This window comes from Phyllostomus hastatus, unplaced genomic scaffold (genome assembly GCF_019186645.2).
Source record: "Phyllostomus hastatus isolate PE091 unplaced genomic scaffold, TTU_PhHast_1.1 phas_contig_17, whole genome shotgun sequence".
Classification (NCBI taxonomy): Eukaryota; Metazoa; Chordata; class Mammalia; order Chiroptera; family Phyllostomidae; genus Phyllostomus; species Phyllostomus hastatus.
This window is the reverse complement of record NW_025333664.1, coordinates 43,281,926-43,354,014: the sequence shown is the minus strand read 5'-3', so window position 1 is coordinate 43,354,014 and position 72,089 is coordinate 43,281,926.

The following is a 72,089-nucleotide window of genomic DNA, read 5'->3' as shown; positions in this document are numbered from 1 at the left end:
GTACACACCCGCACAACAGCATACAAGAAGCATTAGGCAGAGTGAAACTCATTTAACAATCTGGGGAAAAGGACCCACCAAAGAAGAACCAACAACAATCAAAACCCAAAGACATCCAGAGAGCCAACATAAATGACAGCCCAAGAGCAACAACTTCAGGAGATCAAGGAGACTGTACCACTGAACCTCACAGGTATCCTACCATAGAAGTTCACACCATAAACCCAGAAAGTCAGAACAGATCAATTTAAGAAGCAGAGGCTAACAAGAAGAGTCTCACAAACAGTGGGAAGATAAAGAAACAAACCCAAAATGAAAGGAAAGAAGAAAGCCTCAGAAAGAATGCTAAATGAAATAGAGGCAAGTCAACTATCAGATATTGAGTGCAAACCAATAATTATAAGGAAGCTCAAAGAGCTCACAGAAAGTTGCCAAAAACTACAGGGAAATTACAATGAAATCACTGCAAACTATATTGACATGAAAGAGGAAAGAGAAACTATTGATGAAGGCCAAAAAGAAAATTAAGAATAAAATTTCCAAATTGAAGAACACAGTAGAAGGAATCAAAAGCAGGCTTGATGAAGCAGAGAATTGAATTAGCTAGCTGAAGGACAAGGTAAAAAAAAAAAACACCCAGAAAGAGCAAGAAAAGAAAAAAAAAGACTCAGAAAGAAAGAAGAGGTGTTAAGGGAAATGCAGGGCAATATGAAACATAATAATATCCATATAATAGGGATACCAGAACAACAAGAAGAAGAACAAAGGATAGAAAACCTGTTTGCAAAAGTAATGATGGAAAGCTTCCTTAATTTGATGAGAGAAAAAGTTACACAAATCTAGGAAACACAGAAAATCCCAATCAAGAGGAACCCAAATAAGCCCACATTAAGACACATCATAATTAAAATGGCAAAATTCCAAGACAAAGAGAGAATCTTAAAGGCAGCAAGAGACAAACAGGATGTAACATACCAGGTAGCCCTGATAACACAAGCAGCTGACTTTTCAATGGAAATGCTCCATGCCAGAAGGGAATAAGAAGTACTATTCCAAGCACTGAAAAACAAGAGCCTACAAGCAAGATTACTCTACATAACAAGGTTCTCAATTAAAATGAAAGGACAACTAAGGAGCTTTCTAGACAAAAAAAAAAAAAGCCTCAAAGAATATACCTCCTCCAAACCAGCTCTGCAAGAGATGCTAAAGGGTCTGCTTCAAAAAGAGGAAATAAACAAGTAACAGAGAGAAGAACACAGGTATGAAAAAATGGCAGTGAAAAAGTATCTATCAATAATAACCTGAAACCTAAATGGATTAAATGCTCCTATCAAAAGACATAGAATAGCTGAATGGGTAAGAAACCATGGTTCATACATAGGCTGCCAACAAGAGACCCATCTCAGAACAAAATACATTCACAGACTGAAAATGAAGGGTGGGAAACAAATATTCCAAGCAAATGAAAGGTGGGGAAATGCTGGAGTAGTAATGCTCATATCAGACAAAATAAACTTCAAAACAAGGGCCATAAACAGAGACACAGAAGGTCACTTCATAATACCCAAGGGAAGAATCTATCAAGAAAGCATAAACATTATAAATATATGTGTTCCAAACTTAGGAGCACTGAAATGCATAAAGAAAATCTTGGAGGACTTCAAAGAAGATATTGACAGTAACACAATTATAGTAGGGACTTTTAATTCCCCACTGTCAAAAATGAGTAGATCTTCCAAACAAAATATCAGTGAATACATTGTGACATTGAACAATGTCCTATATCAAATGCACTTAACTGATAAATATAGAACCTTTCACCCCAAAGAAGCAAAATACACATTCTTTTCAAATGCACATGGAACATTTTCAAAGATAGAGTACATGATAGGATTCAAAAGAAGCCTCAACAAATTCAAGAAAATTGAAATTATATCAAGCATTTTCTGTGACCACAAGGGACTGCCACTAGAAACCAACCTCAAGGAAAAAACTCAAAATATTCAAGCTCATGGAGATGGAATAGCATGCTATTTAACAATAAATGAGATAAGCATGGGATCAGGAAGAAATAAAAAAAAAAACACCTTTCCTGAAAAAAACGGAAGTGAACTCAAAATAATCTGAAATTTATGGGACACAGTGAAGGCATCCTGAAGAGGAACCTCATAGTGACATGAGTCTACCTAAATAAGATGGAAACATTTCAAATAAACAACCTAACCATATACACACAAGAACTCAAAGAACAAAGAGCCCAGAGCTAGTAGAAGAAAGGAAATAACAAAGATTAGAGCAGAATTAAACAACATGAAGACAAAAGGATCAATCCTAAGGATCAATAAATCCAGGAGACAGTTATTTAAAAAGAGAAACAAAATTGACAAGCCTTTAAGAGACTCATCAAGAAAAAAGAGAGAATGGACACAAATAAATATAACCAGAAATGAGAGAGAAGAGATTACATTTGATACCACAGAAATACAAAGGATTACAAGAAATTACTATGAATAACTATATGTCAAGAAATTTGAAAACCAAGGTGAAATGGACAAATTTCTAGAAACATAATATTCCAAAACTCAATGAAGAAGCAGAAAGCCTGAACAGACCAATAACAGCTGACAAAATTGAAGCAGTAATCAAAAAACTTATGACACACAAAAGCTCTGAACCAGACAGTTTCACTGGAGAATTTTACAAAGTATTTAAGGAAGAGCTAACCTCTATTCTTCACAGGCTATTCCAAAAGATCCAAGAAGGTGGAAGACTCCCAAACTCTTTTTATGAAGCTAGGGTCATCCTAAACCCAAAACTAGATAAAGACATAACAAAGAAAGAAAACTAAAGGCCAATATTGCTGATTAACATAGACACTAAAATCCTCAACAAAATATAAGCAAACTGCATCCAGAAATATGTTGAAGAGACCATAATCAAGTGGAATTCATCCCAGGGGTGCATGGTTGGTACAATATTGACAAATCAATAAATGTATTCTATCATAAAAAAAGCAAGACAAAATCACATGATCATATCAAGAGATGCAGAAAAAGCATTTGATAAGGTACACCACCCATTTATGATAAAAACACTAAGCAAAGTAGGAGTGCAGGGAGCATTCCTCAATACAAGAAAGGACATATATGTGAGACCCACCGCCAACGTCATACACAATGGGCAAAAACTTAGAGGTGTTCCACTGACATCAGGAACAAGACAAGGATGTCTTCTTTCAGCACTCCTATTAAACATAGTATTGGAATTCCTAGCCACAGCAACCAGACAAAAAGAAATAAAACACATCCAAAATGGAAAGGAGGAAGCAAAACTGTTCTTGTTTACAGATGACATAATAGTGTAATAGAAAATCCTGTAGATGCATCAAAAAAAATACTTGATCTAATATGTGAATTTGGCAAAAAAAAGCGAGATACAAAGTCAATATTCAGAAATCAAAGGCATTTTTGTACATCAACAATGAAATATCAGAAACAGAAATCAGAAAAAAAAATTCCATTTATATAGCAAAAAGAAAAATAAAATACCCAGGAATAAACCTAACCAAGGATGTAGTGCACCTACAACAGTAAACTACACAACACTGAAAAAAGTAATTAAGGAAGGCATAAACAAATGGAAGCATGTACCATGTTCATGGAGTGGAAGAATTAGCATCATCAAAATGTCCATACTATCCAAAGCAACTTATAGATTCAATACATTACCTATTAAAATACCAATGAAATATTTCAGAGATATAGAACAAACATTTCAAAAATATATATGGAACCATAAATGACCCCAAATAGCTTCAGCAATTTTGATAAATAAGAACAAAGTAGGAGGGATCACAACTCCTGATATCAAACTGTATTACAAGCCACTGTAATCAAAACAGCTTGGTATTGGCATGAGAACAGACATATAAACTGAGGAAACAGAGCAGAGAGCCCAGAAATAAACTCAACTCTCTGTGGTCAATTAATATTTGACAAATAAGGAAGCAGAATAAAATGGAGCAAAAAATTGCCTCTTCAACAAATGGTGTTGGGAGAGCTGGACAGCTACATGCAAAAAAAAAAAAAAAAGAAAAAAGAAACTTGATCACCAACTTAAAAACACACTTAAAAATAAATTCAAGGTAAATAAAAAACTTAAGTATAAGCTGTGCCACCATGAAAGTACCAGAAGATAACATAGGAAAATCTAAGGCATTCCATGCAGTAATATTTTCACTAACATTTCCTCTAAAGCAAGGGACATAAATGAAAGAATACACAAATGGGACCTCATCAAATTAAAAGGTCTCTGCATGGCTAAAGAAAACAGCATTAAAATAAAAAAAAGAACCAGCTATGTGGAAAACATATTTGCCAATGATACTTTGGACAAAGGTTTGATCTCTAGAATACATAAACAACTCACAGGACTCCACTCCAGGAAGACAATCAACCTGATTAAAAAAATGGTCCAAGGACTTGAACAGACACTTCTACAAGGAGGACATACAGAAGGCCAAGAGAACTGTGAAAAGATCCTCTGCTTCACTAGCACTGCATATAAAAACCACAATGAGATACCACTTCACACCTGTGAGAATGGCCATTATCAACAAATCAACAAACAAGTCCTGGTGAGGTTGTGGGAAAAAGGGAACATTAGTGCACTGTTGGTGGGAATGCAGACTGGCACAGTCACCATGGGAAATAGTATGGAATTTCCTCAAAAATCTAAAAATGGAACTGCCTTTTGACTTGGCAGTTCCACTGCCATCATTATATTCTAAGAACCCTGAAATACCAATCCAAAAGAACCTATGCACCCCAATGTTTATAGCAGGACAATTTACAATAGTGAAGTGTTGGAAGTAACCTGTAATGCCCTCCAGTAAATGAGTGGATAAAAAAACTGTGATATGTTTACATAATGGAATACTACACAGCAGAAAGGAAGAAAGAGCTCCTACCCTTTATGATAGAATGGATAGTACTGAAGAGCATTATGCTAAATAAAATAAGCCAGGCAGTGAGGGACAAATATATGTTTTCACCATTAAGTGAAACCTAGTCAACCAACCAACCAAAAAAAAAAGCAAAATATAACTAAAGATATTAAAATTAAGAACAATCTAAAGGGAGGTAGGGGTAGATGATGGGGGTAAGGGGGGGGGGCGTTTCAGGAACTACTGTACAGAACATATGGACAAAATCAAGGGGGATGGAAACAGTGGTGGGAGGTAGGAATGGCTGGGGTGGGGGGTGCATGGTGCATGTTAAATGCAGGCAACTGTTATTGAACAGTAAAATAAAAAAATAAATAAATAAAAGCAGAGGGACAAGCTAAGAACCTGTTTCAGTAAGTAATGGATGAATGATTGTGGCCTGAACTAGAGAGCTGGAGATGAATATGGAGAGAATATGACATTTATCTGTTATATAGGCAGTAGAATCTACTAGACAAGGAATTTGATTAAAATGAATAGAACACATTAAAGATGTAGAAGAAGTCAAGAATGACCCTGAGATTTTTATATTGCTCCTATAATCCCTCAGACCTTATCATTCAGTACATGTCATCCCAACGCTATCGCCAGCATGTTCATGTCTTTACCTGAGTGAGCTTTCATGTGGCAGGTGTTGAATGAACACCCCCTTGGAGGAGCTCTCAAGAGAGAACTGGTGAGAGTTGGTGGAATCCCTATCCCCTCCCTGGGTTGAACAATGCTGTGCATATTTTACAGCAGAAGAGACAGAATTGCCCATTAAGTGGACTAGCTTAATTACGCACATTTCATTGGCTCCTCTCCCTTTCACTTATTTTCTCTTCTACTGGTCTTCTGTAGAATCATATTCCAAATGAACTATTTTAAGGCACATCATTGTCTACATCTCCATCTACTTCTAGGGAAACCCAAGCTAAGGCACCTGAATTGTACAGTTGTATAGAAGACTACACACAGATTTAGGGGACACCCAGAAAGAGACTCATATGTGGTAGGCATATATGTGCATGGACAGCTTATTTTTCCCACATTTGGAAAAAGCTTGAAATACGTGAATAAGTCTGAAATTGTCTTATCAAAACTAGTTTGGAAGTTGAATGGTGATTGGAGTCAGTGGAGAAAAATATCAAAAGACCATTTCTAGAAACTTTGAGCTTGAATGGCAGGAGACATTCAAGCCAAGGTGGTCCTCTGGACAGTTAGTAAGTGGGTCTAAAGTGCAGAAGAAAGTACTCGGCTGGATGCAAAGACTTGTATATGGGAAGAACAGAAAGAAAGTGTTTGATAGTGTTTGAAAGTGTTTGATGCCCTTTTCTCAAGGGCATACCCTTGAGAAAAGCCACCACGCAAGGTGGGCTCAGAAAAAGTTTCTTACTTAGAAGATGGTGAGGAAGTGTGCAAAAACAGAAGAAAACAACAGAAAATGAAGGCGATTCTGAAGGGCAAGCTTCAAATAATACTTTCACTTAAACTGTCAACTCCATGAATTTTTCTAATAAACTCTGGTAAGTCCAGTTTCTACATTTCATGTTAATCACATCCTATTCATTTCCCTGATTCTAGTCCCCTTTCCAAATCCTGCCACCATACCATGTTACGAAATTGGAAATCTGTAGAAATATGGCAGGTAACTTATTTGTATTCCTTCTATTTTCAAGTTCTATCTCACTGTCAATAACTGTGAGAACATTAGAATTGCAAGAATAAATTTCCTCTGATGTACTCACTTGCTAGTTAATGTATGAAAATCTTAAATAAATAGTATGGGGATTTTAGCCCTGACTGGAGTAGCTCAGTGGATTGATCAGAAGCCTGTGAACCGAAGGGCCTCTGGTTCGATTCCTGGTCAGAGCACATGCCTGGGTTGTGGGCCAGGTCCCTAGTAGGGGGTGCATGAGAAGCAACCACACACTTATATTTCTTTCCCTCTCTTTCTGCTTCTCTTCTTTTCTCTCTAAAAATAAACAATTTTTAAAAAATTATGGGGATTTTAGATTAATCACATAAACAAAAATCACCTTTAATTTTTTTCATGACAACTTATTTTTCTAAAAAACTATTGGTTACAGATTCAATGTAAATAATAGTAAATAACACAAAGACCATTCCCCAGTCTTTTCCCATCATGATTTGAAATGCAACCTTGATCATCCTCAGACCTTTTATTTATTCTGAGCATCTCCATTCTCAGAAGAGAGAATTCACTTCTCTTTGCTTCCTCAACTTTCTTTGCAGCACTGTTGAAATCACTTGGGGGGCTAAGAGTAGGAAGGAGCAGATTCTGCTTTCCTCTGCTCAGGGGAGAAAATCCTGACCGATCTATGGAATAGAGAGGCAAGCAACCAACATACTTCAGCATTTTTGAAAATAGGAGACCAAGGATTGTGGCAGAACCGAAAGACCAAAGAAAGGACCCTAAGAAGTGTGCTGCAACAAGGTAGGGTCCCGGGACCAGCATGTGGGCCCAGGGCTGCAGCTGGGTATGCCATAGGGTCCTTGGGAGAGAGCCAGGTCAACTGCTCCCTCCCCAGCCAAACAAGGTCTGAGCGGCTCTGGGAAGAATCCAGGTGCTGGCAAACACACGGGGGCTGTGAGCATCTTTGGAGGGTGTGGACACCAGAGGGGCTAAGTCTCGAAGCAGACCTGGACACCCATGGTCACAGTTACTGGTCTGGCTGGAGCATTTGGCAGTGGGAGAAGCCAGGCCACTGTGGGGAGCCAGCGGCAGGCTTGAACGTGAGGAATTTCTCAAGAGGAAGGAGTGAATAGACACAGACACTGTTTGGGGAATTCTCCTAAAGTGATCAGTGGCTCCAGCCTCCCTGCTACCCAGCTTTGGGCGCACTGGCGCACGGGCACATGGGCACACAGGTGAGCGCCAGCAGGGAGAGCATCCCCTCACCCCAGGCCACAGCAGTAACCCTGGGGAAAGACCTGATTCCCACACCCAGGGCACAAGGCTGAGGAGCCAGTGCGAACTCCGCTGGCCAAGGAAGAAAAGCCAAACAAATCATCCTTCAGCCTGCGTCAGCCAGCAAGAGCAGAAAAACCAGTTTCACCACTTTGAAACAAAGAGACTTTTTAATTTGATTCTATTTTTTAAAATTTTTAATTTTTTAATTTTTATTGTTTTTATTCTCTTTTGATTTCTTTTTCCTCTCTTACATGATTTCTTGTTTTATTCTTTCCTCCTTCCTGTCCTCCAATTTTATCTCTTCTTCCTTCCTTCGTCTGCCTTTTCTATTTTTTACTTTTTAAAAATTTTTGTCCAAATACCTACAAGTGAGACAAAATCCTGGATCTGTGAAAAGACCAAAGTTGAATCCAAAGAAGGGGCATCACAACAGCTGGGACAGTGAGATAAATGTCACTCTGCTATTACAGAGAACCTGCAAGTTATTGCATATTTGTATTATTATTATTTTTCCAGTATTCCTACATCTTTTTTTAATAGTATTTTTATACCCCTCTTCTTTTTGTATAGTCTGCTTTGCTAGGCTGGATATATTGTATGACCTGACAGCTTTCCCCTGATATCTCTTTCTATACTGTATTACTAATCTACTGTCCTTTAACTCACCTGTGTCCCATTAACACACTATTCGAGATTCTGTACTCCCTATTCTTATTACCTAGGTCTCATAGACTCTGTCATATGAATGTTGCCATAATATTATTGTAAATAACTGCTGTTCCATGCAATTGTAATTACTTCACAACCCCCCCCAGATCTTAGCCCATTTCAAAGTTTCCTGAACTCTATTACTGTAGTGGTTAACTCTATTCTCTCACACATTACACGTATTTACTATTCTTTACTCTCACCTTACCCCCGAATCTGACCACCCACAACCTCCCTGCTTTATAGATCCTACTCACAATCCTTCCTTCCCCAACAAGAGTCTTATCTTCTTTCCATCCTTTCTAAAAATCAGCTAGCTGGGTGGAAGATCACAATTAACACTACACAAAGTCAAAGGATCTCTTATCTCTTCCCTACTTGCTTCTACTGTAAATAGCATAGAATTCTCTGTTACTTTCTTAAACCATTTTGCCTTCCCCCTCCAACTGATGGCAAAAAAGAATAGGTGGAGGAGGTGAACACCAGGATACCCACTGGAAGAGGAAACCCAACAACAAAGGAACCACTAACAGATAACAACAGAAGAAGGTGAAGGAGGGAATAGTAACCACACAAACCTCAATCCAGGACCTATCTGGAAATACAACTAAACAGTAGAGACAGTACCCAATACAAACAACTGAACAAGATTTCTTTAAACCTTATACACACAGAAGAACCAGCTTCAACACAACCTGCCCTCACCAGCACAACAAAATACAGGAGGTGGTGGACAGAGTGACCCTCATTTAACCAGCTGGTGGGAAGGAACAGCCAAAGAAGGACTCAACAACAATAGAAACCCAAAGGCAAACACAAAGCCAACTTAAATGACAGCCCAAGACGAGTGAGCTTGGGAGATCAAGGAAACAGCACCACTGAAACTCACTGCTATTCTACTAAATAAGTTCACAACATAAACCCAGGGAGCCAGAACAGATCAATATAAGAAGCTGAGGCAAACAAAAAGAGTCTCACAAACAATGGGAAGACAAAGAAACAATCCCAAAATGAAAGGAAAGAAGGAAGCCTCAGAAAGAATGTTAAATGAAGTAGAGGCAATTCAACTATCAGATATTAAGTTCAAAGCAATGATTGTCAGGAAGCTCAATGAGCTCACAATGAGCTACCAGAAACTAGAGGGAAGCTACAATGAACTCACTGAAAACTACATCAGCATAAAAAAGGAAATAGAAACTCTCAACAAGGGCCAAGAGGAAATGAAGAATACAATTTCTGAACTGAAGAACACAGTAGAAGGAATGAAAAACAGGATCGAGGAAGCAGAAGGTCAGATCAGTGAGCTAGAGGACAACGTAGAAGAAAACACACAGAAAGAGCAAGAAAAAGAAAAGAGGCTCAGAAAGAAGGAAGAGGGATTAAGAGAAATGCAGGACAATATGAAAAATAATAATATCCATATAATAGTGATACCAGAAGGAAAAGAAGAAGAACAACGGATAGAAACACTATTTGAAAAAGTAATGATGGAAAACTTCCCTAATTTGATGGGACAAAAAGACACACAAATCCAGGAAACACAGAGAGTCCCAATCAAGAGGAACCCAAAGAGACCCACCTCAAGACACATCATAATTAAAATGGCAAAATTTCAAGACAAAGAGAGAATGTTAAAGGCAGCGAGGGAGAAACAGGAAGTAACATACAAGGGAGCCCCAATAAGGCTAACATTTTTCTCAATGGAAACACTCCAAGCCAGAAGAGAATGGCAAGAAATATTCCAAGTAATGAGAACCAAAGGCCTGCAACCACGGCAACTTAACCGATCAAGGTTCGCAATCAAGATAGAAGGCCAAATAAGAAGCTTCTCAGACAAAAGAAGTCTAAAAGAATACACCTCTACTAAACCAGCTCTGCAAGAGGTGCTAAAGGGACTGCTTTAAGGAAAGAAAGGAAAAGAGAGAGAGAGGAACACACGTACATAAAAGGCAATGAATAAGTACCTATCTATAATAACCTTAAAGGTAAATGGATTAAATGCTCCAATCAAAAAACATAGAATAGCTGATTGGATAAGAAAACATGACCCACACATATGCTGCCTACAAGAGATCCACCTCAGGATAAAAGATCTGCACAGACTGAAAGTGAAGGTCCAGAAACAAATCTTCCCAGCAAATGGACAGGAAAAAAAAAAGCTGAGGTAGCAATACTCATATCTGACAAAATAGACTTCCAAAGAAGGACCATAAAGAGAGACCCAGAAGGTCATTTCATAATACTCAAGGGAAGAATTCACCAAGAAGACATAAATATTGTAAATATATATGCACCCAACATAGAAGCACCCAAATACATAGAGAAAATCTTAGAGGACTTCAAGAAAGATATGGACACCAACACAATTATTGTGGGGGATTTTAACACCCCACTATCAAAAATGGACAAATCTTCCAAACTAAATATCAACAAAGATATTGTGGCATTGAACAATACCCTTGATGAAATGGACTTTACTGATATATATAGAAGTCTCCATCCCAAAGAAGCTAAATACACATTTTTCCAAATGTACATGGAACATTTTCAAAGATTGACCACATGATAGGACACAAAACAAGCCTCAACAATTTCAAAAAAAAATGAAATCATACCAAGCTTTTTCTCGGATCACAAGGGACTTTAACTAGAAACCAACCCCAAGGGAAAAAAAAAACCCAAAACACTCAAATTCATGGAGATTAAATAGCATGCTATTAAACAATGAATGGGTCAAAAATGATATTAGGGAAGAAATCAAAAGGTTTCTGGAAACAAATAAAAATGAAATCACAACAACCCAAAACTTATGGGACACAGCCAAGGCAGTCCTGAGAGGAAAGTTCATAGCGATACAGGTCCACCTAAAAAATTTAGAAACATTTCAAACAAACAACCTAACCTTACGTTTACAAGAACTGGAGGAAAAACAGCAAAGACTGCCCAGAACAAGCAGAAGGAAGGAAATAACCAAGATCAGAGCAGAATTAAACAACATAGAGACTAACAGCACAATTCCAAGGGTCAAGGAATCCAAGAGCTGCTTCTTTGAAAAGATAAACAAAATTGACAAGCCTTTAAGCAGATTCATCAAGAACAAAAGAGAGAAGACCCAAATAAACACAATCAGAAATGAAAGAGGAGACATTACAACAGATACCACAGAAATACCAAGGATTGTAAGAAATTACTACAAAGAACTGTATGCCCAGAAATTTGAAAACCTAGGTGAAATGGACAAATTTCTAGAAAAATATAATCTTCCAAAACTCAATGAAAAAGAAGCAGAAAGCCTGAACAAACCAACAACAGCAAAAGAAATTGAAGCAGTAATCAAAAAACTCCCACCACACAAAAGGTCTGGACCAGATGGTTTCACAGGAGAATTCTACAAAGCATTTAAGGAAGAGCTAATCCCTATCCTTCGCATACTATTCCAAAAAATCAAAAAAGATGGGAGTCTCCCAAACTCTTTTTATGAGGCCAACATCATCCTAATTCCAAAACCAGATAAAGACACAACAAAGAAAGAAAATTTCAGGCCAATATCACTGATGAACATTGACGCTAAAATCCTCAACAAGATACTGGCAAACCACATCCAACAATACATTAAGAAGATCCTACACCATGACCAAGTGGGATTCATTCCAGGGATGCAAGGATGGTTCAATATTCGCAAATCAGTAAATGTAATACATCACATAAACAAAAGCAAAGACAAAAACCACATGATCATATGAATTGATGCAGAAAAAAGCATTTGATAAGGTACAGCACCCATTCATGATAAAAACACTCAGCAAATTGGGAATAGAGGGAGCATTCCTCAACATAATAAAGGCCATATATGAGAGACCTACAGCCAACATTATACTCAATGGGCAAAAATTAAAATCTTTTCCACTAAGAACAGGAAGAAGACAAGGATGTCCACTTTCACTACTTCTATTCAATATAGTACTGGAAGTTTTAGCCACAGCAATCAGATAAGAAAAAGAAATAAAATGAATCCAAATTGGAAAGGAGGAAACAAAACTGTCACTGTTTGCAGATGACATGATAGTATACATAGAAAATCCCATAGACTCCACCAAAATACTGCTTGACCTAATAAATTACTTTGGCAAAACAGCGGGATACAAAGTCAATATCCAGAAATCAATGGCATTTCTGTACACCAACAATGAAACAGCAGAAGCAGAAATCAAGAAAAAAATCCCAGTTGGAATAGCAAAAAAAAAATAAATAAATAAAATACCTAGGAATAAACCTAACCAAAGAGGTAAAAGACCTGTATTCACAAAACTACATAACACTGAGGAGAGAAATCAAGGAAGGAAGACACAAACAAATGGAAACATATACCGTGTTCATGGATTGGAAGAATTAATATCATCAAAATGTCCACACTACCAAAAGCAATTTACACATTCAATGCAATACCTATTAAAGTACCAAGGGCTTATTTCACGGACATAGATCAAACACTTCAACAATTCATATGGAACCGTAAATGACCCCGAATAGCTGCTGCAATTTTGAGAAAGAAGAGTAAAGTAGGAGATATCACAATACCTGACACTAAACTATACTACAAGGCCACTGTAATCAAAACTGCCTGGTCCTTGCATTAAAACAGGCACATGGACCAATGGAACAGAACAGAAAGCCCAGAAATAAACCCAAGTCTCTATGGTCAATTGATATTTGACAAAGGAAGCAGCAACATCAAATGGAATAAAAACAGCCTCTTCAACAAATGGTGTTGGGAGAACTGGACAGCCACGTGCAAAAAAATGAAACTCAAGCACCAACTTACACCTTATACAAAAATAAATTCAAGGTGGACCAAAGACTTAAATATAAAACGTGACACCATTAAAGTCCTAGAAGAGAACAAAGGCAGGAAAATTTCAGATATTTCACCCAGAAACTTTTTTACTGACATGTCTCCTATAGCAAGGGACATAAAGAGAAGAATAAACAAATGGGACTTCATCAAAATAAAAAGTTTTTGCACAGCTAATGAGAAAAGAACTTAAATGTCTTGACTCAGCCTTTAAATTCCAATTCTTCCTCACTTAGAAGTTTGCTTGCCCCCCTGCAGTTGTAGTGTACAGAACTGTATGTACAGAATTCTCTCCTTTGAGAGGTTGTTGTTTAGCTGTTGATCCCCTCAGGGAAGCCTTAGTGGCAGAGGATGCCCAGGTCACATTCTTTTCAATGTCACACATATCTAGCGAGTCCTCCTAAATGCAGGAATATAAAGACCCAAACAACTATGCCCATTCTGGGGCCATCGTTATGTTTGGTTGAGGCAATTGTCCAGCCTTCATTTCAGCTCAGCTTCTCCCTCTGACCACTGCTTCCTTTCCTCTATGTATGCTCCTCCTCTCCACTACTTACCCCCATCCTCCACTACTCCCTCCATTCTACATTTTATCCAATTCTATCTTCCACTCCTTCCTACCCCCATTCTCTAATCCTTTCCCCCATCCTCCAATCTCCTTCCCATCTTCTACCACTTACTCTTACCATCCACTTCTCCCCACCTCCACTCTTTTCCCCATTCTCTGCTTCTCCCTCCCCAATCCTTCATTCTTTACTCCCTCCTTCTACTCTCCTGCTCCCCGCACCACTTCTTCTCATCCTTCATGTCATCCCCTTTCTCTACTCCTTCATCCTACTCCATTCTTGTTTCCCTCCTCTTCTTTCTCCATTCCATTCTTTCTGCTCCTCTACTTCTTTACATCTTCCACTCCTTCTTACATCCTCTACTCACTCCTCTTTATTTATTTTCCTCTGTACTTCTCCTTTGTCCTTCCCTTCCTCTTCTTCTCTATTTGCACCCTCTTCCACTCCTCCTCCCTCTCCTCAATTTCTTACTTCTCTACTCTCTACTTCTGCTCTCTTCCCCTCTTAAAAGAGTTAATCCCAAGTATGCTTCATTAAATCTTGCAAACTAGACTTTTCCACAATTCAGCTCCTGCAATTGTCACCAATCCTCAGATTTGTTTCTGTCAAAATGAATAAAAAATAATAATAAACTTCCCTAGCATACTGTGAGGATAATATGAAGTGTGTAAAGACCTTCAATTGTGAACTCATGCCTCTCACCCAGGCCTTCTTTAAAACCTCTGGTGGAACCTGACCTCTGAGCCCTAGAATCGGCAGAGAGTGAGACAGGTTCAGGTCTAGACAAATGGACCTGAGGGAGGCATCATTCTCACTTCCCTATTATCTTACATGACCATGTTGGAAATGATTATTTTGTAAACAATTGTTGATTTGTTCCCTGCCATCTTAGGAAAGTCACTCATGGCCTTTGAACCTAAACATCTTCATCTTTTTAATCTTTTCTTATTCACTGAATCTGAATTATTAGTAAATTATAAAACAAATAAGTAAACAAAGGGAATCTTATTAGGTGTTTATTACAGCGTTATTTTCAGTATAAAAACAATTTAAATGACAAGCAAATTGTGGTAAATTCATGATCGAATATTATACATCCCTCAAAGTTATATTTTATAATAATATGTAACAAGTATAATTACCATTTTTAACCAAAATAAATCAGCTTTACAAAAACACTACAGATATTTGATTTCCAACTATGTAGCTATGGTTGTAGATAAAGAAAGATGTGAAAATAAATATCATTAATTTTTAAAATAACTGTAAAAATAGACATTAAAATATTGGATGTTGTCATTGTTTTATAGAGGAACTGAGTGGTTTAATTATTTCTTTATATGTTTATGTATTCCCTGAAATTTCTATAGTAAATATATATTCCAACACATATATTGTTCATTTAAAAATACATAGACAAAAATGACAGCCATAAGCCATGAAGGATTTTTTTTTTGTTCTTTTTTAAACATCAGCCTTGATTACTTGGTTAAATCACAGCCATTCCCTTGTTCTGCCAAGGGAGGAAAAGGTGTCACAGTGTTAAGTGAATTCATTAAAATCAGAGGAAAAGATCTCATTAGCCTCAGCACCTTATTTCAGCTACATAAAGTAATGCTTATCAAAGACCAAAACTTTATCTTTCTGGAGTCTAAATGTGGCCCATACTGCTCAGTTAGTGAAAGTTTTCCCACTCTCCCCTTTGTTAATGTAAAAAGTGCAGAAACTCAGAATACCAATTTAGGTAGTCTCACCCTGAACTTTTAGAATGAAAAAGTTAGAGTTCTCATGTCACTAAAATGTCATCATATTTTATGAAAATGCACCACCATATGCCTTCTTTTTTCCACTTAGGCATCTTTCCATGGCTGCCTATTGGTGATTGACTTGGTCTTGTTTCTCCACCTTTCTTTGGTGCTTGTGCTCCCATACAACTGGGTATGATTCAGTTCCAAAGTTTGTCTATAATCCATCTAACATCTTTAGATATGTACAAATTGCAGCCTGATAAATTGCCACATCATCCTTGATGAAAAATAAACACAACTGAAGGAGGAACTTTGCTTAGTTTCTAGGACTCATCTTTTACCTACAAAAATAGCTAGGTGAGGGTTTTGCAGCTACTCTAGCTTTGTCCAAATTTAGGTGTTGAGTTAAGCAGTCATTTGGTATCCATAGCTCTTTTATGCTTACTCAAGAGGATAGATGCGGCCTGCTTGGAATTAGAGTTTCTTGGGCTTTTGAAACTGGGAGTAGGACACCAATAATGTTTGACCTAAGAAATCAGTTTGACTTTTATTATGGGCATAAAACTCCTCCTCCCCATTAGAATTAAAAATTAATTGGACAGGCAATGAATAGTTACAGGCATTTTTGGACTACTACTGGGTAATGTGATAAAAAGCAGTGGTTATGTTAAAACCTTAGGATGAATATGGCCCTTGATATATAACTAGTGGGTTAGTTACTTTGAGCATTTCAATGTATGTCTTATACAACATACAATGTTATGGATCTATGAAAAATAGTCATTTGCTCCAGCCCTCCCCCCCCAAAAAAAAGAAAATCAGTGGTCTAATTTGAAGTGAATTCACTGGATCTATGCCATGCCACTCTATTAAGTACCCTTTAAACATGAGAAATGTTAGCACATATTCAAAGACCTGGGGAACTCACAAGTACAATCAGATCAACCACCAACCCTAGAACTAGTACCCAGCTTGCAGAGAGACTCTGTGGTGCAGTGCCTCAGGGTGTCATTAGAAGACAGCAGTAGTAAACTCCATAGAGGTTGCTCTCATTTGGCCAACATTTTGGAGTCTAGAACATTCTTCAGGAAAAAATATCTCTTCCATTTAGCACTAATTATAATTAGAGCTAATTATAATTTGAGCTTTCCTGATATTTGCATTAAGGTTTGCTTCTATGACAATATATTCCTGAAATCAATGATCTATGTTAGGTTTTTATTAAGAGACACATTGATAGTGACAAGAGAACCTGTGACCAAAAGCCCAAGTTGGGAAAAGGAAGGAGGGGAGTCTGGCTATATAGCTCATAATACAATACTGATCTGAAATAAGAGTGTGGGCAATGGTTTAAATACATCATGGACCATCTATAATGTAGATTATAGCCATTAAAATAATTTTGAAAATAGGCCAAAATGTATTGACATGAAAAAGTATTCATGCTAAATTGTTGAGTGGGAAAACCGGTCTAATGAAAAGTCTATAAAGGATGACCTTATTGTGCACACACACACACACACACACACACACACACACACCTTTTTTATATGATTTTTTTATAGTCCAAAACATAATAGTAATTATGTTTGGGGAGTGAGGTTGTGATGGATTTTCAAGATTGCTCTATGCTTCTGCATGGTTTAGAGTTTTTGTAGCTGGGTATTCTTTTTATAATTAAAAATACTCCCCTTTCACATAACATAGAAAAGTCACTTTTCTAATGATTTTCAGTTACCTCCAGGAGGTCCCTGCTCTTTCCTTATTTCCCTGAATAATAAGATGCACCCCAGCTATGAATCCACTCATGTGGCATCTGGTTGTCCTCCAATTTTTGTCTCTCCAGCTGGAATGCAGAGCCTCAAGAATGAGTCCTATTTACAACTGTGTTTATAGCATCTCATGCAGTTGCCCATACAAACAAGTGTTCTAATGGTGTCCATCGAATGGGTAATTGGAAGGCAGAGTGTGTGGAAGTTCAGCTGCCTATGCCAGGTCTGGAATGTGAGCTTACTAGGGAACTTTCAGTGGGGGAAGATCTTCTTTCTCAGGTGACCCTTCTCCCATGCCCCTCCATTGGAAATTCATTAATAGTTAGCTACCAAATGACCTATGTGAGTGAGTGGCCAGTATGGGGTCAAATCTGGGCATAGCAGCTGACAGAGCTAAAGATAGTGACAGCCCATGTGGGAAGGGAAGTGTTAAAGACAAGGAAAGTATTGCCAAGGCTGGTTTTCATCTTTGGACTCCACAGCTGTTAACCAGAGCCCTCATCTCAACTACTTCCAGCTTCCAACAAGTCATCTTCTGAGTCTTCTAAACATAATATAAATTTAAAACATCATGATGCCTGCTGGGGATGGGATGACAGTTTTCTTTAGACAACTGAAACAATAAGTCAGAGATTAGTTTTCTGTAAATGACCTTAATCTAGTCAGGAGTTCATTGAAGTTGTGGGGAGAAGGTGGTTGCCACTCATGGAGTGGACCCCAAGTTAAACTGTCATCAAGAGAGTCAGGTTTTCTGCCCTCCACTCACCTGTGTTCTTCTCTGAGTTCTTATTCAGGACCTGGAGGAAAATGTGACAAATAATTCATATCAAGATGTAATTATCCTCTATTAACAGTGTCATTACTTGGTTAAAGCAGATTTTGCAGTATGCACTCATATAAGTGTATCAAATCAGCATGTTGAACACCTTAAACTCACATAATTTAATGTCAATTATATCTTAATAAAGTTGAAAATAAATAATCAAGTAAACAAACAAAGGCAGAGGGGATACCATCAGAATTTCTTATTGCTATGGAAGGTCACCTGCCACCTGTCCAGTCAGCTATTTCAAGGGTAGCCCATGGCCAGGTTATCATTTTCAAAGTTCACCCTCATGGATCACTTCACTCTTACTAAAGTCATGAGAATCTTGTATGTAGGTGATATCCATTTATTCCTCAATAGATATATGTCAAACAACCAGAGCACTTCCACTCTCCATCTTTCCAGTGGGAAGGTTCAATGGCCTCTTCCCCAGAGCTTCCATGATGACAGCAGCAGGCAGGTGTCTGAGGAGACCCTTCCCACCAGATTCACCTATGGTCTCTCAAACATCAAATATATCATACAGCCTTATGCTGCTGCAATTTAAGCTTTTTATCCACACATTCTTTCTCATAGCTTCACAATTCTAATTTGGCTCTAGCCCTCTGAGTCTCAGAGAGTGAAGATGGCTTTTTTAAGGTCACTGATAGTGCCCGATTTCACCCCACTGGGAGTTGACTCAACTGGTCAAATATTAAGAGTTCTAATATTGAGAAAGGGGCTGTCCTGACTCAAGAAACCTCCAGGAGCAATATTTCAGACACTGGGACATTAAACTGGGGTGATTGTTTTAGGAATGCCATGAATCTTGCACCTCCAGGTCTAAGGTGCATGGCTGAAAATGAGAATATATGGTTTGTGTAACTTTTCTCACATCTTTTTAGTGCTCACATTGTACCAGAAAATGTTATCCTGACAATGACAAGAAGAACTCAATTATTGTGATCTTTCTAAATGGCAGGCTGTATGTGAACTACTCATATGCACTGTCTCAATCATCATTATGTGTTTGTTCTCATATAAAAGGTAAAGAGACTAAAGTACAGATTCTTTCATTTTTTTTCTTACTTTTTTATTGTTGTACAAGTACAGTTGTCTTATTTTTCCCCCTAAAACTCCCTCACACCCAAACCATCACCACCTCCAACCCTCAATTATACCCCCCTTTGGCTTTGTCCATGTGTCCTTTATGTATGTTCCTTGATGACCCCTCTGTTTCTTTACCACCTTATCCCCCTCCCCAACCCCCTCTGGTCACTGCCAGTTTATCATTTAGTTCAATGTCTCTAGTTATATTTAGCTTCCATGTACGTTTTGTTGATTAAGTTCTGACACGACTTTTGGCCTGCAGTGATCACGGAATGCTGCAGATGGCTTGTTGAAACAGGAGAAAAACATACACAGAGACAACCAGGTCCTGTGGGGAAATAGGGACAGAACAGCCACTCTTTCTAGTGGAGAGCGCCTTGAGCCCCCATCTCAGTAGGTTTTTACTAAGAATACAGACTCAGTTTGTGGATATACAGTCTGGCAGAAAAGATTAAAAGGAATAGGTAACTTTTAAAGGTGCTGACAGAACTCCCACTGGGATTCTGGGCAAAGTTTGGGGTTTTATCACTACAGGACCTAAAAGTCTAGTCCTGTTTCCTGCTTGTGCCTTTAAATTTTAATTCAAAGCATCCCCCAGCAAGCAGATATTACAGGATCTTGCAAATTCTATGTCCCAGGCCTGATTATCCCAGGGGCACACCAACTCTGGTCTGGGCTGCACCACCCCTGTTATTTCTGCAGGTCTGAGTCAACATAGGAGACAAAGGCAGCCAGGAAACTTGGAATTCGTATGTTTAAGAACAAGGACTCAGGCTTTAAAAAAGCCAAGGGGGCAGGGGTTGATGTCCATCACCCCTTCATTTCCACAGCCCCAAATCTCTTCCCTGAGGCCTCCTTGTGATCATGCCTGTCTTAGGTGATTGATTCCCTTCTTGGGAAATTTTACCCGTTGTTGGCTAACTGATCAAGCATAGGAGGCCAGGCACAGAACAGGCAGTGTTTATGCCAGGGAAATAAGTTTTGTCTCCTTAGTGGCTCCTGGTTTGAAGGTTTCTCACTCAGCCTAAGTCACAGGGGGTTACAGCTTCCTGAGACTAGGCAAGGTGGGCCCCAACAAAGTTCCATGTATAGGTGAGATCATATGGTATTTTTCCTTCACTGCCTGGCTTATTTTACTTAGCATAAGGCTTTCCAAATCCATCCATGCAGTTACAAAGGGTAGGATCTCCTTCTTCCTTTCTGCTGTGTAGTATTCCATTGTGTAAATGTACCATAGATTTTGAACCATTCATTTGCTTATGGGCACTTAGGCTGCTTCCAGAATGTGGCTACTGTAAATTGTGCTGCTATGAACACTGGGGTGCATAAGTTCTTTTGAATTAGTGTTTCAGGATTCTGAGGGTATAATCCCAGCAGTGGAATTGCTGGGTCAAAAGGCGGTACTATTATTAGTTTTCTGAGGAAATTCCATACTATTTTCCACAGTGGCTGCAGCAGTCTGCATCCCCAGCAACAGTGTACTAGGGTACACTTTTCTCCACAACCTCACCAGCATTGCCATTTGTTGATTTTTTTATGATGGACATTCTCACTGGTGAGAAGTAGTATTTCATCATGGTTTTAATTTGAATATCTATGATGGCTAGAAATACTGAGCATCCTTTTATATGTCTCTGGGTCCTCTGTATGTCCTTTTTGGAGAAGTGTCTGTTCAGGTTCTTTGCTGATTTTGTAGTTGAGTTGTTTGTCTTCATGGATTGGAGATGTAAGAGCACTTTATAATTTTGGAAATCAGATTCTTGTCTGAGGTATTATTTGAAAATATATTTTCCCACGCAATTTTTCCCTTTTCAGTTTGCTGTTTTCATAAGCCATGCAGGTTTTTATTTTCATGAAGTCCCAATTGTTTATTCTTTCCTTTATGTCCCTTGCTGTAGGGGATATATTGGTGAAAATATTGCTGCATGGAATATCTGAGATTTTCCTACCTATGTTCTCCTTTATGACCTTTATTGGGTCACAATTTATATTTAAGCCTTTTATCCACCTTGAATTTATTTTTGTGTATGATGTAATTTGGTGGTTGAATTTCCTTTTTTCTTTTGGCATGTAACTGTCCAGATTTCCCAGCACCATTTGTTGAAGAGACTGTTTTAAACTTAATTTTCTGCTTCTGATCCCTGTGTCAAATATTAATTGATGATAGATACTCTGGTTTATTTCTGGACTCTCTTCTGTTTCATTGATCTATGTGTCTGTTCTTATTTCTGTACCAGACTGTTTTGATTACCATGTCTAATATTAACATAGTTTGATATCAGGTATTGTGACCCTTTGTGCATTTTTGTTCTTTCTGACAACTGCTCTGTGTATTTGGGGTTGTTCATGGTTCTATATAATTTTAAAAAATATTTGTCCTGTAGCTGTGAAATATGTCATTGGTACTTTAATAAGAATTACATCAAATATATAAATTTCTTTGGATAGTATGAACATTTTGATGATGTTAATTCTTCCAGTTCATTAACATAGTATACAATCATATATTTGTGTCTTACTTAATTTCTTTCTTCTGTGTTGTGTAGTTTTCTGAGTACAGGTCATTTACCTTCTTGGTTGGGTTTATCCTTTGGTACATTATTTTTCATGTTGCTGTAACAAATGGAATTTTTTTATCTCTGTTTCTGATTTCATTATTGGTGTACAAAAATGCCTTTAGTTTCTAAATATTGACTTCATATCCTGCTCTTTTCCCATATTCACTTATGATATTAATTTTTTTGCTGTATTCTATAGGATTATGTACACTATCATGGCATCTGCAAAATGACAGCTTAACTTCCTCCTTTCCAATTTGTATGCCCGTTTTCTTTTTTAAATTTTATTTTAATCATTTTTCAAATACAGTTTTCTTCTTTTTACTCCCAGTCCAGCCCCCCTCCTACCCCTCCCCACTTCCCTCCTATTACCACCCTCCCCCTAGTTTTTGAACATGTGTCCTTTAAGTTTGTTCCTGTGAACGCTTCCCAATGTCCCCTGAAATTCCCTCTACTCTCCTCTGTGGTCACTGTCAGCCTGTCCTTTATTTCAGTGTCTTTGGTTATATTTTGCTTGTTTCTTTGTTTTGTTGTTTAGGTTCCTGTTAAAGGTGAGATCATATGGTATTTGTCTTTCACTGCCTGGCTTGTTTCACTTAGCATAATGTTTTCCAGCTCCATCCACGCTGTTGCAAAGGGTAGGAGCTCCTTCTTTCTTTCTGCTGCATAGAATTCCATTGTGTAATTGTACCATAGTTTTTTGATCCATTCATTTACTGATGGGCATCTTGGCTGCATCCAGGATCTAGCTATTGTAAATTGTACTGCTATGAACATTAGGGTGCACAGGTTCTTTTGGATTGGTGTTTTAGTGATCTTAGGATAGAGTCCCAGCAGTGGATTTGCAGGGTCAAAAGGCAGATCCATTTTTAGTTTTCTGAGGAAGTTCTCTACTGCTTTCCATAGTGGTTGTACCAGTCTGCAGTCCCAACAACAGTGCATTAGGGACCCCTTTCTCCACAACCTCTCCAACATTTGTTGTTTGTTGCTTTGTTTATGATGGCCACTCTGACTGGTGTGAAGTGGCATCTCATTGTGGTTTTAATTTGCATCACTCTGATAGCTAGTGATTGAACATCATTTCATGTGTCTTTGGATTTTCTGTATGTCCTCCTTGGAGAACTGTCTGTTCAACTCCTTTGCCCAATTTAATTGGATTCCTTGTCTTCTTAGAGTGGAGTTGTGTAAGTTCTCTATATATTTTGGAGATTAGACCCTTGTCTGAGGTGTCATTGGCAAATATGTTTTCCCATACAGTTGGTTCTCTTTTAATTTTGATACTGTTTTCTTTAGCTGTGCAGAAGCTTTTAATTTTGATGAGGTCCCATTTGTTTATTCTTTCCTTTATGTTCCTTGCTCTACGGGACAAGTCAGTAATAAAGTTTCTTCATGAAATATCTGAGATTTTCCTAACTATGTTCTCCTCTAGGACTTTAATCGTGTCACATTTTATATTTAAGTCTTTTATCCACCTTGAATTTATTTTTGTATATGGTGTAAGTTGGTGTTCAAGTTTCAATTTTTTGCACGGGGCTGTCCAATTGTCCCAACACCATTTGTTGAAGAGGCTATTTTTACTCCATTTTATGTTGCTGCCCCCTTTGTCAAATATTAATTGACCATAGAGACTTAGGTTTATTTCTGGGCTCTCTGTTCTGTTCCATTGGTCTATGTGCCTGCTTTTATGCCAGTACCAGGCTGTTTTGATTACAGTGGCCTTGTAGTATAGTTTAGTGTAGGGTATTGTGATCCCTCCTACTTTACTCTTCTTTCTCAAAATTGCAGCATGTATTTGGGGTCGTTTATGATTCCCTATAAATTTTTTAAGTGTTTGTTCTATGTCTGCAAAATATGCCATTCGTACTTTAATAGGAATTGCATCGAATGTGCAAATTGCTTTGTGTAGTATGGACATTTTGATGATATTAATTCTTCCAATCCATGAACATGGTATATATTTCCATTTGTTTGTGTCTTCTTTGATTTCTCTCCTCAGTGTTACGTAGTTTTCTGAATACAGGTCTTTTACCTCTTTGGTTAGGTTTATTCCTAGGTATTTTATTTTTCTTTTTACTATTTCAAATGGGATTTTTTCCTTGATCTCTGCTTCTACTCTTTCATTGTTGGTGTACAGTAATGCCTTTGGTTTCTGTATTTTGACTTTGTATCCCGCTGTTTTGCCAAATTCATTTATTAGGTCAAGCAGTATTTTGGTGGAGTCTATAGGATTTTCTATGTATACTATCATGTCATCTGCAAACAGTGACAGTTTTGTTTCCTCCTTTCTGATTTGAATGCCTTTTATTTCTTTTTCTTGTCTGATTGCTGTGGCTAAAACTTCCAGTACTATATTGAATAGAAGTAGTGAAAGTGGACAGCCTTGTCTTGTTCCTGATCTTATTGGAAAAGATTTTATTTTTTGCACATTGAGAATGATTTTGGCTGTAGTTCTCTCATATATGGCCTTTATTATGTTGAGGAATGCTCCCTCTATTCCCAATTTGCCGAGTGTTTTTATCATGAATGGGTGCTGTACCTTATCAAATGCTTTTTCTGCATCAATTGAGGTGATCATGTGGTTTTTGTCTTTGCTTTTGTTTATGTGATGTATTACATTTACTGATTTGCAAATATTGAACCATCCTTGCATGCCTGGAATGAATCCCACTTGGTCATGGTGTATTATCTTCTTAATGTATTGTTGGATGTGGTTTGCCAGTATTTTGTTGAGGATTTTAGCATCAATGTTCATCAGCGATATTGGCCTGAAATTTTCTTTCTTTGTTGTGTCTTTATCTGGTTTTGGAATTAGGATGATGTTGGCCTCATAAAAAGAGTTTAGGAGACTCCCATCTTTTTTGATTTTTTGGAATAGTCTGTGAAGGATAGGTGTTAGCTCTTCCTTAAATGCTTTGTAGAATTATCTTGTGAAACCATCTGGTCCAGACCTTTTGTGTGGTGGGAGTTTTTTGATTACTGCTTCAATTTCTTTTGCTGTTGTTGGTTTGTTCAGGCTTTCTGCTTCTTTTTCATTGAGTTTTGGAAGATTATATTTTTCTAGAAATTTGTCCATTTCACCTAGGTTTTCAAATTTCTGGGCATACAGTTCTTTGTAGTAATTTCTTACAATCCTTGGTATTTCTGTGGTATCTGTTGTAATGTCTCCTCTTTCATTTCTGATTGTGTTTATTTGGGTCTTCTCTCTTTTGTTCTTGATGAATCTGCTTAAAGGCTTGTCGATTTTGTTTATCTTTTCAAAGACCCAGCTCTTGGATTCATTGATCCTTAGAATTGAGCTTTTAGTCTCTATGTTGTTTAATTCTGCTCTGATCTTGGTTAGTTCCTTCCTTCTGCTTGCTCTGGGCTGTCTTTGTTGTTGTTCCTCAAGTTCTTGTAGACGTAGGGTTAGGTTGTTTATTTGAAATGTTTCTAACTTTTTTAGGTGGGCCTGTATCGCTATGAACTTTCCTCTCAGGACTGCCTTAGCTGTGTCCCATAAGTTTTGGGTTTTTGTGAGTTCGTTTTCATTTGTTTCCAGAAACCTTTTGATTTCTTCCCTAATATCATTCTTACCCATTCATTGTTTAATAGTATGCTATTTAATCTCCATGACTTTGAGTGTTTTTGTTTTTATTCCCTGGGGTTGGTTTGTAGCTTTAGGCCCTTGTGGTCTGAGAAAATGCTTCATATGATTTCAATTTTCTTGAAATTCTTGAGGCTTGTTTTGTGTCCTGTCATGTGGTCTATCTTTGAAAATGTTCCATGTACATGTGAAAAGAATGTATATTTATCTTCTTTTGGATGGAGGGCTCTGTATATATCAGTAAAGCCCATTTCCTCAAGGTTATTGTTCAATGCCACAATATCTTTGTTGATATTTTGTTTGGAAGATCTGTCCATCTTTGATAGTGTGGTGTTAAAATCTCCCACTATAATTGTGTTGTTGTCCATATCTTTCTTGAAGTCCTCTAAGATTTTCTTTATGTATTTGGGTGCTCCTATGTTGTGTGCATATATATTTACAATATTTAAGTCTTCTTGGTGGATTCTTCCCTTGAGTATTATGAAGTGATCTTCTCGGTCTCTCTTTATGGGCCTTTTTTATAGTCTATTTTGTCTGATATGAGTATTGCTACCCTGGCTTTTTTTTTACTGTCCATTTGCTTGGAAGATTTGTTTCCAGCCCTTCACTTTCAGCCTCTTTAGGTCTTTTATTCTGAGGTAGGTCTCTTGTAGACAGCATATATGTGGGTCATTTTTTCTTATCCATTCAGCTATTCTATGTCTTTTGATTGGAGCATTTAATCCATTTATGTTTAAGGTTATTATTGATAGGTACTTATTCATTGCCTGTTATGTACAGGTGTTCCTCTCTCTATCTCTCTCGTCCATCCCTTTATTAAAGCAGTCTCTGTAGAATCTCTTGCAGAGCTGGTTTGGTGGAGGTGTATTCTTTTAGACTTCTTTTTTCTGGGAAGCTTCTTATTTGACCTCCTATCTTGATTGAGAGCCTTGCTGGATAAAGTAACCTTGGTTGCATACCTTCGGTTCTCATTACCTGGAGAATTTCTTGCCATTCTCTGCTTGCTTGAAGTGTTTCCATTGAGAAGTCAGCTGTTAGCCTTATTGTGGCTCCCTTGTATGTTACTTCCTGTTTCTCCCTCGCTGCCTTTAACATTCTCTCTTTGTCTTGAAATTTTGCCATTTTAATTATGTTGTGTCTTGAGGTGGGCCTTTTTGGGTCCATCTTGCTTGGGACTCTCTGTGTTTCCTGGATTTGTGTGACTTTTTCTCTCATCATATTAGGGAAGTTCTCTTTCATTACTTTTTCAACTAGGTTTTCTATCCCTTGTTCTTCTTCTTCTCCATCTGGTATCTCTATTATACGGATATTATTACATTTCATATTATCTTGCATTTCTCTTAATCCCTCTTCATTCTTTCTGAGCCTCTTTTCCTTTTCTTGCTCTTTCTGGGTGTTTTTTTCTACTTTGTCCTCTAGCTCGCTAATCCAACCTTCTGCTTCCTCGATCCTGCTTTTCATTCCTTCTACTGTGTTCTTCAGGTCAGAAATTGTATTCTTCATTTCCTCTTGGCCTTTGTTGGGAGTTTCTATTTCCTTTTTCATGTTTATATAGTTTGCAGTGAGATTGATGTAGTTTCCCTCTAATTTCTGATAGCTCATTGTGAGTTCATTGAACTTCCTCATAATCATTGTTTTGAACTCACTATCTTATAGTTGAGTTGCCTCTATTTCATTTAGCATTTTTCCTGAGGCTTCCTCGTTTCCTTTCAATTAGGGGTTGTTTCTTTGTTTTCTCATTGTTCGTGGGTTTCTTCTTGTTAGCCTCTGTTTCTTAAATTGATCTGTTCTGGTTCCCTGCCATTATGGTGTGAACGTTTGTGGTAGAATACTTGTGGGATTTAGTGGTGCAATCTCCTTCGTGGATCCTGGTGATCACAGCTTCCCCCTACTCTTTTTTTGTGATCAGTTGGATGAGTAAGGTGAAATGTTTTAAGACAGCAAGACAGTGTACTATGATATTTACATTAGGAGCCAGAAGAGAAGTGATGGGTTATCCTTTGGCTCCTTATAGTGTTAACCATGATCCTCCACCCCACTATCCACATTTTAGAAAGGATGGAAAGAGGGTAAGACTCTTATTGGGGATGAGAGGATTGATAGTTGGATCTAGAAAATTGCGAGGCTGTGGAAGGTCAGATTCTAAGGTAGGTTTGGATTAAAGGTTAGTATATAGGAGCAGTGTGTAAAAGAATAGAGACAACCCCCACAATAGTATAGTTCAGGAAATTGCAAAGTGGGCTGAGATCAGGTAGGGATATTGAGTAGTATTTACAATTGTAAGGATTAGTTCTTATTAACAGTAATAGTACAGTGACAGTCTTGTGGCAGAATCGATGAGATCTAGATAACAAAAATAAAGAGTAAGAACCTTGAGAGGTGTATTAATGGGACACAGATGAAGGATAGTAAATTATCAACACACTGTGACTGAGATACCAGGGGGAACCTATCAAATGACAGTATAGAAGCCCAGCAAAAAAGATTATACAAAAAGAAAAAGAATACCAAAATATTATTAAAATAAAAAATGTCAGAAAGGTGAGAAAAAGATAATACAAATTTACAGTAACTTGCAAGATAAAAAAAAAGGAAAGAAAAGCAGAAGATGGAGTGCAGGAGAGATAAATTTGAATTGGAAAGAATATTATTAGGATGAATGGAAGAGAAACATAAGGGATTGCGATATATAAAAATAGTAAGAATTGAAAAATAAAATTTCACTTAAAACACAAGATAAAATTAATCATCCAACAACAGCCACAAAAACCAAACCAAACCAAACCAAACCAAACAAACAAACAAACAAAAAAAACCCTCTTGTTGGTTTGTAACTGGCCATACCAGTTTTTCTGATCTTGCTGGCTTCAGCTGGCTGAGGCACCTTTGAAATTCTTCTCTCTCTTCCCAGCCAGATCACAGCAAGTCTCTCAGGAACCCTGGAAACTCCCGAGCACACTGGCTCTGCTCTCAGGAGCTCACTGCCATGTTTTTCTGGACTCCAGGGTCCCTGCAGAGTTCCAGCTCTTCTGTGATCTCAGGAGGCACCCAGGAGGTTTTTTGATTCACTGTGCCCTCCCTGGGACTCGTCAAAGGGTGCGCCCCTGCACCAAACTTTCGAGATTCGGGTTTTAGGAAGGCACTAAGGGCCTGTCCCTTCCGGGATCACAGCAGGCGAGTCAAAATCCCCAATGGGGTGCACACTTCCCCAGATCAGAACTGCTGGCTCTAGAGACCTAAAAACACCTGAGCCCCTCCTGGCTCTGGGTCCCCCACCGATCTGCACTTCCTCCTGGCTATGGGTGCGGGCGCATTTCCCGGCTTCCCCTGGTCAGGCTGGCTGGAAATTTTTGAGTTTTGGGCTATAGGAAGGCACTAAGTGCTGTGTCCCTTCCGGGATCACAGCGCGTGAGTCCAGATTCTCAATGGGGTGTGCACTTTCCCAGATCAGAACTGCTGGCTCCCGAGACCTGAAAGCACTGGAGTCCTCCCTGGCTCTGGGTTTTCCATGGATCCATACTTCCACCAGGCTAGGGGTGCGGGTGCTCTTCAAGGCTGCCCCTGGTCATGCCGGCTGGAGGCCCTCACTTCTCCCAGGTCTCTGGGTGGGTGTTCATAGTCCCTGGGCGATTCCCTCCCAGTCCAGCTGGCCAATCTGTGCCTTCAAGCAACAAGTTTTCTCCTGGAGTTGCTCAACCCCCGTATGCAGGGGAGGGAGCAGTGACTCCCCTCTCCTGGGAGCCCCAAGGCAGACCCAGGAGCACCCCCCTAGTCCCTGTGCTGATCCCTAGGTCCCTTTTGTCCTGAAGCAGTCTCTTTACCATCTGGGTTTTCAATGATTGCAATAATTTTTGATGTCCTGCTTTCAAAAGTGATTTAGTAACCTAGTCCACTTGCTCTGCTTCTCCACCAAACCACGAGTTTCCCTCATCTTCACAGAAGCCGAGAAACATGCTGCCTAGAGCAAAGCCATCATCTTTCCCCATTCGTCCGTTATTTCTTTTTATAAAAAATTATTTAATTGTTGTTCAATTACAGTTGTCTGCATTTTCACCCCACCCCTCCCACCCACCTCCTCCAAACCCACCTCCCTCCCTTGCTTCCACCCTCCCCTTTTGTTTTGTCCATGTGTCCTTTATAGTAATTCCTGAAAACCCTTCTCCCTTTTGTCCCCTCCCCCTACTCTGGCTATTTTTAGGCTGTTCTTATTTTCAATGACTCTGGTTATATTTTGTTTGTTTTTTTTTTTCTTTTGTTGATTATGTTCCAGTTAAAGGTGAGATCATATGGTATTTGTCCCTCACTGCCTGGCTTATTTCACTTAGCATAATGCTCTCCAGTTCCATTCATGCTGCTGCAAATTATAAACTCCTTTCTCCCTGCTGCATAGAATTCCATTGTGTAAATGTACCATATTTTTTTGTTCCACTCATTTGCTGATGGGCACTTAGGTTGCTTTCAGCACTTGGCTATTGTAAATTGTGCTGCTATGAACACTGGGGCGCATAGGTTCTTTTGGATTGGTGTATCAGGGCTCTTAGGGTATAATCCCAGCAGCAGAACTGCTGGATCAAAAGACAGTTCCATTTTTAGTTTCCTGAGGAAATTCCATAGTGTTTTCCACAGTGGCTGCACCAGTCTGCATTCCAACCAACAGTGCACTAATGTTCCATTTTCTCCGCATCCTCTCCAACAGTTGTTTGTTGATTTGTTTATGTTGGCCATCCTGAGGGGTGTGAGGTGGGATTTCATTGGGAGTTTAATTTGCATCTCTTTGATGGCTAGTGATGCTGACCATCTTTTCATGTGTCTCTTGGCCCTCTGTGTGTCCTCCTTGGAGAACTGTCTGTTCATGTCTTTTGCCCATTTTTATTTGGGTTTTTTGTATTCCTGGAGTCATGTGAGTTCTTATATATATTTTTGAGTCAAGCTCTTGTCTGAGGTGTCATTGGCAAATATGTTTCTTTGCGTATGAGTGGCTCTCTATTCATTTTAATGCTGTTTTCTTTAGCCATGCAGAAAGCTCTTTAATTTGACGAGGTCCCATTTGTTTATTTTTTTCTTTATATCCTTTGCCTTAGGGAACATATCTGTGAAGATGTTGCTGAGTGGAATATCTGGGATTTTCCTGCCAATTTTTTTTTCTCTAAGACTTTTATGGTTTTATGACTTACATTTTAAAGTCTTTTATCCACCTTGAATTTATCATTGTGTATGGTGTAAATTGGTGATCAAGTTTCATTTTTTTTGCATGTAGCTCTCCAGTTCTCTCAACACCATTTGGTGAAGAGGCTATTTTTGTTCCATTTTATGCTTCTTCCCTCTCAATCAAATATTAATTGACCATGGAGACTTGGGTTTATTTCTGGGCTCTCTGTTCTATTCCATTGGTCTATGTGCCTGTTCTTATGCCAGTACCGGGCTGTTTTGGTTACAGTACCCTTGTAGTATAGCTTGATACCAGGTATTATGATCCCTCCCACTTTGTTCTTCTTTCTCAAAATTGCAGGAGTTATTCACGATTATTTATGGTTCCATATAAATTTCTGAAATGTTTGTTCTATATCTGTGAAATATGTCATGTGCATTTTAATAGAGATTGCATTGAATCTATACATGGCTTTGGATAGTACAGTCATTTAGATGATGTTAATTTTTCCAATCCAAGGGCATGGTACATGCTACCATTTGTTTGTGTCCTCCTTAGTTTCTTTCTTCAGTGTTGTATAGTTTTCTGAGTAGAAATTTTTTACCTCCTCAGTTAGGTTTATTCCCAGGTACTTTATTTTTCTTGTTGCTGTATCAAATGGGATTTTTTCCCATGATTTCTGTTTCTGACGTTTCATTGTTGGTATACAAAAATGCCTTTGACTTCTCAGTATTGACTTTGTTTCCCACTGTTTTCCCAAATTCATTTATTAGGTCGAGTAGTTTTTTGGTGGAGTCTATAGGATTTTCTATGTACACTATCATGTCATTTGCAAACAGTGACAGTTTTGTTTCCTCCTTTCTGATTTGAATATCCTATGTTGCTTTTTCTTGTCTTATCTCTGTGGCAAGGACTTCCAGAAGTGGTGAAAGTAGACATCCTAGTTTTACTCCTGGTCTTAATAGCAAAGCTTTTAGTTTTTGCTCAGTGAGTATGATGTTGGCTGTAGGTTTATCCTATATGGCCTTTATTATTTTGATGAATTACTCTCCCTCTACTCCCACTCTGTGGAGTGTTGTTATTGTAAACATTTGCTGTACCTTATGAAGTGATTTTTCCACATCTATTTATATGATCATGTGATTTTTATTTTTTCTTTTGTTTATATGATGTATTCCTTTTATTGACTTGCAAATATTGTTCCATCTTTACATCACTGTGATGAATCTCACTTGATCATAATGTACGATCTTTTTAATTATTCCTGAGTGAAGTTTTGCCAGTATTTTGTTGAGGTATTTATCTTATATGTCCATTAGTGATATTGGCCTTAACTTTCTTTTCTTTTTCTTGTCTTAATCTGGTTTTGGAATTAGGATGACACTGGCTTCAAAAAAAGGTGTTTTAGAGTTTTCTATTTTGTTGGATATTTTGTTTTATTTTTAAAAGTACATTTGGTTGACTATCTATTACAATTTTCCCATTTTTTCTCCCCTTTAATCCCTCCATCCTCAACCTCCTTCCCACAAGCATGCTCCACCCCTCTTATGTCATGTCCATTTGTCATACATGTAATTTCTTTGGATTCTCCATTTCCTATACTATTCTTAATCTTTCCCTGTCTATTTTGTGCCAACCATTTATGCTTCTTATTCCCTGTGCCCTTTCTCCCATTCTCTTACTTACTCCTCTGTGCTGGTAATCCTCCACATGATCTCCATTTCTGTGATTCTGTTCCTGTTCTAGTTGTTTGCTTAGGTTTTCGGGGGGGGGTTCATTTGTTGATAATTGTGAGCTTACTGTCATTTTAGCATTCATATTTTTGATCAACTATTTTTCTTAGATAAGACCCTTTAATAATTTCATGTAATAAGGGCTTGGTGATGATGAACTCATTTAACTTGACGTTATCTGGGAAGCATTTTATCTGCCCTTCCAAATGACAGCATTGCTGGATAGAGTGATCTTGTATATAGGTCCTTGCCTTTCATGACTTGAAATAATTATTTCCAGCCCCTTCTTGCCTGCAAGATTTCTTTTGAGAAATCAGCTGATAGTATAGTGGGAACATCTTTGTAAGTAACCATCTCCTTTTCTTTTGTTGCTTGTAAGATTCTCTCCTTACCTTTAATCTTGGGTAATATAATTATGATGTGCCTTGGTGTTTGCTTGCTTGGGTCCAACTTCTTTGGGAGTCTCTTAGCTGCCTGGACTTCTTGGAAGTCCATTTCCTTTGCCAGACTGGGGAAGTTTTCCTTCATTATTTTTTTTTTCAAATAGATTTTTAATTTCTTGTTCTTTCTATTTTTTCTGACACCCCTATGATTCAGATACTGGAAGATTAATGTTTGTCCTGGAGGTTCCTAAGCCTTTCTTTTTTTTTAATTCTTTTTTCTTCATTGTATTCCAGTTGAATATTTATTTCTTCCTTGTGCTCCAAATCATTGATTTGAGTCCTGCTTTCCTTCCCTTCACTATTGATTTCCTGTATGTTTTTTCTGTTCTCTTTTCATAGCCTTCACTTTTTCCTCCATTTTGTGACCATGCTCAACCATTTCTGTGAGCATCCTGATTACCAATATTTTAAGTTATGCATCTGATAAGTTGTATATGTCTTCATTGCTTAGTTCTATTTTGGAGTTTTTTTGTCTGTCCTTTTATTTGGGCCATATTTCTTTGTCTCAGAGCACTTGTTATTTTGCAAGGGGCAGAGCCTTGGGTATTGATACAGACTGGGCATCCTAACTTTTCTATGTTCTGGTGGTGTATGTGGGGGAAGGGTCAGACAGAAAACAATGTTGCTTGCTTGGCTCTTGTTCAGCTTTTAGTCACTTCCTCTGCTACCCACAAGCCTATTCATTCCTTCTTGTGCTGATTCCTGAGTGGGTTTGTGTACATCCCGGGACCTTGTCTCCAATGAACTCTTCAGTGAGGTGAGGAGTTTTTCCCATCACTACTGTTCTCACAGCTTTTTATAGTCAGAGGTTTTGAAGCTTTCTTTCCCTGTGCTGAAACCCTGGGTTGCATGGCTCATCTCGCTCCCCAGTTGCTCCTCCCTATTTATCTGCACACAAATGTGCACCACCCAGTCTGCCATTTGCAGCCTTGCTGTGAGTACTCTCTGCCCTGGGTGCTCATCTCTGCCCCTCTTACCAGTCTGAGTGAATATTTCTTCTTTAATTCCTTCATTGTTGTACTTCCTTACAGTTTGGTTTTCTGACAGTTCTGGTTAATTTTTGTTTTTAAGTTTGTTGCTATCCTTCTTTTGGTTGTGCAAGAAGACAACATATATCTACCAATGCATCCATTTTCACTGGAAGTGCTTAGATTTTTTGGAGATTTCCAAGAAGGAGTTCATTATTCCTTAAATGTTTTGGAAAACTCTCCAGTGAAACATTCTGGTCATATAATTTACCTAAGTTCACACTGCATTCGAGAGCTGGCTTTATAATTTGAACCATACTTTCTGAATTCAAAGCTTTTGAACTTTACTAACTGTTCTCTGTGTTTTTGAAAGTCACATTCATATAGTTGTTAGAGCTAAAGATAAGAAACATAAAGTCTCAGAGAATTTAGAGACTTTTTAAAAGTCAGATGGCTACCTCTTTAAAAGCTAATTTGTTCCATTCCCTGGTAAATTATATATTATATATAACACATATATAATATATAATATATTTTATTAGAAGAAAAAATAAAAATAAACACAGTTTTGTAGTTCAGGTGTCAAAAACAATATAACACATTGGAGTGCTTACTATGTGCATAGTTTTATTCACATCTTATTAAAATTCTTGGTAATGTCAGCCTTATAGTGATATTCTCTAGAATCCCTTCATGGTGATATTTAAGAATGATTTTTAAAAATTATAATTCAATTGTTCTTTGTCTTCTCTAAATCTAAAAACAGAAACTTTTATTGATCATGTACCTGGACATCTAGTTTCTTAATTTTTAAGATTTTTTCAGGTCCTAGTTTTCCATTCCTTTTTCTTTTTTAAGATTTTTTTAAATTTATTTTTAGATAGAGGGGAAGGGAGGGAGAAGAAAGGGAGAGAAACAATAATGTTTGGTGGCCTCTTGTGTGCACCCCAGTGGGTACCAGGCCTGCAACATAGGCATGTGCATTGACTGAGAATTGAACCAGCAATCCTTTGATTCACAGGCCAGCAAATAATCCACTAATCCACACCAGGCAGGGGAAAATTTTATTTATTTATCTTTTGAAAGAAGGGAAAGGAGGGAGAAAGGGATAGAGACAAACATCAGAGTGTGAGAGATACATTGATTGGTTGCCTCTCCCATGCAACTGGGCACCTACCTGGTCCACAATCCAGGCATGTGCCCTAAATGTGAATTGAACCAGCAACATTTTTCATTCTGAGATCAACACTCAATCCACTGTGCCATACTAGCCAGAGCATCTGGTTTTAATATGTCATTTATTTGTTATTTTTCTACTTCATAGAGCATTAAATAAACAATTGTCCAAAAATAAATAAAATAAAATAAGAATTTCTTCCCTTGGCACCTCTAAATGATCCTGAAATAAAACCTTGGATTGACCCTTTGTAGAAGACAAGGAGGATGTTATCTTTAACTTGCTCACCAAGCAGGTTGGGAGATTTCCATGTTTCCCTGATACAGGACTGGTTTGTAAGTTTAATTAGTTATCGCTTTCCTTCAATAACTGGGGGGGGGGGGGCGGCTATGCTCGCAAGGCCCCATTGGCTGACACAGATGAGAATAATACCAAGACATAATCTGCTTGGGGAGGAAAGGTGGCCAATCTCTCAAAGGAGAAGGACCAAGAACCTTTTCCTCAATGGGCTTTTATTGGGTTTGTTTGCACAAGAATACAGGTAAAGCTCACTAATCACTGTCAAGCAGTAAGGATCAAAAAATAGATAACAAATAACTCTGAGGGCCTATTTTGAGTCAGCATCAGATAGCTAAAGAGCTATAAAACTTTCAGGAAGAAACTCACTTCTTGCTTGGACCCTTATCATTTAGTTGAGAGCATTCTTAGCAAAGCAGGTTTGACAGGATTTTACATATTCTTTCTTAGGTCTGATCACCCAGGAAACCCACCCTTTCCAGAACAGGGCTGCACCACCCTGTCATTGTTTCAGCCTTAACTCAGGCAGGGGAAAGTAAGGCAGCCAAGAGATTAAGAGACTTCTCACAGACTGGATAAGAACTCAGGCTTTGTCAAGCCAAGGGGCAAGGGTCTATCACCCCCTTTTGCTCTAGCCCCCCAAGTCTTTCCTTGGAGGCCTCCCATGTGATCATGCCTGTCTGAAGCCATTCCCCCCTTGGAGAATCTTACCCATCATTGGCTAACTGACCAGGCATTGGGGCCAGCCAGGGTGAAGTAAAGTGTTCAGAGGCAGTGCCCCTGCCAGGGAGATAAGCTTTGTCTCCCTAGTGGTTTCTGGTCCGAAGGTTGCTCACTCAGCCTTAGCCATGAGGGAGTTACAGCTCCTGAAACAAGGCAGGGTGGTTCCCAACAAATACCTGTTTCCAAGAGAACAGTGTCTGATTCCATAGGGCTTATCAAGGAAGTAATGGAGTACACTTTAGGTTGTCTAGGCTGTATCCGATATTGTAATCCCAATGTCCAGTTAACTTTATGTATTGTTCTTTCTGTATTTTTCACCCTTATCCAGATCAAGAAGATAGCCCAACTCTGTGATCTTTCATGACTCAAGAGATGGTGTGGACACAGAGCTAAAACTGGGTGTAAAAATTGAGACTGAGAGCAGAATGGCACCCAGTGTTACAGGAGTGCTGAGTACTCGTTGACCACTTTCTTGTAGAGCTCTGAAGAAGAGGTGACTGCACCTCTGGAGGCCAGAGCATTATTACGTGGGGCACATGAAAAGGCTGGCTTGGGCCCCGGGGTTCAGGATGGCCAAACTCCTAGCATAGTGGAATCTCCATTGGTCAAGAGCCCATGGCAATGGACAGTGCAATCACAGAGATCTCCAGCATATCCTGATGGTGGAAGGGTCTTACAGAAGATTTTGTTTAGCATGAAAATCATGTAATCTTTATATAGACCTAGGTGTGAAAAAGAACCCAATTATGTCTTATATTGGGTGTCCTGCTAGCCAATCTCAGACATTCTGGAGTTGTATTTAATTGAAAAGAGAAAATTAGCACCATGCCATGATTTTCATTCCTGAGTTTATGAACTAAGGTTTATCTTCACCTCACATCTATGTGTGGCCAGTCTTTGTACCAGTCAAAAAGTTTTAACTAAAGAACATTTAATAATGTATTTCTTTACCAAAGTATGTGCAGAGTTAAGGAAGAAGACTTAGCCATCCAGAAACAAACAGCATGGGGAAGCCAGTGCTACCTGTGGCCTGAACAGCTAAGAAGAGGGTTTGGTGTTTACTGGATCATGTGAGAGCTAGGTTGGTGGAGGAAACTATAGTAAAATAGGACTAGGCCATTGTCACACTCACCATGTGAAAGCAGGGAGACAACTGGGGTAGAAATACCCCATCCTCTCTCTCTTCCTGTTACAGGGTGCAGTCAAGAGGGGGGACCCCAAATGGGCATTTGAAATGGGGTCCAGAACTTAAGGTGTCCAGGAGATTTTAAGATGTCTCCATCCCCCCACCCAGGGTGTGGGTTGGGGGAAGGGACAAATGGAGCAGGGCCATTGAGAGCTGTTTTGCAAAGCAACAGCCTTGCAGCTACCCTCTGGCGTGGTCATTTAACATATCTATAGCCTTTGGCTGGTCGCTTAGATATGTTAAATAGCTGTGATCATCTCTGAGTGGGGGGGGGGGAATGGAAGTAACTTCCCCACCAACACGTGACTGGGGGCAGATCCCCCAAGCTACAGCGCCTGTGTGGGAGCTCGGAGAAGATTGGCTCCAGGACATGGGGCCACGCCTGCCCAGACTCATGATGGCAGCCCAGTAAAGCTGGAAGGATATGAATTCTGGCATGTGAAGCTGAGTGTGGGAGGAGTCGGAAATGAGGCTGTAGAGGAAGACTGGCCGCAGGGATTTAAAACCCAGACTTGGCGGCCATTAGGAAAGAGAACCACGCGGCTTTGGCAGAGTGGGGACTCTCCCCTTCCCGCAGCCATAGGAAAGAGAACCACGTGGCCTGGACAGAGTGGGGACTCTCCTCTTCCCGCAGCCCTGAGAGGGAGAACCACGAGGCCTGGACAGAGTGGGGACCCCCACAGCTTTAGAAGGGGAACCACCACCTGGTTTTAGCAGAGATCCCGGCGACTCAGCCGAGGGTGCCGGGAACCCAAGGAGGTCTCCCAGTCAAGATGGAGGACTAACTAAGAACCAGAGGACTGTCTGAGCCATGGACTTCTATTTCCTTTCCTGAAATACGGTACTCTGGACTGGGCAAAGGGGGAAGGACTGTGTCTGTTTGTGGGTGTTTTGGGGGACTTTGGGATTTTTGATAAAGACATTAGGTCACTACTTTAAGTTTGTATAGCATTAAATAAACATTTCCTTTCCTTTTCACGAATCTCTGGCATTGAGAGACGTCTTTCCTCTGGCGGCGGACATAACGGACCCGGGGCCTTCTTTCAATAATAGTATATTGTCCCAGGCCCCCCTTGTTCTGTTCTGTAACAGTTTTTGGCGACCACAAAGGGACGATAATTGTCCATGGCAGACCGATCCCCTCAGGTGCGAGAGAGTGAGACTTTGGAGTTTTCCCAGTCTCAAGAATTCCTCTGTACTCCTCCTGAGGGCATCGGCCACCTCTCATGCCTGGAAAGGTGAAAAGGAAATGAAACGGGGAGGGAGCAGAAACGTGAAAATGGTTTGGTTGAAAACTGGTTTCTGAACACCGTTTTGGAATAATGGAGCTGTGGATAATGGTTTGGTTAGTATGCTGCTCCCAGGTTGCCCCTGTCTGCTCACTTACAGTTTCGGTGAGCCCAGGTGTCAGTAAGGGAACCTGTACCCAGATTTGGGGAAGAAGCAAACCCCTAGGCTCTGTCAGCCGAGCCTGCATGTATAGTGGGGATTGGACAGCAAACCATGTGGGTGTGTCGCCATTTTGGGTAAAATGGAGGATGAGCCACGTGAGTGCCCCACCTTGGAGGGTGGGTTGTGCATGGGCACCGCCATCTTGGATGATCCGGCATGTATGGGCACCGCCATCTTGGAACTGGACAAGGTGGTGGGCCAAGGGCTCTCTTCAGATTATGAACTGTATGCTCCTACTGTGCTGGCATTACATCAGTCAGGTTCTCTGTGTAACTGGTTCTGATTGGAATGGCTCTGGTTCTGAAGGTCATGAACTGAGGTCCAAAGGTGACCATCTGATTTATAGGGTGTTTGCAAGGTCTAAGCTTCAGAAAGCTGCAGGATGTCCCTGCGAATCTAGGGACTTTTAGTGGAAGGTACCTGTAGTGTTAGGGACTTTTAGCTGCCATGTACTAAGTTTAAGTATAGTCCTTCCCAGTGTGGGAAAGGAACCAGGATTAAAAGAGATTGATGGTTAAATCTGGATGAATAAAATTATGTGTAAAGGTTGTGAAAGTTTTAAACCTGGAGTAAGGGAAACCTGAACTACCTGTTGCCGGTTTCATGGGAAAAGGGCAAAATTCTCACATTGGTGTTGTTTCTGATCAGAAACCTGTACTTTGAAGACCTAGGGAAAGGTCACATGTAACCGGTTGGGGAGCATGCCTATGCCACTTGGGACCCAGGAAGGGTCATTTGGGGCTGACGAGTGCTTCAGCCAGAGGCAAAGGGGGGCATGTCTCTGCCATGAGACCGGATCGGAAGAGAGCAAGTCTCTGCCATTGGTGTTGTTTCTGATCAGAAACCTGTACTTGAAGACCTAGGGAAAGGTTGTCTGTAACCGGTTGGGGAGCATGCCTTTGCCAGTCAGGACCCAGGAAGGGTCATTTGGGGCTGACGAGTGCTTCAGCCAGAGGCAAAGGGGGCATGTCTCTGCCATGAGACCAGATCGGAAGAGAGCAAGTCTCTGCCATTGGTGTTGTTTCTGATCAGAAACCTGTATTTGAAGACCTAGGGGAAGGTCACATGTAACCGGTTGGGGAGCATGCCTATGCCACTTGGGACCCAGGAAGGGTCATTTGGGGCTGACGAGTGCTTCAGCCAGAGGCAAAGGGGGGCATGTCTCTGCCATGAGACCGGATCGGAAGAGAGCAAGTCTCTGCCATTGGTGTTGTTTCTGATCAGAAACCTGTATTTGAAGACCTAGGGAAAGGTCACATGTAACCGGTTGGGGAGCATGCCTATGCCACTGCGGGACCCAGGAAGGGTCATTTGGGGCTGACAAGTGTTTCAGCCAGAGGCAAAGGGGGCATGTCTCTGCCATGAGACCGGATCGGAAGAGAGCAAGTCTCTGCCATTGGTGTTGTTTCTGATCAGAAACCTGTATCTGAAGACCTAGGGAAAGGTCACTGTAACCAGTTGGGGAGAATGCCTTTGCAACGCAGGACCCAGGAAGGGTCATTTGGGGCTGACGAGTGCTTCAGCCAGAGGCAAAGGGGGCATGTCTCTGCCAAGAGGCTGGACCTGAAGGAGCATGTCTCTGCGAGGCACCAATGGACGCATTGGTGCAAGAGAATGCTTCTACCTGTGTATTATTCTAGAACTCTATGTTTTGGATTTTGCTCTGTATCTGCTCTGAAAAGGAAATTGAGGATTCCAGGGAAGGTTGAAACTTCACACTCTGTAGGAAAGTTTTGAGAAGCCTGGTGGATATCAGAAGGAAAAGGATTTTCCTTCATGCTTTGTATTTTTCTCCCTACCTGATCCCTCCAGAATTTGGCATTCTGAAGGAGTGATAATATAAGGTTTCTTTGCATAAAACCAATAAGACCAGTCGTTAATAGTGGTTTTGTTAACTGAGACTTTGACTGGAATGTCACGCCTGAAGGAGGCATGTATGGGTTCTGGTCATCACCAGAAAGCCCTGAGGACCTGGGATTGACTTGTGAAGCTAGCATAAGCCCACGAAAAAGCCTGGTACTTTGGTTGATTGTGTGGTTCATGGCAGTCTTTCCAGGGAAGGAACGAAGGTTGCTTTCCTGAAAGATGGCTAAAAGGAACCTGTAAGCACAATGGAAGCCTCAAGGATTTGGGTGAAACAACTGGTACAGGCGAAGCCAGATGACAGATGTGTGGCTCTGCTTCTGTGCCCCAAGAGGGGTGGACTGAGAAGTCAATCTAAAGGCTCCCTGTGTGAATTCCAGCAAGGTAGACTCAAGGATCATAAGTGATCCAGGCTGCTCTTGGTGTGTTTATGCAAAAGAACAGTCAAAATTATTAAAAGTGGGACTCAAAGTAGTCCTTTAATAACAGTGAGGGTGATCTTAAGGAGAAAAATTGTGGTTCAAGGAAAATCACAATGCTTAGTATTGGACATCAGAATGGTGCAGCTGTCTTGAAAGTTTGTTTTTATTTGAAAGTTGAAACTGAGTTTGTAATGTCACCAAAGATGTACAATTTACAGGTACAGAGGACCTGTGAAGTTGCCATTGCTAAATATTATTACAGGAAAAACCTTGCAATTGAATGTCTTCCCAAAAGACAGTCTCACAGGCACAGAGACTGGTTTGGGGATTGTTGTGTGAATTAACCTGTGTGTTCTTCTGTTTTCATAGGACATATGCCTATGACTTCATTACCTGAGTAATTGGTTGAATGAGTGAGTGAATATAAACCTCGCTTTAAGGAGCCCATTTTCATCATCACCCCCTGAGACTCAACGGTTTGGCTGAACTGAATGGTTGGGTTGGTGAATGGTTTGGGCGGTCTGTGGGCTTCACTTTAGAACTAATTTTGCCTTTTCTGTCTTGATGGCTTGGACAGAAAAGGCCCAGATATCTGAAAGGAGGGAAATCCTAACATATTCCCCTCAGCCCGAGTGAAGTATAGTGGGCCACGAGTTTCGGATAGGTGTAGCATGCCTTGTACACCTTCCTCCAGATAAGCCATTCCTTACTTAAGTCCCTGCCTTTGTCATTTAGTGGTTATGATTTAATTGTGCCTTCCAATTCTTTCCAAATCTGTCACCTCCAGAATATGACCAAGATGCCAACGGTCCAGTAATGCCAGCCTTTGGACACCAAGCCTGAGACTTCCTGGTGACAGCCAACTGACCAGGATTCTGTAAGGTCCTTCCCCTTACAGGAAGGACTCCCTCCGTGCTGCACCCCCCACCCCCCCTTCAGGGCATCCCTGACCTATGGGTGGGTAAAACAACGTCCATTTCCAGCCTGAAGCAGTTACAAGAAGATGAGATCTTCGTCCATTGTCCTTTAAAAGAATTTAAAGTGGGTGTATATCTGAAAGGAGGGATTGTTACAGGGTGCAGCCAAGAGGGTGGACCCCAAATGGGCATTTGAAATGGGGTCCAGAACTTAAGGTGTCCAGGAGATTTTAAGATGTCTCCAAAACCACCCCCACCCAGGGTGTGGGTTGGGGGAAGGGACAAATGGAGCAGGACCATTGAGAGCTGTTTTGCAGCTAAGCTCTGGCGTGGTCATTTAACATATCTATAGCCTTTGGCGGGTCGCTTAGATATGTTAAATAGCTGTGATCATCTCTGAGCCGGCGGGGGGGGGGGGGGAATGGAAGTAACTTCCCCACCAACACGTGACTGGGGGCAGATCCCCCAAGCTACAGCGCCTGCGTGGGAGCTCGGAGAAGATTGGCTCCAGGACATGGGGCCACGCCTGCCCAGACTCAAGATGGCAGCCCAGTAAAGCTGGAAGGATATGAATTCTGGCATGTGAAGCCGAGTGTGGGAGGAGTCGGAAATGAGGCTGTAGAGGAAGACTGGCCGCGGGGATTTTAAACCCAGACTTGGCGGCCATTGGGGAGAGAACTATGTGCATCCCAGAGAGAGAGAACCATGCGCAGCCCTGAGAAGGAGAGCCATGTGCATCCCAGAAAAAGAGAACCACACGGCTTTGACAGAGTGGGGACTCCTGCATCCCAGAGAGAACCGTGCTGCTTTAAGAGAGAGAACCACGCGGCTTTGGCAGAGTGGGGACTCTCCCCTTCCCACAGCCCTGAGGAGGAGAACCACGCAGCTTTGACGGAGTGGGGACTCTCCCCTTCCCGCAGCCCTGAGAGGGAGAACCACGAGGCCTGGACAGAGTGGGGACCCCCGCAGCTTTAGAAGGGGAACCACCACCTGGTTTTAGCAGAGATCCCGGTGACTCAGCCGAGGGTGCCTGGAACCCAGAGAGGTCTCCCAGTCGAGATGCAGGACTAACTGGGAATAACCAGGTGACTGCCTGAGCCATGGACTTCTGTTTCCTTTCCTGAGATACGGTACTCTTGACTGGGCAAAGGGGGAAGGAAGGAAGGACTGTGTCTGTTTGTGGGTGTTTTGGGGGACTTTGGGATTTTTGATAAAGACATTAGTTCACTACTTTAAGTTTGTATAGCATTAAATAAACATTTCCTTTCCTTTTCATGAATCTCTGGCATTGAGAGATGTCTTTCCTCGGGCGGCGGACATAACGGACCCGGGGCCTTCTTTCAATAATAGTATATTGTCCCAGGCCCCCCTTGTCTGTTCTGTAACATTCCCACTCTGTGGTTTCTTGCTAGAGCCTCTCATTGGCTGAATCCATGCAGCAGTCGGTGGGTAAGAAAAGCCTGATGATGAAGAAGTCTATGGGTGCTCAGGCCTTTGGCAGGTGGCAAAGCAGAGAAGGGTAGACAGGAATTTGGGGTTTGTGGGAAATTCCAAATAGAATAGCAACACAATATAGTGCAACAGAATTTTTAAGGTAGTTTTCTCAGTTGTCACTGGCAGAACAAGCCCTCTTAAATTATGCTTGAGAATCCTGTGTTTGGTCCCAGAAATTACAGCATGGATCCAATTCCAGCTCTGCCACTTCCAAGCTATTACTCAAAATGTTCAACCTAGTGAATTTCAATTATTTTTTATCTATAAAGTGGTGGAAGATTAATGGGTTTCTTTAGGTAAAGAGTGATTCAATTTTTCAAGAATCAGGAAACAGTAATTGCTTTTCCTAAGCACTGACGAGAGAGTCGGAAAATTGGCGTATATGTTCTCTCTATAACTAACTCTGTGCTGGGTTCTTTCTCTGGACTTGATGAGTGTTTTCATTGAAAAATGGAGAGCTGTTTATGGTAGATTGCCAACAAAGGTGCCTCTTAGTTCCTGCATTCTAGAATTCTATGAAACCAAAGTACGGATTACCCTGAACTTCTTTGTCTGGTCCCCCCACACCACACCCTTTCAAGAAAACTGGAATTGTCGAAAATATTTAGCTAAATTATAACACATCAGCAAAACTTTGCTGAGGTTCAATTTATTACATTATAAAATGAGAATAATAAACCCCCCCAATCCTATTCAAATTAACTCTTGGGGATGTGAGGATTACTGGTTCCATATATAGTATGCAGCAAGTCAATGTTTCTCAAACTCTAAATCAAAATCATCTGACATTTTTTTTCTTTTTACCATGTTATTGTAAAATAAGACACAAATGCAGAAAATTACACACAAAAATATTTAACTTAGTGGGTTGAAGGAACACTCTCATAACTGCTACTCAGGTAAAGAAATTTTCAGGAGTACTCTCCCCCTCTAAAAGTCAACAGTACCCTACTTGGATACTTATTCCTTCCTTATATCATTTTGAACTTGAAATATTGTTTAAATATCTTAATGTATAAGTTTCTTCCTCATATCTTTCTTTTCCTTTCAATTTTTCCATCAAAGAAACAAGGTGTTTGTGTGTAGAGTGTCCACAGTCTGGATATTTCAGACTTCACATTTGATGTGTTCCTCTGTATTGCCAGCAAATTGGCATCTGGATGCAAACTGCTGATCAGATTCATGCCAGATCCTTTTAGATAAGTTAGAGGTATTGTTATAAGCAAATTCAAACAGCTTATTTTCAAGACTCTACCCCCACTCATTGAATAATAATCATATTTTAAAATAAATTCACAAGAGGTTTTAGTGTGTGGTTATGGCAGAGAGCCACTGTAAAGATGTTCCAAAAGTTTGTCTCTTCCTTTTTAAACAACATCCAAAAGGGAGGTGATGTTGATGGGCCAAGAAAAGCCCCTATCCTCCCCACTTCCCTTCACCTTGGGATCATATGGTACTATAAACAATTTTGTATTTGCCCCAATTTTGTCTCCTAATATTTTCTCTCAAGATAGTTTATGACTTTCTTCTCATATTTTGTATGGGTTTCCCCCATTTTTTACTTTATTTTATTAAAGTATATTTGGCATACAATGTTATATCAGTTTTAGGTGCACAATATAGTGATTAGACATTTATATACCTTTACAATGTTATCACCACAGTAAGTTTAGTAACCATCTGTCACTGTGCAAAGTTATTATAATATTATTAACATATTTCCTGTGCTGCACACTACATCCCTGTGGCTTATGAATTTTATAACTAGAAATGTGTACCTCTTATTTCCCTTCACCTTTTCTCACCCATCACACTTCCCTGCCCCCTCTGGCAATCATCCATTTGTTCTCTGTATCTATAGGTCTGTTTCTGTTTTATTTTGTTTATTCATTTTTAAGAGTCTACATGTAAGTAAAATCATATGGTATTTGTCTTTCTCTGTCTGACTTATTTCACTTAGTATAGTACTCTTTAGATTCACCCACATTTTTGCAAATGGTAAGACTTTATTTTTATGGCTGAGTAATATTCCATTGTGTGTGTGTATATATATAATGTATATATGCTTATGCATATATACATATATACATACATATATGTATATATACATATATATGTATACATGTATATATACATATACATGTATATATACATATATACATGTATATACATATACACACATATACATACATATATGTGGATATACATATACATACATGCATGTATGCATATGTATATACATATATAGACATATATATGTCTATATATGTGTATATATATAATATGTATAATATATATGTATATGTATATATACATATATATATACTACATCTTCTTTATCTCTTCATACATCAGTTGACACCTAGTTTGCTTCCATATCTTGACTATTGTAAGTAATGCTGCAATGAACATAGGGGTGCATATATGTTTCCAAATTATTGTTTTTGTTTTCTTCAGATGAATACCCTGAAGTGAAACTGATGTTTCATATGGCAGTTCTATTTTTAATGATTTGAGGAATCTACATACTGTTTTTCATAGTGGCTGTACCAGTTTACAAACTCACCAATGTTGCAAAAGGGTTTCCATTTTTCACATCTTTGTCAACACTTGTTTCTTAAATTTTTGATATAGCCATTCTGACTGGTGTGAGGTGGTATCTCATTATAGTTTTGACTTGCATTTCCCTGATTAGTGATGTTGAGCATCTTTTCATATCTCTGTTGGCCATCTTTATGTCTTTGGAGAAACATCTATTCAGGTCCTCTGACAATTTTTATCATATTTTCAGATATTGAGGTATATGAGTTCCTTATATGCTTTGAAAATTAACTCCTTATCATATATATATTTGCAAATATATCTACTCCCACTCAGTAGATTATTTGCATTTTGTTAAATGTTTAGTTCTCTGTGCAGAAAGTTTTTAGTTTGATGTAGTCTCATTTGTGTTTTTTTTTCTTTTGTTGCCCTCCCTGGAGGACATGTATCCCAGAAAATGTTACTAAAACCAATGGCACAGAGTTTATTCTGCAATGGAGTTTTATAAATAAGTTAAAATGAGTATAATAAAACATGACTTTGTAAAACAGCTGTTAAGGCACAAGCTCTCTCTGACACCCATGCCACCTGTCTAGTGAGAGTTCTAGAGTGTTGAATGAGTTTCAGAGTGTTGCAGAGTGTTGCAATGTTTTCCCAGGCCCCCAATGAGAGATGTGAGTTCAAGTCTAGCTCTATTGTTGTACTTCTCTTACTCTCACTTTATTATTAGTGGAAAGTGGAGCCTGGACTCTCTTACCTATATAGTCTGTTACAGTTCAAACAGTCTATGAATCCCAAATTCTGTTCCTTTTTAACAGTAACAGTAGGGGCTGAGTTCATAAATGGAACAACATAACAATTTAGCATACTCACTTCAGCCCTGTGTATGTCACTATCCACATTTAATAACAACTGAATGAGGTTATTCCCCCATCTGCACTCAATAAGAACACAATATACATTATTTTGTGCCTTGAAATATCAAGATTATTTGTGTTTATTTTGGTCTAGATATTCTAGATATTAGGACTATCTTATACTAAGTATTTGATTATCTTTCTCCAGAGCAGCCAAATGTTTTTGAATAATATAATGTACCTTAAATATATTGTGGGTTTTTTTTTGAGTTTATAATTTCCTTCTTTGTTAGGTTACTTAACTTTCTATATACCTATAGTTAGTTCATTTCCCAAATTTCCATTATTGAAAAAAGAAAAAAATAATTTGTATAAATTTAAGAGAGAGTGGGGTTTTCCAGTTATGGATATGGAAGGGATAGCATATTAGTTTTCTATTGCTGTGTAACAAATTACCACAAACCTTAATAGCTTTTATAAATTACATGTGTTTGGGTCAGACATCTGGGCACAACTTAGTGGGTCCTCTTCTCAAGACTGAACTCAAGGTGTCATCCAGGGCTGTGTTCTCATATGGAGCTCCAGGTCCTCTTCCACACGCATTCAGTTGGTTGGTTGAGCCTAGTTCCATGTGCTTGTAAGACTGAGGACCACATTTTCTTAATAGACACACATCACAACCATTATCATCAATTAGAGTCCACCCTCAGGTGTCCCTTTGTACAACATGACAATCTGTTTCTTCAAGGCTCATGCAAGACCTTCTGAATTCTGCTAAGGTTTAGGCTTATATAACATAATGTAATCACAGGTGTGACCACCCCATCAACCTTCCCCTATAACAAAACCTAACCACAGGAGTAATATCCCATCATAGTCATAGGATGCTCTCACTCAGGTAACAGGGGGGTTATTTAGATTTTGTACACCAAAGGGTGAGAATCTTGGAAGTCACCTTAGATTTCCACCCACTATGAACTATGATGAGGATAGCTAGAGACAGATACAATAGGACCCACTCAGCTGGACTGCCTCTATGTTCTCTCTTTATGGTGTTTATAATCACTCCTCCACAAGAACTTTCCCTGGTGACAAGTGACATGGTCTTTTGAATTTTTTGGCCTCAGCAGTTTGGGGACTAAAGAAAACAATGACTTGTTCTATTTAGGAAATCTTAGAGAAGAATTCTAATTTGTTCAGATCACCAGGCCAGAGCTAGGAACCAAGGCCTAATCTGTGACCATGGTAAAGAATTCTTATAGAAAGTGAAGTAAAACCAATAGTGTCTATGTTAGGGGATACTGAATAACACATATTATTTAGATCTCTTTGGGTTAAACTCAACATGTCTGAAACCAAACACATAAAATCCCTTAAAAATCCACCTCCCTACACTTGATGGCTGAATTTGATTGATGAAACTGTTTATTAACAATTGCTACCCTGGCTTGTGTAGCTCAGTGGATTGAGTGCAGGCCTATAAACTAAAGGGTCACCAGTTTGATTCCCAGTCAGGGCATATGCCTGAGTATTGGGCCAGGTCCCCAGTGGGGGGTTCACAAGAGGCAACCACATACTGATGTTTCTCTCCCTCTCTTTCTCCTTCCTTTCCCCTCTCTCTAAAAATAAATAAATAAATAAATAAAATATAAAACAAAACAATGCTTCCTGTTATCCCAGAAACAATCTCCTTTCTTCTTTGCCATAAAAATGTAAGTGATGACCAGCTTTACTCCTGCCCACTTCCACAATCCTCTGTATTCCTTCTTTTGCAGGTTGAGTTCACAGTAGGCAGATTTTGTGATGGAATTTAGCAGGTAAGGGGTTTACTATAAATCAAAATTAGAATCAATACCTGTCGAAGATGGGAAAAGAAGAAAGAGGCAGAGAGAAGATGCACTGTGATGCATACCCAGTGTTATCATTGGCCAATGGAATGGTCCACCCAGGAGTTAGAATGGCCCTTCAGAGTTGATCCAAGCTGGGCTGAGATGGTCAGTCCTTTATACTCCCAGATTGACTAATCATTGCACAAGTACCACTGAAAAGAATGTGATACCATTGGGTGAGGTGGTTCTCTGAGCCCTCCTTAAGCCACTGGGAGCTGAAGTGTATCTTTCCACAACTTTCCCTGAAGCTGAAGCCATAGGATCTATAATGGGAGAATTGGATGATGCATTACAATATGCACCACATTTCTTCACATTTATTCCTGCTATCTACACCCAGAAAGACCACCCTGGTGTAAGCTCTTATGGTCTAACTCTTCCCCCCCTCATCTATTGGGCTCCTGTCTCTCCTAGTGCTAAATCTTGTCTGTTATCATGTCAAGACACTGTTCAAAATCTCCTCATGGCTCTCACATCTTAGCTAAGTTCTGAGATTCTTTATAATTTATCTCCAGTCAATATTTCCAGAATTATCTTTTGTTTTATATGTCAACTTTATTTTCATAATCACAATCAAGGTTTTTCCCCTCTAAGCCTGGTTTCCCTTGTCTTTTCTATTCCTGATATTTTCCTGCCTCCTCTTATCCTCCTTGACCTTATTTTATGAAAATCCTACCAACCCTATGATTCCTACCATAAAAATTTTTCTCCATTGATGATCATAGATCAGAATAATCACATCTTCCCCAGAAATGTTAAATTCTTATTTTTGACAACATTAATTAATTAATTCTATGTTCCTGATTTAATGCAAAATGTTCAAGGTTAGCAATTACTGTATATATTCTTAATTTAGGTTTTCCTAAAAACAAGCAGGCCCTGAAACAATGACTTTGGTCAGCTGGGCTACCTGGAAGTGATGTCAGTGAACAGAGTGGAGAGAGTAAGGAGAATAAAACAGAACAGGAAGAAAATCATATGATGTGAGTGTTAGTAAGCAAGTTACTACATGGGCACCTAAGGTTCAGTCTCACCCAGAAATCTCTGAGGAACTGCATAGACCCAATCCAGAATTCTCCACTGGAAGATAGGGAGTGTGGATCCCTAACCCAGTATTCTCATCTGTCTTGAGCACTGACTCTGTTTTTCCTGGGACTGTTGGCACCCATAAACTGTCAAATTGTATGTGTCCGTGAAGGAGAAAGTCAGGGAAAACCATCAGGTAGAGAACACAGAAGGTACTTGTTGTAAGGTGTTGTCAATGTGATGGAAATGGTGGATCTCAGAGCAGGTGGAATCAGAAGTGAAGGGGTACAGGGAAGGGCATCAGAGTACCTGCTCCACTTTACACCTAGACCATAAATAGGAATTAATTTTCTACATTTCTCACAGTACTTGGTTTTACACACAATGTGCAATCAACAAATAACACTAATGCAGAATAGTGTCAGGAAAAAAGTACTCTCCTGTTTTCCTTTACACACTCACACAGAAGACATCTGTGATCAGATGTGTGAGTTTTTTCCACAACAAAAAAGTTCTTCAGTATTAGCTGGGTGTCATACAATTTAATTCAATTCTGATACTAACCAGAGTTAGCATAGACCCCACAGGTTAAGGCTCAGTCCCAAAAGACTTCTTCCACTTCAGATGTCCATCACAAGTCTAGGTTGTATCACTTGTGTTTCTCACCAATGGGCTATATACTGGGATTTCCATGACTCCCTCATCAGGTCCAATAATTTGCTAGAACAACTCACAGAACTCAAGGAAACACGTTTACTGGTTTGTTACAAAGGATATAATGAAAGGTACAGATGATTAACCAGATAAAGAGATACATAAAGTAAGGTCTGGGAGGGTTTGGAGCACAGGAGATTCTGAATCCATGGAGCTGTAATATGCCATCTTCCTCGCATGTGGATGTGTTCACTAACCCAGAAGCTCTCCAAAACTCATACTTTGGAGATTTTTATGCAGGCCTCATAACATAAGCATGATAGATGAATAACCGCACTTCCAGCCCCCCTCCCTTTGTCAAATAATGGAGGTTGTGGCTACCTGGAAGCTTCAAGCTTCTGATCATTGCTTGGTCTTTCTGGTGACCAGCCCCATTCCAAAGCCACCCAGAGTCACCTTATTAGAACAAGAGACACTCCTACCACCAGGAAATTGCAAGGGATTTAAGAGCTCTGTGTCAGGAATTCTCCTAGTGCTCTTATCACTTAGGGAATTACATGGGTTTTAGGAGCTCTGTACCAGGAAGTGGGGCAGAGAGCAATACACACACAAACATATTTTATATAAATATATAAGTATATTCATATGAATGTATTATTATATATAATAAATACATATTTATGTAAATATATATTTATATTTAAATTGTTGTTTGGGAGGGGCTGAAATAAGGCCTCTTAAGTAAGTAGTCTCTTAATTTTGCCACATATTGCTGTTTTTAGTCTCCCCATTTTCATGTCCATACCACTTCCCACTGACTTACCTCCTGAGTAATCTTTACTTCTCTATTACAAGCTTTTCTTCTTTCTTTCTACCACACATGTTGGCATTCCTTGCATTTATCCTAGCTTCTTTCCTTCCTCTAAATGTAGCTGTTTGATGATGATGATGATGATGATGATGATGATGATGATGATGATGATATTCATCCATTAAACTGGACTTTGTATGACTAGGCTTTGTTTCAGAAGCAGGAATGCAGTGCTCTTGGGGTTTACCTGCTATCATTAGCAAATCAACAAATAGAATTTTAGCATAGTGTCAGTGATTAAAAATAAAACAGGTTAAGAAGCTTTTTAATTTTTTTAAAAGGAGACAGGGTACTATTATTGATTGGGTGACTAAGTCAGGTATCTCCAAGGGGATAATATCTGAATAAGAGACCCATCACCATTATAAGCTGAGAAAAGTGAGATGTAAGGAGTGATTCATCCAAGGCCACATGACCAGGAACTGTAAGCATTGGAATTTGCTGCCAGACCTTTTAACCAACTTACAAAAGCTGTACTGAGCCCTTGAAGAGTGGACAGGGACTAGTAGGTAGAGGTACAAGTTTTCTTTTCTGATGAAGGAAAGGGAGAATTTTTTCCTCTATTTGTCTTAGAGAATATGATGTTTTTTAAAATTTAACTATACTTGTTTAAATATGATTAAAAAGCATTTATAACTTAATTTTTAAATTAATTTATTTTTATCATTTTTCAAGTACAGTTTTTTTTACTTTTCCCTCTACCCTTCCCCACCACCCCACCCTCCCCTCCTCCCTCCCCCATTTCCAATCCCCTTTGCTGTTGTCCGTATGTCATTTATAATTGTTCCTGTAAACCCTTCACCCTTTTCCCCCTTTATCCCCTTCCCTTTCCCTTCTGATCATTGTCAGCCTGTTCTCAATTTCAATGCCCTTGGCTATACTTTGCTTACTTGTTTGTTTTGTTGATTAGGTTTCTGTTAATGGTGAGACTGATAAAATAATTGGTCATTTCTCACAAAGTCCACCTGCCATTAAGAAAAATAAGAATGTGAATAAGAAGGAAAAGCAGCAGAATACAAGCCATGTCTTGGATGTTAAGCCTCACAGTTGAACTGAAGAAGGAACTGTTATACTTGGACAAGGTAACATGGACATAATATGAACTCTGACTTCCTCTCCATATGCTGTATTCAAATGTAGCACATGGTAAGTTCTTTATATTTCCAAGCTTCCTAGTTATATGATATTGATTAGGTTTTTTATATTTTATGTTCTGTAATTTGATTTTCAGGCTCATAAACTATATAGCACCAAACCTAGGCTGTTTCATATATAATGAGACTTTTCAAAACCCTAGAAATGCTTTTGATTTTCTTCAGGATCATTTTATAATAGTTATACCATCTTATATTTAAATACCATCTTATATATTCTTTTTACAGTCATTTTGTTGGGTGATTTTTTTGTGGCTAGTATATGTGGTTTACATTTTAAATGGCAGTTAATGCCTGCCATCCCATCACTTACTGATGAGTTAGAACACACCAGGTCTGATTTTAGTTTACAAAGATGATTTTATGTGTAGTGATTCAATTTATTAACAACTCATGCTGAGTTTTATTTTAATGTAATGAAATCAATTGTTTCTTTTGATTTTACCTAAAATAGGTAGAATCACCTAAAAGAAAATAAGGAGAGAGAGAAGAAAAATCAAGCTTTGAAGTTCAGATCTGTTTATGGATAACAGGTTGTGCTCTTCACAGAGGGATTCATGTACCTCAAGACACTCTGAAGTAATTTGGCAGACAAATTTACAAGAAAAACTAGGAGAAGCTATTGCTTCAGGTGAAGGGAAAGTTAATTTTCCTACTTACATTTTTATTTATTGTTCACACCTAAATCCATACTGAACAAGGCTCATACTCTAATTTTTTCCCAACTTGGCTGACTCAGCCAGCCCCCAGCTGTCTGTCAGTGGAGACCCTGTGAGATCCAGCCATGTGCTCCAAATGTCATGTGTACACAATTTGCTAGGTATGCAGAGAAACATCTTGGTAACACTGAGAGAGGGGAGAGAATGAAAAACTTGGTCTAGACTACTCAATCATGGAATAGAGAACAGAGGCAGAGGCCAAAGTTCTGTATTTTGGGGGGGTTTCTCAGAGTCAGGAAATCCCTTGTATTTGAGGCTTCCATGAATAAAGGAGACTCTGACCTCCAGGGAAGGCAGCAGAAGAAGCTTGCTTCCTCTCACAGAGAACCTCAGCAGTGCTCTGTTAATGACTTATGAGCTGTTGACAGTACTGCTGGTGTCTGAATTAAAGTTTATGCACCAACTCACAGGGTGAGGAGAGAATTTTAGAGTCAGGATGTGAAAGTTTTCTTTCTTTCTACATTGGAGCTCATTACAGGCAAGCCTGTTCCCAGGTACCAGGGCAGTCCCGTGGAGAGCTGGCTCAACATAAGCATTACTATTTATTGCTACTTCAGGTGACCTTCCTGCTGACAGCCCTTTCAGTTTTCATCATGGATTATACTAAATGAATTAGCAAGCAGAACACAAAGCTTGCCTATTAACTCATGCTAAGAATTAGGGGGTGACCTGACTGGACAATCCTGCCCTCAATTCCTTATCTAATCCCTGCCAGGTCCTAACTTCATATCACCTCCTAACTATTTCCCTTTGTTATTGACCCCTACTGAGCTCTACCATTGCTGTCACTCTTGTCTCACTAGTATCTCCAGGGTGGACACTGCCTGGTTTTTCTGTGCTCCTTTGATCCTCTACCTCTTGTATACCCTCACTTCACTCCAATGTTCCAAGCTCATTGGCCTCATGAGCCTTGGGCCCATACACCTGCCTCTGCTCCATCTCATGGTTTCTCAAACTTGGCTAAACATTGGGACCACCTGGGGAAACTAAAAATAGTAATGGGTAAGTTTGCTACAGTGATTTTGATAAGTTCAGTGTCAGGTGTTGCCTGGATAGGAGTATGTTTTAAAAGTCCTACCAATGATTGGAATATGCAGCCAGAGTTGACAGCCATGTGTCTTAGGCTTCACCAACCAAGTTGTTGATATCAGGGTTACTCCCTCAAAGAAGTTTTCAGATCTACCCAACCAAATCTCTGTTTCCAAGTTTTAGTCCCTCAGTGCAGCTTTTTCTTTTGTGCCCCACCACAATGTGCAATTACATATTTATACATGTTATTTTTTGTTTAATGTCTATCTCCATCACTGAGTCCATGACCTGGGGACCATGCCCACCTTGTTAAGTGCAGGAGTCTTCTGTGGCTAGCAGCACATCTGGCATGTGGTGGGCATTTTAATGTGAACCAACTGAAGGAATGGTAGCAGCAAGATGAGATTCACTCTGCAGGCTTGCAGGCTTGGAACTTTAGTGTACAGTTCCATAAGTGTTTCTGAAGGAGCTACTGCAGGTTACTTTCAAATAACCAACAAACACTCATGGTCTTCTGGTTGTGGGACCATACGTGGGTACTATGTATAGGGTTGGCCAAAAAGTCCATTTAGTTTTTCCATAAAATACATGACATATATTTTTGCTTTCACCGATAACCTTATTGATTTGGATATTTTGAGTGTGCCAGCTATCCCCTGTGTGGTATAAGGTTGATTGTTCTCAACCTTTGATCTCTATCATCTTCAAATGGTCTACCCAACCATGGAGCATCATCCAAAGAGAAATCTCCAGCACAAAACTTTACAAACCACTTTTGACATGTTGGATAAGTCACAGCACCTTTTCCACACATGGCACAATTTTTTTTTCATTTCAGTTGCATTTTTACCTTTCTTGAAATAATAAAGCATAATATGCCAAAAATGTTGCATATTTTCTTCCATCTTCAATATTAAAATGGCTACATAAAAATTCAGCAATTTTGATAGGATTTTTTAAAAATACATGCTAATATGAATAGCTGTCACAATACAATCTAACTAAACTGTTTTGAATAAAGTTAAAGGCAACTAAGCACTACTAGAGCCATCTTACAGAAAAAAAAAAAAACTTATGGAAAACAAACAAACAAACTTTTTGGTTAACCCAATAAAATTACAGTTGGATCAAGTAGAGAAAGGTGAGGGGAAGAAAGGCTCAGGTGAGTAGAAAGTCAAGGTTGAACCTAATCATATGTTCACTGAAAAGAAGCAAAACATGTAGGTGAAAGTCTCAAGTCTCAGCATCGACAGCCATAGTGCCTTTACTTTAATGTGAAAATGACATTTCAACTATTAAATAAGTATGATTTTTCCAAAAAATGTGTCTTGTCTATAATTGCAGCTTTACACACCTTATAGCACATATGTAACCCATTTTTGAGAGGCATGATTCAGAGAATATACACCCCACATGGCCATTAAGTCAGGGAAGGGAGATGAAACTGGTTTTCAAGAGCAGGTGGCTTTATGATTTAAATAGGAATATCTAGACTAGGAAGACTTGGATTCAAGTTTGGTCTCCACCAGGCACTTCCTGTTGGCTTTGACCAAGTAACTTAATCTCTTTAAGCTTATTCCCATCCATAGGTTGGATTTTCCTCTTGGTGCTCCCACAGAGTACTTGGAAAGATTAGCTGAATCAGTGCTCCCTCCAAGAAGTCTTTATTCTGCTGTCTGGCACTTGATAAACCCTCAATAAAAGCTTGGCACCTTTATAGAGGGAAAAGCCAATGCGATATGTGGCAGCATTTAAAAATCCTGATGTGACTGATTATGTCAGTAGGAAAGTACATAGGATGGTATAAGCCAATGATTCTTGATAGTGTTTCTGATTAAGAACAGCCCTTCTGCTATCACTGTTCAAAGGAGAGCCTATCTGGGGTTGTGGTCTACAACCTGCCATTTTGTTTGATGGGATCCCACACTGGAGCAGTTAGAATAGATATAAAGATGTTTCTGCAACATTAGAGGAGGCCTTGTGATTACCCTGTGTTCCCTTCCATCTCATGCCTTTTACCTGAGCCCTCCACTTTTACTAGGCCTTGAGGGAGGTTCCTCATCAGCTGTTACAGAGGCTGTAGACAGTCTTCAAAATGCACATATTCTAGATTCAAAGCTGATTGACATTAAATTTAAAGCAAAAGGTTGGGTGTGTCTAAAGGAAAACCAGACCCCTTTACCTATCATGTTTATGGATACCAACATTTAGATTCTTTCTAAATATAAAGGTCTATTGTCACAGTTGTCATCTGCACTATTCCATCTAATTAGAAAGAAAAGATGCCACTTACCAGACAGACAAGTTCTGTGGGTAGATTGCAGCATTTGTGATATCCTTTCTATGGTGAGTGACAAGAGAATGGCATGGGATATGAGAAGACAAGAAGATTGTGTGCTGTAGAACACACATGTGTGCAGGTGTGCACATAAGTGTGCATGGCTATACGTTGGGCTAGGTTACACCAGTAGCACACCCTGAAGCCAGGATTCAAGTGCTAAACATTTAGTTGGGATGTGATTCCAAAAATCCTTGGTAGGGTGGATGAGTGAGCTGGGAAAGGAGATGTAGAAGGTCTTCTGTCAAGCACTGTAGGCAAAGCACTCTGGGCCATGAAGCTGCAGACCCTCTGGGGAGCTATGGGAAAGTGCATAGTACACAACAGTGATCTCATCCACATATTTCCTGTCTGTTCTTGTTTCTGACTTGCTGCATAGTCCAGAAAAAATCTCCAAGTAGACTCCAGGTAAGAGCAGTCCTTTGCCTTTAGCCGGTACAGTGAGTACCCTGAGAAACAGCATGTGTTGCAAGGTAGAGGTGGGTGTCCTATATAGTGAGTGTGGCCCAGGGGCTCTGTAGGCAAATGCAAAACAGTAACAACATAGGCATAGCCTCTGCTCCTGAAAATAGAACAGTAAAATGAGGGTGCCTGAGCCTCTCTTGCATCAATAACTTGTTCTCGTCATTCTTCTTAATCTAGCTTCCTGGATTAATGAACCCGTTAGATATGTAACTCAGATTTTGTAGCTAAAAAAATACAAAGCACAGTTTAACATTACATGGAGGAAGGGTCTTACTTTGTGTTGAATCCTATCAAGTTTTTGTCTGTGTGTTTCTAAAAGAAGAACCTCAAAATCAAGGTCTTTATAATGACGCATCAGTGTTGCACAAGGAGAGGACAGGAAGAATGTACACCCATTCCCTTGAGAGATTCTGAAAAAGCTACTAAATGGCCAGTAGGTGGCATTGGCTGCCTCAAGTGTCCCAGGGCTCTATGAGACCAGCAGTTATATTTCAGACCCTGGGCTGGCTAGGTAGGCTGTCACAAAGACTCTTGCAATACATACTCCTTCTTTGCTAACTTTTGATTTTCAGTTTCCATATTAATAATTTAGTAATCCTCCTAAACTTTATATGAAACAAGGCAGGTCACATTCTTTAAATCCTGTAATACCTTTGGGGAAAAACAGTATTTTTTCTAGGGAATAACAAAAATTTAATAGCTTGTTTTTTAAAATAACATAGCAAAACATGCCTCTCTCTCTCCCTCCTTTTTTTGGGGGTTGTACAGTTTCATAAGTACTACAAATGTATAGATCCTAGTGAGGCTCAGCACACAATTTGGATTCAGTATAACTACCTTTTAACACTTCCTCTATCTCAGATAGATATTTATTACTTTCCACCTTATTCATTTTACTGTATCTTAGGAAAATATATAATTAGCACAATGAAACTGTGTTTGTCCTGATGTTATCATTTAGGAAACAGATATAATCAATGTATAACTAATAAAAATAAGTTGATTTTTAAAATAAGTAAAGGATAAGAGTTATTTAAATATGGCAAAAGTCATGGGGTGAGAGACAAATGACAGAAACCCTGGAAATGTTTTCTCTACCTTGCCCAAGAACAAAATGATTCAGCTTGTGCTGGGGGTAGTCTGGGTGAGGTGCAGGGAAGAAAGATGTCACTGTCTGGAATGGTAGGAATGTAATGATTCAGAGCCAAACTGCTTATCAACTTTGGGGAGCACCGTGTACCCAGATTTGGTTTCAGAGGATGCCTTGAAAGTTTGGGACACAATGTGCTGCAGAATCAGGCACAGACATTGCTTCACCAGAGCCTCTCATGCAAAACCAGGTTTTTATTTAACTTGAAAAGCATGGCACTAACAGAAAACATCATCATCTTGCCAGCTATGGTTAGCTATAAAATAGAGTGAGGAATTGTTTTCCTATGTAAGACAAAATGTTTATCTGCAAATTTGTTGATATTTGTTCTTTTGTCCTTTAATTTGAATCCCCATATTTACCTATGCTTTATAATATTTAAAATTCTGATTCTAAAAAAATTGCTGCTCTGGCTGGTGTGGCTCAGTGTACTGAGTGCTGGTCTGAGACCCAAAGGGTCATCAATTTGATTCCCAATCAGGGCACATGCCTGGGTGGTGGGCCAAGTCTCCATGAGGGGGCATGTGAGAATCAACCACCCATTGATGTTTTTCTCCCTCTCCTTCTTCCTCCCTTCTCCTCTGTTTAAAAATAAAATAAATACAATCTTTTAAAACATTAAAAAATGCTTATACTTTATATTTTAAGTAGTTTTGGCCAAAGTGACCTGCATCAAAAATATTAAAATATTGAGACACACTCATTCAGTCTGTGATATTAAAATGAAAAATGAAAGCAAAAACAAAACAACAACACCTACAAAACTTCAGTTAATCAAAGTCCATTTATTTATGGTTGCCCCATTTCTTATAGAAAATTTCTAAAAAGTATATTGACAAAACCATGGATTGAAAGACTGTGGGCTATAGTTAACCCAGCTGTTCAACCGGACTCTTCCACTGGTCTTATGAAAGTCTCTGCCTGGGTCAGAATTTCACTTTTTTTGTTTGTAGAACAAGTGTTTGCACTAGATTATCTGTTCAGGTCTTTTTAATCTCTAAAAGTTCATAATCCTTTATTATTCTCAGCTTCCTGTTTCTTTTCCCCAATGATGAACAGCAGTGACTATTTTTGGAGCACTCTACACAAAAAATTGTGGTAGGTTTCTTAACATGCAGGACCTTACTCAGTCTTAGTCTTATCCTGCAAAAGAGGTATTATTTCCCCTGGCTTCAAGTGGAGAAACTGAGATGATGAGAAATTTACATTGTAAGCTTTAAGTCATAAAGCTCATACACAAAAAGTGCAGACAGAACTGAAACCTAGGCCACATTCATTACCCACTTTCCTTACTGTCACCCCTTGGCTTGCAAAAGCAAATCTCATAAAGGAAATAACATCCCAAAGTCAGCATCCCAGGATTGTTTATTTTCCTAATGTGCCTTATTGGGAACCACCTTGCCTGGTTTCAGAATCTGTAACCCTGCCATGGCTAAGGCTGAGTGAGCTACCTTCAGGCCATAAGCCACTGAGGAGGCAAAGCTTATCTCCCTGGCAGGGGTGCCACCTCTGCCCCTTTTACTTCACCCTGCCTGGCCTGCAATGCATGATTGGTTAGCCAATGACAGGTAATATTCCTTAAGGGAGGGACGACCTAAGAGAGGCACAATTGTGGGGGCCCCCAGGGAAAGACTTGGGGGCTATAGCAAAAGAGGGTGATGGACACTTGCCCCCTGATTTTGACATAGCCTAAGTCCTCATTCTGTCTGTGAGAAGTCTTCTAATCTCCTGGCTGCCTTACTTCCCCTTCCTGAGTTAAGCCTGAAACAATGACAGAGGGTGGTGCAGCCCTGTGCTGGAAAGCGCAGGTTCCCCAGGGTGATCAGGCCTAAGAAAGAATATATAAAATTCTGAGAAACCCAATTTGCTAAGAATGCTCTCAATTAAATGATAAGGGTCCAAGCAGGAAATAAATTTGTTTCCCAAAGTTTGGTACCCATTTAGTTAACAGACCCTGAGTCAGAATAAGCCCTCATAGTTCTTTACATGCTATTTATTGTTTGATCCTTACTGCCTGACAATGATTAATGAGTTTTACCTGTATTCCTGTGTAAACTGAACCCAATAAAAACCCACTGAGGAAAAGGCTCTTCATCCTTCTCCTTTGAGAGAACAGCCACCTTTCCTCCCCAAACAGATCGTGTCTTGGTAGACTTATTCTCATTCGCAGCAGATGGGGGGGGGGGTCTATGGGAAAAGCTCCCTCACATTGCTTCAAACAACAAATGTACTTGGGACTGAGAATGAACTGCCAAGGAGTAGTCCCTTCCTATAGGTGAATTCTTACAGCAAATTCACAAGCTCAGAATGCAAATCCCATGTCCATAATCCTTCCTGAAAGAAGCTGCTCTGAGTGCTCAGTAGACTACAAAGCCTGTAGGAGCAGTCTTGGTTCACTTTGGGAGGTAGATGGAGGGAAAGAAAACATTTAGGATTATTTTAAAAATGTAAAGCCTATAGCTGGGTGAATATTTATTCCCTGGGGCACCCTCTTAGGGGCTAACAGATCATTGGGATATATCAGTTGTCTGTTTTTGTCAATTTCCCTCTAACTCTCATTATTTGAGAAGGATTTACAGTGGCTCAAAGTAGAGAAGGTGGTGGCTCAAGGAATGAAGTGTCCTGAAGACTTAGTGTTCCAATGAATGAATTTAGCCAGAAACATTTTTGCTGTTGTTTTAATACCTGTTGTTAATTTGATTCAATTCAAAAAATATTTATTCAATGTAAAGAAAAAAAAGTAGGTTGTAAGACATGTAAGTTTGATTTTACAAATAAGAATATATATGCACTTCATTTTATTAACTATAAAATGTCATCTACTACTAGAAACATTTAATCTTATATTTCACAAAAGTTTAAATATTGCCAGTGAAATGTGTTACAATTGTTTCTTATCCCTCAGCATTTTAATTTTATAATTAATGAATTTAAAGACATTTTACACATAGATTTCATCATATATCACTCTTTAAAAAATTGTTTTATTGTTGTTTAAGTACGGTTGTCTGCATATATCAGTATTTTATGTAATAAAAAGAGAACATAAGTCAAATAAATGGGTTAATGGATTTCTAAAACCTGTTTATGTTCTGAGTTTGGCTCTGTTAGACCATTTTTCAATTCAGACATTGATGTTCTTGTAAGGTTTGTTTGCTTGTTTTCCCACATGACATTATCCCTTAAGCCATTAAGACATTGAATATACAGCATTTCTGAAAATAATGTTTTACTATTGTATCCAATATTGTCTTCCAAACTGATAACATTCATTCCACAAACTTTGAGGAATATGTTCAGGAAATGACAATTATATCATTACTAATGCTTGGCCAACTACATTTATAATACATTCTAATTTTAGGGTGACAAGTTAAAAAACAAGGGGAGATGAAGAAAGGACTTTAGATAAATTGGCAGAGCCTTCTAAATGACAGTCTGGCATTGAGTGCCTAAAAATGTCCATAACTCCTGCTTTCTTCTAAAATCTAATTCTTCAACCTCATTCCTCATGCTTTAAAAATAATCGTTCTTGATATATTTACCATCTTCTCAATTAGCATTTTTTTTTGCCTCTGAACCTTCATACATGCATTATTTTGCTAGGATTTTGTACCTCTTTTCCTTCCACTCCCAATTCACCAATGCTTCCGTTATCTTTCTAACATGCATTTGTCACTAACTCTGGTTATCTTTCACTGAAGTTTCACTCTTCTCCTCAATGCCTGGTGTAGGTGTGTCCCCGGTGATCCCATCCCTTCAGCCCACTAAATGTAGTTGGCTAAGAATTTGTCTACATCCACCCCTACTTATGCATGCTTTGTGGGAAAAGTTCTTCCAGCTTAGTTGCCATCACATACAAATTGCCTACACAATGGCACACATGTGGTAGGCTCCCAAATATATTTATTAATGACTTTTGGTAATTTAATTTCTTTTGTTTTAAAGATATGTTAAATAAGTAGATTAAAATAATAAATATAAGAATAAGTAATATGATACATAGTGGAAATAAATAATACACAGTAAATTATTTATGTATGTATATAAAAATACAAACTATAGCAACAAATGAGTTTCCAGTCACTTTCTGCTCCCTGTCTACTCCAGACATATATTGCAGAGGCTCTCTTTTTTGACCAATATTGTTTGCAGTTCTTATCATGGTTGCTTCCTAACTCATAGTTTTTGTCACTTTCCATGATGTAAACATTACCATCATGGCATATTTTAATCTTTGGTGGTTTAACAACTGGCTTGTTAAATTACAGGTTATTAAACAGAGACAAAAATCCACTGATTCCTATGGCAGATATCTCAGTGTTTTCTTTTTCCTTGCTTCTTGCTCACAATGTTTGATAGTTGTAGCATTATTTTTGTTTTTTTCCTATCATTTACCATTATAGCTTTTAAAAATATTCTTATACTGTTATCTTTAGTTTTAGTCAGTTAAGTCACCATTTTCCATCACTAACTTGATACTGTTTCAATGACAGAAAAGGTGATATCCTGCTTTGCTTTCCACCAGGAACTTTTTATTTTATTTTATTTTATTTTATTTGTTTTATTATTTTATTTTATTGTACTTCAAGCACAGTTGTCTGCATTTTCTCCCCACCAATCCCTCCCACCACAGCCATCCTCACCTTCCTGTCTTGCTTCCACCCTCCTTGGTTTTGTCCATGTGTCCTTTATAGTTGTTCCTGAAAACCTACCCCCCATTTATTCCATGACCTCCTCCCACTTCTCCTCTAGTTACTGTCAGATTGTTCTTAATTTCAATGTCTCTGGTTATAGTTTGCTTGCTTGTATCTTTTCTTGATTAGGTTCAACTTAAAGTTGACATCATTTGGTATTTGTCTTTCACTGCCTGGCTTATTTCACTTAGTATTTCCAGTTCGATCCATGCTGTCCCAATTGGTAGGAGCTCCTTCTTTCTTTCTGCTGCATAGTATTCCATTTTGTAAGTGTACCATAGTTTTTTGATCCATTTAATTACTGATGGGCACTTAGGTTACTTCTAGCATTTGACTATTGTGAATTGTGCTACTATGAACATTTGGGTGCATAGGTTTTTATGGATTGGTATTTTGACAAAGGGGACAGAAGCATAAAATTGAGTAAAAATAGTCTCTTCAACAAATAGTTTTGGGAGATCTGGACAGCTACATGCACATAAATGAAACTTAAACACCAACTTAATGACAATACACAAAAATAAATTCATGGTGGATAAAAGACTTAAATATAAGTTGCAACACCGTGAAAGTCCTAGAGGAAAACATAGGCAGGAAAGTCTCAGGTATTCTGTGCAACAATATTTTTACCAATATATCTTTTAGAGCAAGGGACATAAAGGAAACAAATAAACAAATGGGATCTCATCAAAATAAAAAGCTTCTGCAAAGCTAAAAAAAAGCATTAAAATGAAGAGAGAACCAACTGCATGGGAAAACATATTTGCCAATGATACCTTGGACAAAGGTTTGATCTCCAAAATATATAAAGAACACACATGACTCAACTCCAGGAAGAAAAATAACCCAAGTTAAAAAAAAATTAGCAAAAGACTTGAACAGACACTCCTCCAAGGAGGACGTACAGAAGGCCCAGAGACATATGAAAGGATGATAAGCATCACTAGCCATCAGAGAGATGAAAATTAAAACCACAATTAGATACCACATCATACTGGTGAGAATGGCCATCATAAACATATCAAAAATCAAGTGACAGTGCAGATGTGGAGAAAAGGAACCCTAGTGCACTGTTGGTGGGAATGAAACCTGGTGCAGCCATTGTGGAAAACAGTATAGAATTTCTTCAGAAACTAAAAAATGGATTTGGGGTCAGAAGATGGTGGAGACCACTTCCTCCTGCACACAGGTGGAATACCTAACTGATATTCTGAGGAACAGAGTGAACAGTTGATGGTATCCCCGAATATATGAAGGTTGGAGTTCAAAATTGTAGCAAACATTGAAAAATAGATGGTAAGGAGATTGCTTTGGGGTGATAAGGTCCCTGGGACCAGTATGGGGACCAGCGCTGATGCAGTCCCAGGTCTGGTGCCTGCCAGGCCTGCTGCAGGATTCTTGGAAGACAGGCAAGTCAACAGCTTCCACCCCCACAAAACAGGGAGGATAGAGCAGCACCAGGATTAACCAGTATGCCTGAATTCATGGGGGAGAATAAAGACAAAGTGGCAGACACACAAGGGTGGCATTCACCTGCTGAGACTGTGGATGCTGGCTGGGTCATTACCAGAGAAATTGGGAAGCCAGGTGACACCTGGAGAAGGGAAAAGAGTTGGGCCATGATGGACCATGACCCAGATAGTCTCTGGTCTGTTTGGAAAGTTGGGCTGTGTAATAGGCTGGGTTCATGTTAGGAGTGGCATGCTAAAAAAATAAAAATAAAAAAAATAATGAAAAAAGGCTCTTGGTGGCTGTTTAGGGAAATCTGCAACGGTCACCTCCACCTCACCAGCCACAGCCACAACCTCGTCTGCACCCCTGCCACCACAGTGGCTGAGGCCTTAAGATGCATTGCACACCTGCTCCCACCAACACAGAGGAGCATGCCCATACCTGTCACCACCACAACTATGCACCTGTCCCTACCTCCACAGCTGTGGCAGCCTCCCCACTCCATGAGGCCAGATTGACTTACTAATAGAAAGGAGGAGGCACCACCCCCATAGAAGAGCAGCAGGGCTCAGGGAGTTAGCAGTGTCCAGAAAGATTTAACTCAGTGGAGGAGCTGAACTATCCTGAAGAGACTTTGTGAGTGCCTAGCACCTAAGAGAGCAGAGCTAAAAGGTGGCATGTGAGTTGCTCCTACTTGGTGTACCTCAAGGACAGGTCTACTGGTGGATTGAAGGCACTGGTCTGCTGCAGACAGGCAGTGGGGTCCCAGCAGTGAACTGAGGAACTGGACTGGAGGCTGGGCAACTGTGAAAGGTGGACCCAGATGTGGCCCCCATCATCACAAAACCATAGGAAGGGAGAAAAGCAAAATCCAGCCCACTCAGTCTGCTGCACACAGAAAGATCAACAGAACTTGCTTAGCTGGTTTAAACTCAGCAGGAGGCTTTCCTTTCTTTCTTTTCTTCTCCCTCCTTCAAGTGACACAATAGGACCTGAAGCTGTGAAACGACTACAATCAGACCCAAAGAAGGATCACAAGGCTAATCCTAAAAACTGAGAAACTAAGACAAATTTCACTTTGCATGCTATTGTTTATTTGTACTATTATGTTTTTCATTATTTTTACTTCTTTTATTAGTATTTTTTAATTTTTCTTCTTTCTTTTTAACTTTTCTTTGTTTCATTTACTTTTTAATTGCATTGTTTGACTGGTTTTCCTTGTTCTCTCTTTCATATGTATTTTGAAGTTTCCTACTTTCACTTCACTTGTGTTACAATAACACACTACTCTAGGTTGTGTACTCCCTATTCTTGTTATTCAGATCATATAGATTCTGTCATATGATAGTTGTTCCAATATTATTGTAAATAATTGTTATTCCATACAATTGTAAATACTACACAGCACCCCTCCCAGATCTTACCTCATTTCACTGTCTTCGAGAACTTTACTACTGTTGTGGTTAATTCTAGTTTCTCACATACTACAACTATTTTCTATCCTTGACTCTCACTATATCTCATAATATGACGCCCACAAACTCACTGTTTTCTGAATTAAATTCACAATACTTTCCCTCTCTAACAAGAGTATTATCTATTTTCCATCCTTTCTAAAAAGTGGCTAGTTGGGTGAAATATCAGAGTTAACACTATACTTATCCAAAGGATCCACTATCTCTTCTCTGTGGCTTGATACATTAAACCCCATAGAATACACCCCTGTTGTCTTAATCCATTGTGCCTTTCCCCTCCAACTGATCACATAAAAGAGTAGGTGGGAGCTGTGAACACCAGTATACCTGCTAGAAGAGAGAAGCTGCCAACACAGGAAGCACCAACAAATAATAAAGGAAGATGGTGAAGAGAGTAAGTGGAAGCCACACTAACCTTTACCCAGGACCAATCTGATATTACAACTAAATGGTGGGGAAATTACTCAGATTAAACAACTATACAATAGCCAGAGAGAAGCTTCCAAACCTACTACAGACAGAATAATGAGCTTCAACAATCTGTCAGCACATGCATCGCAGCATACCAGATGTGGTGAGCAGAGTGACCCACAGTTAAACAGCTGTAGGGAAGGACCCACCAAAGAAAGACCCAAAAACAATCAAAGCCCAAGTATATCCAGAGAGCCACATAAATGCCAGCCAAAGAGTAACAACTTCAGGAGATCAAACAGATTGCACCACAGAATCTTAATGGTTTCCTACCATAGAAATTCAAATCACAAACCCAGGGAGTCACAATTAATCAATTTAAGAAGCAGAATCTAACAAGAAGAGTCTCACAAACAATGGGAAGATGAAGAAACAAACCCAAAATGAGAGAAAATGAGGAAGCCTCAGAAAAAAATGCTAAATGAAAGATAAGCAAGTCAACTATCACATATTGAGTTAAAACCAATGGTTATAAGGAAGCTCAATGAGCTCATAGAGAATCACTGAAAACTGCACAGAAACTACAATGAAATAACCGCAAGCTATATGAACATGAAAAAGGAATTGGAAACTATCAACAAGGGCCAATACAAAATGAAAAATACAATTTCTTTTTTTTTTAATCTGTGATTCTTTTTTTAAATATTTTTATTTATTTATTTATTTTTTAGAGAGGGAAGGGAGGGACATAGAGAGAGAGACAGAGAAACTTCAATGTGCGGTTCCTATGGGTTATGGCCTGCAAACCAAGCATGTACCCTGGCTAGGAATCGAAGCTGGGACACTGTGGTTTCCAGCCTGAGCTCAATCCACTGAGCTACGCCAGCCAGGGCTTTTTTTTTATATATATACAATTTCTTAATTGAAGAACTCAGTAGAAAAAATCATAAGCAGACTGGATGAATGAGAGGATCAGATGAACTAACTGGAGGACAAGGTTAAAAAAAAAAACACCCAGAAAGAGCAACGGAAGGAAAAGAGGCTCAGAAAGAATGAAGAAGAGTTGAGGGAAATGCAGGAAAACATGAAACATAATAATATCTGTATAATAGGGATACCACAATGAGAAGAAGAGCAAGGGATAGAAAACCTGTTTGAAAAAGTAATGAAGGAAACTTCCCTAGTTTGATGAGAAAAAGTCATACAAATGCAGTGAACCAAGAGAGTCCCAATTAAGAGGAACACAAAGAGGCCAACTGTAAGACACATCATAATTAAAATGGAAAAATTTCAAAGACAAAGAGATAACCTTAAAGGCAGGAAAGGGCAAACAGGAAGTAACATACAAGGGAGCCCCAATAAGACTAATACCTGACTTCTCAGTGGAAGTACTCCAAGACAGAAGAGAATAGGAAGGAATTTTCCAAGTAATGAAAAACAATGGTCTGCACACAAGACTGCTCCAACTAGCAAGACTCTCAATTAAAATGAAAGGGCAAATAAGGAGATCCCCAAACAAAAGAAGCCTCAAAGAATACACCTCCACCAAACCAACTCTGCAAGAGATGCTGAAAGGTCTGCTTTAAAAAGAGGTGGGGGTGTGGGAACAGTGAGAGAGAGAGGAACGTAGGTACAAAGGGGGGGGGAGTCAATGAATAAGTACCTATCAAAAATAACCTTAAACCTGAAATGTATTAAATGCTCCAATCAAAGACATAGAATAGCTGAATGGTTAAGAAATGACCCACAAATATGACGTGTACAAGGGACCCACCTCAGAACAAAAGACCAACACAGACTGAAAGTGAAGGACTAGAAACAAATATTTCAAGCAAGTGGACAGGAAAAAAAAATCTAGAGTAGCAGTACTTGTATCAGACAAAATACATTTCAAAACAATGGCTATAAAAAGACACCCAAAGGTCACATCATAATACTCAAGGGAAGAATCCATCAGGAAGAAATAAATTTTGTAAAAGTGTATTCAGCCACCACAGAAGCACCCAAATATATAAGGAAAATCTTGGAGGAATTCAAGAAAGATATTGACAACAGCACCATTATAGTAGAGGATTTTAACTCCCCACTATCTAAAATGAGTAAATCTTCCAAAGAATATATCAATATAGGTATTGAACAATATCCTAGATGAAATGGACTTAACTGATATTTATAGAGAGCTTCATCCAAAAGAAAAAAAATATGTATACATTCTTTACAATGCACATGGAACATTTTCAAAGATAGACTACATGGTAGGATATGAAACAAATCTTAAAAATTCAGAAAATTGAAATTATATCAACAATTTTCTCTGACCACAAGGAAATGACATGAGAAACCAACCTCAACAAAAAAACTCAAAAACACTCAAACTCACATAAATTGAATAGCATGCTATTAAACCAAGAATGGGACAAGAATAATATTAAGAAAAAAATCAAAAAGTTTCTGGAAACAAGTGAAAATAAATTCACAACAACCTAAAACTTATGGGAATAGTGAAGGCAGTCATGAGAGGTAAGTTCATAACAATACAGGCCTATGTAAAAAAGAAAGAAACATTTCAAATAAATCGCCTAACCCTACACCTACAAGAACTTGAGGAACAACAACAAAGACAGCCTAGAGCAAGTAGAAGGAAGGAAATAAGCAAGATCAGAGCAGAATTAAGTGACATAGAGATGAAAATCACAATTCTAAGGATCAAAGAATCCAGGAGCTGGTTCTTTGAAGAGGTAAACAAAATCAACAAACCTTTAATCAAACATATCAAGAAAAAAAAGAAAGAGGAGCCAAATACACACAATTAGCAATGAAAGAGGAGAGATTACAACTGGTACAAAAGAAAAACAAGGATTCAAGAAAATTACTACAAAGAACTACATGCCAGGACATTTGAAAACCTACATGAATTGAACAACTTTCTAGAAAAACACAATCTTCCAAAACTGAATGAAGAAGAAGCAGAAAGCCTGAAAAGACCAATAATAATTGATGAAATGGAAACAGTCATCAAAAAACCTCTGACACACAAGAGCCCTGGACCTGACAGTTTCACAAAAGAAAATCACAAAAAATTTAAGGAAGAGCTAACCCCTAACCTTCACAGACTATTTCTAACAATCAAAGAAGATGGTGACTCCCAAACTCCTTTTATGAAGTCAGCATAATCTCATCCCAAAACCAGACAAAGACACATGAAAGAAAAAAAGAACTTCAGGCCAATATTGCTGATGAACATAGACACTAAAATCCTCAACAAAATATTGGAAAATCACATCCAGAGATGTGGTTAAATACATTAGAAAGATCATACATCACAACCAAATGGGATTCATGCCAGGGATGCAAGGATGGTACAATATTTGCAAATCAATAAACATAATGCCTCACATAAACAAAAGGGAAGACAGAAATCACATGATCATATCAATAGTTGTAGAAAAACATTTGATTAGGTACAACACCCATTTATTTTTTGATAGAAATATTTAGCCAAGTTTGAATAGAGGAAACTTGCCTCAACATAATAAAGACCATATATAAGAAATCTACAGCCAACATCACACCCAATGAGAAAAAGCTAAAAGCTGTTCCACTAAACTGTCAGTGTGCAGTTTAAAACTCCTTCCCAAGTGAACACACCTGTGTAACCTACACCCAGTAGAAGACAAAGACATAAGCACACCTGAAGCTTCCCTATTCTCTTTCCAAGCCACTCCCCACACCCCAAGCCACAACTGTTCTGACTTCTAAGCATTGTGGGTTAATTTTGCTTGTCTAGAACTTAATATAAAAGGAAACATATGAAATATAATTTTGGTGGTCTGATTGCTTTTAAATTAGGAATAATATTGAAAAGTAACTCAATATTACTTTTGTGAGAATCATCATATTCTTGTTTTTTATTATAATTAACTTATATAGTGTTCTATTGTATCAGTGCATATCTTTATTCAACTACTGTTTGATATTTGGGTTGCTTCAGTTTGAAATTTGTTATGGGCTAAATTTTGTCCCCCAAGATTCATATATTAAGTTCCTAACCTACAGAATCTCATAATGTGATTGTATTTGAAGTTAGGGCCTTTAAAGAAGATATTAATGTAAAATAGTGTCATTAGGGTGGACCCTGATTCAATATAACTGACCTCTTTATATGGGGTCACAGATCCACAATATAAACACTCCTGTGTTTATATGAGGACACAGACACATGAAGACAGAAGACCAAGTGAGGATGCAGGGAGAAGCCAGCCATCTACAAGCCAAGGAGAGAGGTCTCAGAAGAAACAAATCCTGCCATACCTTCATCTTGGACTTTTAGCCTCCAAAATTAGGACAAAAAAAAATTCTGTTGTTTAAGCAACTCAGTGTATGGTACTTTATTATGGCAACCCCAGCAAACTGATAGAGATAATTAAATGTAATACTGCTACGAACAGTTTGTATGTTTGTTTGTTTTTTTTTTTCCTGTGAGCATTTGTACAGATTTCTGCTAGAAATATTCTCACACACAGAACTGATATGTTCTGGAGTCTGTGTATGATCAGCATAGGTAAATATCATCAAAGAGGTTTGAAAAGTGGTTGCATTGATTTACATTCTCCCTGCAATGTGTAGTTCTCATGGGTACTTCCAATTCACTATTTAGCCTTGAGCCTCCTTCTACCTGAAACCTAGACCTTTGTCCTTTATTCTGACACCTCCTCTGTACTCCCTCATTGATGAGTGTTGTTACAGCTCCTTCTGTAAGAAGTTATCTTACTCAAACTTGTTCTGACTGTATAAGTGCAGACTTTCCCCTTTCTTTGATTCACTAATTGCTTTCCTCCTAGGATGACTTTCTTTCCCTTTCATAAAAGCTTATCTTGGCTTCAGCTAGGTAAAAGTAGGTAATTATGAATTAATCAAACTGTTCATTGTAAATGGAGTAGGTTCCTTAGATGTCTATGGTTATATCCTTGGGTAATAGTCATATCCTGTTAAGTGTTAGAAATACTGGGCAATCAGACAAGAGACTATCCTATCAAGAGCTATTTTTGTGTTTGTCACAGTTATGATCAATACACAGCTGACTGTCCTTTGCAAGAGGTCAATTCTGGACATGGAAAGCAAGTTTATATGTTTTTTTCACTCTCTGAGGTCTGAATTTCCTGTAAACATTAAGACTCATTCATTTCCATGTTTTTTTTTTTACTTTGCTTCATGCTAACATTTACTCAGATGTCCAACAAACTTAAGAAAGAGTGTAATGCCATTAACACCACCAATAAAAAAAAAACACCTAGTCACAGTAGGGCAATTTTGCTCATATACCTTACAATTCAAGGCAATTTTTATCACAAACATGTGAGAGTTGATCTTCAGGAAAAAGAAAAAAATATATAAGAGAAGAAGACAGCTTCCCTTAAAAGCCTGGTGCCTCTTGGAACAGTTTACTTGATGAATGACTTAGAAACTATAGAACAATAATCTACTGTGCAAAACTCAGACAAAACAGCTGGAAGAGCTACTTAAGGCAGAGGACAGAAGATGGGAAACTAACACTGATGTAGCCCTGCATGTAAAGTGCATGGCAACATGCTCTGCAGTCACTACCCTTTACCTTTCACACAAATCTATTCATTGGCAGCCTCAGTTCACTCAGGAGTATGTCAAAGTTCAGTATATTGAAATAACTTGTCCAAAATACACATCCCTTTAGCTGTGGACTGGGGTTTGAACCCAAGCCTGTCTTTCTCTAAAATTCACATCTTTTTCACTCTAAATATTCACTGCTATTGAAAAGACAAGAGTCACAAAAAATATGACACTAGTCAAAGGAAATTAATGCAGAATGGTTTATATTGGTTTAAAAATACACAATTGTATAAATGCAGGAAGGGCGAGATTTTTTTAACCTTTTTTATA